The 60948-nt window shown below is 32.9% G+C and overlaps 1 protein-coding gene and 2 pseudogenes across 3 annotated transcripts; 1 reads left to right on the top strand and 2 right to left on the bottom strand.

Moving 5' to 3' along the window:
• The first annotated feature begins 7836 nt into the window (after nt 1-7836).
• On the top strand, nt 7837-11243 carry LOC145822984 (uncharacterized; annotated as a pseudogene). The gene is made up of 3 exons (XR_014364950.1): nt 7837-9330; nt 9817-10275; nt 10354-11243. The product of XR_014364950.1 is annotated as an uncharacterized LOC145822984 (transcript).
• Nucleotides 11169-27757, bottom strand: LOC114305875 (7-deoxyloganetin glucosyltransferase-like; annotated as a pseudogene). The gene is made up of 4 exons (XR_014364951.1): nt 27008-27757; nt 21742-21854; nt 17814-17820; nt 11169-12132 (listed from the first exon to the last, which is right to left on the bottom strand). The product of XR_014364951.1 is annotated as a 7-deoxyloganetin glucosyltransferase-like (transcript).
• A 6949-nt stretch (nt 27758-34706) lies between these two features.
• Nucleotides 34707-37380, bottom strand: LOC145822088 (protein FAR1-RELATED SEQUENCE 5-like). Its single transcript, XM_082918678.1, has 4 exons — nt 37208-37380; nt 35319-36240; nt 35103-35169; nt 34707-34996 (listed from the first exon to the last, which is right to left on the bottom strand). Exons 1-4 carry the CDS (start codon nt 37378-37380, stop codon nt 34707-34709), a joined length of 1452 nt encoding a protein of 483 aa, XP_082774804.1.
• Between the last annotated feature and the right edge of the window lie 23568 nt (nt 37381-60948).

Genomic DNA, 60948 nt, shown 5'->3' with positions numbered 1-60948 from the left:
ATTATCTATTTCTTGGCGAATTTTAATTGAAAGAACAAGAATTTTGTTTACGAAAAATAGAGGGTAACTCTTCTAGATTAATGTTAAAGACTTGCACTTTGGAATTTACAATTCATTTGCAATGACATCGCAATGGAGTTGAGTTACATGATTGAATTTGTAATAAATCAAAAGTTAATATGTAATTTGTCATATCATTACATATAAAATTAGAAGAGATTGTTTTTTATTGGTGTGAATTCTTTTTCCAATTATTATTATTTTGTTTGTTTGTTTGTTTTTTTTTTTTTTTTTTTTTTGGGACGTATACATTGACCACTTCCCATCATTTCTCCCCTTATTTTATTAAGGGTAGCTCTAATTTAATGGATAAATAAAAAATATTGGAAATAGCATATTAGTTGCTTTTTAAGAACAATAATTAAGAAATTGAGGTGATTCACCTACAAAGTGGCTTATCAAATAATGTCAGCTACTTTATACGTTAAAAAATACTAAGAAAAATAATATATAGATCAAGAATTCAAACACAACAAATGTTAATAAAGTAATGTATGTTTTAAATTCACTTCACATGTGAATTCGATTGTAACCGAGTTAAACCACACACTATTTAATTTTTTTTTATATTTTTTTTTTGATATACTATTTAAGGCTATATTTGTTTGGGTATACTACATAATTTCTCTTAAGTAGTTTTATGAAAAATCATCTAACCTTTGTAGGTCGATTGATTGATCCTGAACATTTTTGGCTATTTGATCACAACTTTGAGACACTTTTCATAAAACATTTTTATGATCGTTAACATTTTTGCAACACATAGACTGTAATATAAGAATTTTATTAGATAGTGCCTTCAGGCACGGGCAATCTCTGTTATTTTTTAAAAAGGTGTTATTTTTAAAATGAAACTGGTATTTGATGAATCTTTTTTCTCTTTGTTTCACTTTTTCAGGTTGGTGATGATATACGGATGATGATCCAAGTTAGGTTTTTTTTCCAATCAATTTGTTTCGTATGAATAAAAATTTCAGCATCGACAACCACCCTCCCTTCGAACTCGCACTCGCAAGGTTCGATTTCTGCCTCTCCCCTTTCGTAGATCAGTTTATTACTTCTTTTAATTAATTTCAATAAATTTCTTGATTTCTAATTTCGTAGATCAGTTTATTGCATTCCAGTAGATCAGTTTATGGCTATGTCTGGTTTGTCTATATGGTTGCAACACTACCACCGCTGCTCATCATCACCACTGCCGCTGTTGATGCAAAACCCACTTCATGCTCAAACAAAATGTGTTCAAGGAAAGCTTCAAGTAAAATTCTTCAATACTTTGAAATAGACCACAGCTCTATTCATACTTTTTTTATTTTTTTATTTCTCAATCAATAAGTAACTAATTATAAATACGAAAAATATTTATATTATGGTGAACTTCAAAATGATTGAAGACTGGATAAATGGTGAACTTCAAAATACTTATGATTATAACGAATTTTGATTTTGGTTTTAATTTGAATTGGATACTTTGATGATGGTTATACTAGAAATGTATCAATGTGCTCAATCTTCGTTTATTTATTTTTCTTAATTAATGATTGAAGACTGGATAGTCATCTTTTAAACATAAACTTGACATGCAGATCTGGCCATAGAGCAAATGAAGATGTTCACTTGATAGTGAGGAAATCTCCAGTCCTCGATTTCTGCCTCTCGAACTCGGCTCGCAAGGTAGTCCTCGATTTCTACTTCTCCCCTTCTCTCTTTGTTGGGCTGTGTGTTTTTTTATTATTGCGATTTCTGATACTGTTTGGTTAATTTTAGGTTTTTTTTTTTGAGTTCATCGTGTCCTGTCTCTCTCTTTCTCTTTCTGACGGGCTGTGTCTATTTTTTAATTGTATCTACATATGAATAATTGCGATTTCTGATGTTGTTTGGTTAATTTTAGTGGTTTTTTTTGAGTTCATTGTGAAATTCGATTATATTTGATTGGATGTTATTGTTGTTGTTGTTTATATTCATGTTATTGTGTGTACGAATTTTTTCCCAGAAAAAAAGTACCCATAAAGTGCCTTCAATTTATAAATGTGGTTTCACACAATCACAGCACCTTCGATCTTCCTTACCATTGCCAGACTTGGCTTGGAGAATGAGATTCAATTATTATGGTGTTACCCTCCCTCCGAAATTTCGACAATTTTTATTTTATTTTTAACAGGAAATTTCAACATTGTCGAGGAAGCATCATTGTATCAGTGAAGTTTCGGTTCAGTTCTTATCCTCGAGACAGTGAGTCTTCGCTCTCAGTTTTTAGATTTGATACATTGATTTCAATAAATTTCTTGATTTCTAATTTATCTTATTTGAAATATTGCATTCCAGTATAAAAATTGTTAATTTCTGTGTTTGATATTAAAGATTTAGATTTTGTAACAATTTTATCTGATGTAAAAATGTGAAACAGCACATCTAGCAAAAAATCAACTCAAACAGAAGGAAACAAGTCACCAATTCCTTTGTTGTTTTTCAGCTATGTTAACTCACAATTTCATTATTCTTTTTTGTTTTCCTCAAAGATGTTTGGTTCATAGAATTGTACAGCATTTGAGGATAACAGAGTATTTAACAATTCTTCCAAATTTGAGTTTGAATTCCCAAACGAGGCACAACTCTTGATAAAACAATGTAACCAAGAACAATAAAATGGCTGCATCATCCACAAAATAAAAATTCAATGATATGATCAATTTTTTTTTAATATGATATCACCGTTATATTAAATTTTTTTTTTTTAACGTCCAATGCCCATTTACAAACGAGTAATAGTGTGATAAGTAAATTTGTTTATCTTATCATTATTTTTACATTAGTGGAATGGATACCAATCATTAATTCAATTTGTTTTTATGGGATGATTGATAGCGGTATCATGGCTCAACACAATCCATATGTTGCACATATTGTTTTATAGTTTGGCAACTTAATTTTAATAGGACTTCTAATATAATATATCCTTTTAGTCATGGGGGAACCAAAATTTAAAGCTTAAATAAAAAAAAAAAAAAACTATCCATGCATTCTTCTTTAATTGAATTGTCATTTGTGCTTCTATTTTATTGCACTTTTCATCAGGTTTATTTAAGAAAATTAATTCCATGATTGTATCCATAAATCCTATATCACATCTCTCTTGCTTGCTTTGTATCTTCAAGTGATTAACAGGTTTCTTGATTTCTTCAGTGCAATGGTATTTTGAAGTGCGTAGGTTTCTTGATTTCGAATTTAAAACTCTCTCTCTCTCTTTTCTCTCTCTCAGCTTTTATTGTTTCCTTCTTTCCCCCATCAGAGCTCACTCCGGTAAGTTATTTCTCTCAGATTTTGTTGTTTCACTCCTCTCCTTCTTTCTCTTTCAGCTTTTGTTGCCCTCCGTGAAATTTATAATTTTAAAGTTGCCCTTTTGTTCTCTATTCTGTTTAAAATATGTAGAAATTCAAACATGTCTACAACTCCAGATATTGATTATTCTTTGTTTTTCCTTTTCCCCTCCCGTTTCTGCCTCTGCTACATTAATTTTGTTTCCTAGCTCTTTGATTTACACATTAAGATGAGAAGGTAGACCAATGTAGCTCTTTTTTTTTTTTTAGATAACTAAATGAAGAATTATGTTCTAAATCAAAATTACAGCGCTGATAGGAAGTTGACTGACTGGAATACAGGGAGAAACTAAGCCTGGGCGCAAAACACTTCTCCTGATGATGGTTTATCGGACAGACTTATGCCACTGGGACACCCAAGTATGTGTTCCATCAGTGCAATGGTGTTTTAAAGTGCGTAAGTTTCTTCATTTTTCATTCAAAATTTTTAAATATGATTCAAACTCCAAGGTTTATTTGGTAGCACATTGTTGTTCATTGTTGGTTTTCAAATAATTTCTTCTTCCATGTGTTTGTTTTTTTTATTATTTTTTTTATTTATTGAGTTGGCCTTTCATGTGTTTTGTATTGGCCACAACTGGTTGCATGTGTAATGCTTGATAAAAAGGTTCAGTTGGAAGGATCATTTGCTTACATATGTATTATCATGTGCAACGTCTCCTATTTGGAACTGTAGAACCTTTGTACACTTGAGAAAAGTCTAATATCTATATTCAAACATATTATTGTGATTTGTGAATAAGGTACTGCAAGTCCAAGGAAAAATCAAACACTGAATTTTCATTATTGATGAGTTCGTTTTTTTAACTTTTACATTTGATTCATTGTTTCTAGATTTATAGATGTTCATTTAGGTGATTTTTGTGTAGTTAGTTCAGTTTATATTTGTAGCAAATTTTGAAAATATTTCTCTTATATTTGGTTAGAATGGTTTAGATAATCCCAACTAAAAAGTGAAGCGTTGAGATTTTTTTCACTCTCTTACTATTTCCATTTCTCTCTTCTTTCTCACCATACCTCTTCTATCTTCTATTGACTCTTTCTCTTCTTTCCCTACACCTACAACACTGCTGTTCACCCCTAAGCCATCACCGACTCTGTTCGCCTCACATGTGCCTCCTCCGCATCCCCTTCATTCCCTGCTAATGATGTCGCCACCAGTGGCAATGGATGCCTCCCAAACCTTTTTTTTTTTTTAAATCTTTTTCCCATTTGTATCCTTTTTCCTATTTGTTTTCTTTACACCATGCTTTTAGGTACGGGCATACACTAAATTTTCTTTACACCGTGCCTCCCAAACAATGTATGATGCTAAATTTTCTTTAGGGAATTGACCCACAATGCCTAAAATATTGTTCTGTTGCTATACATGGTGTAATTGGTATTGTTTATGCATTTGTATTTGTTGTATAGGTACTTTAACTCATTGCAGAGTGAATGCTTTTCTGCCCCAATCCGATGTAAATATGGTCATTTCAGCACCAACGGGAAGTGGAAAAACAATATTTTTTGAGCTTTGCATTTTGAGACTGCTCTCAAGGTTCATCTCTACAGAGGGAAGATTTATGCACTTAAAGCGAATGCTTAAAACAGTAGGCTTTCTACAATTTTGTATATGAAAAATTTTTAGATGCTTATTTAAACATTGAAAAGTGCAGAAGATTATTGATTTCACACCTACAGATGTTCTTTATTTCATTAACTTTGTATTGTTGGTTGGTTTTGGGAATAAACTCCTCATGTTGTGGAAGGAATTTTGTTATTATTTGATTTATATACAGATATATAATAGATTTTTAGGGTCTATTATACCTTATTGTCTGACTGATGAGGTCTATTATAATTGTTAAATCCATAATTGCTTCAACAGTTGAAATCTTTTCCTGTATGCGTTCACATTTATCAGTGATTAGAAAAGGGATGTACCTTACAAAACATTTACAGTAGTATTTAGTCCTTACATAGGTGTTTCCATGATTTTATATATCTGTTGTGTTACAGAAGGTTTGAACAAAATATATATGGTCTCTCTGCAACATTAGTAAGTTGTTGTACTTGATTTTTTCTTATTTCCATGTGGTGTAGATTGTGCTGAGAATACATTTTTTAAAATCTCATGTGACCATGTGGGCAAGTTAAATTTTTTTTTTCCCCCCTATATTTTTTCTCATGTAGTTTTGGGTTTATAATTTGCAAAGAACTATTACAATGTTGAGTTGTGGCAATAGCACTAGCAAGTGTGCATTGCTTGGTGTTTAAAATTAATTTTTTTTAAATTACAAAGTATTGGTTGGTGTGCGTTTCAATTTTAATTTTTTTATAGATTATAGAGCACTGGTTGGCATGCATTGTTTGGTATTTCAATTTTAATTTGATTTTTTTTTTTTTTGTAATTGTCAAGCATTGGTTGTGCATTGTTTGGTGTAATTTTTTTTGGATTATTGTGTTAACAAATGTACAATATCTTTGGGTTGTGCGTTTTATTTTGTATCTATAAATTTTATTATTTTTTTTGACTTGCTTGGTAAGGATGCTTTTATTTTTAATTTTTGTGTTGATATGAAGTTTATGCTTTAGAGTCATAAAGTTTGTTAATAAAATCAAAATATTTATGATTGAATTACTTGCCGTACTTTAAATAGTTGATTAGGAAATGTTTATTTTTAAGTTTAAAAAAAAAAAAACTTTTCAAAATTAACCAGACCTTGATTTATATTTTGACTTCAATTTTTTAGCAACAAATGGAATAAATTATATTTTAACCCAACAATTTTATATTCAATTATATTTTGATTTTATCATTATTAGCACCGTGCCTTTAGGCACGAGCATACACTAGTAATAATATATGAGCCCTATCAAATAAGTTTGACCTACATATTGCATTTTGAGTAGTACTACTTTAAACCAAATGCTAGCACTACAATATATAAGAGTTTTAGAAATTAAATATTTTGGTTCTTAAAAGTGAAAATTTTATTACAAAAGACATTTAAGGACTAATTTCCATCGTCGTGAGAACAGTCGCTAAAAGGTCGTCCCGAAAAGTTAAAAACAAGGCATTTAGCGACAAAATTTTGAAAATGTCTCAATAAATAGACTTTTAGGGACAAAATAATTTGGTTTGGAAATGGTTTATTTTTTGAGACAAAAAATTTGGTCCCCAAAAAATAATAATTAATCACCAATGTCCAATTTTTGTTGCTACAAATACAATGACACTTTTCGCAACAAAATTATTTGGTTCCTAAAAAATAATTTTGTACCTGAATTTTGGTCTCTAAAAACTTAATTTTTTGTAGTGCAGATTCCCTTTTTATTTTTTGTACATATTATTTTGGGATAATTACAAAAAAAAATCCTAAAGGTTTGGGCTTTTCAATAAAATAAATCATGAATTTTTAATTTTATCAATTTAAAACTAATCTTTTGATTTATTTTCAATCAAAATCATTCTTCTATTTTTATTAAGTAAAATCGATAGAAAATAAATATTTTAATTATTAAGCTTAATATACATATATATAAAATATCTGAAATATTATTTTTTATTGAATTTAATGACTAAAATATCAATTCTTTCATCAATTTTATTTAATATAATTAGGTAAATGATTAAAATTGAAAATAAATAAGAAATTTAAGTTTCAAATTGATAAAATAAAAAATTTATTTTATCTTACGGGTCAATCCCTGAAAGATTTTTTTTTGTAATTATTCTATTTTTTTGTTTGCGACATTAGATAATTTATTTTGTGTGCCCCTATCCTTGTACTACATAAATTGTGGTTGACATCAATATCACATAAAGAAAAAAGTCATAATAATAATGTGATATCACCAATTAATAATATATTATCATTTGCCTATCATATATAGATCCCAACCTCACTATAAAGAAATGAATGTTACATGGAAATTATAATAATGACATAGATGGATGGTTACAATTAAAAAGTAAAGTTCATTAAATCCCGTGTTAGGTTCTAATTAATTGGTGATACCACATGTGCCTCACCGTGGTATCACTGTTATGCTAAAGTTTTACATCATGTTCAGGTGAAAAAGAGGTTCCGGCAATTCAGGTTGAAGGAAAGCTTATTTGGATTAAAGAAAAAATTAAAATTATGTATATCATTATTTAATGACAAAATTTTTTTAAAAAAAAATTAACAAGAAGAACAACTTCTATTTATTGAAAAAACATAATATACAATTATGAGACACAATGACAAATCAAATTACAAGCCCTACCCCAAAGCCCCTGGCATTGAAATACTTGCACATGATTATTCCAAACAATAAACAACTTAACTCGGAAATTGCTTGTAAGATGAAAATGCGTGCGCTCGCACACACACACACTAACTAGTTTGATTTGAACCAGTAGACACAGGGGCGGCTCCACGGCATCCACAGGGTATTCAGCTGAATACCCTCAAATTTGAAATTTTAATATTTTTTTTTTTTTTTGGGTTTAGTTTAGTTTTGAATATCCAATCCAAAATTTGAATACCCAATCCAAGATGGTTGAATACCCCTCTGACCCACTTGGCCCATTTGTCTAAACAAATAATGAAACCTCCAGCCCACTTAGCTACTTAGCCCATTGGCCAAAACAAATAACCCTCTAGCCCACTTAGCCCCTTAGCCCATTTGCCTAAACAAATAATAAAACCCAAAAGAATTGCAATGAGATATATATATATATATATATATTATATATAGGCACGAATCTGCTGCTTGGAAGAATAAAGTCAAAAGTGTAGTTAGTTAGGGAAAAAAGTGTAGTTAGGGCACGAATTTGCTGCTTGGGGGAGGCTCAACGCTACTGTCGTTTTGTCTCTCTCAATCTCTCCCTCTCTTTTCGCGGTCCCCCCCTTATCTCTTTCTGTGGGTGGTCCCCCTCTGTCTTTCATTGTTGCCCATGGAATATGGATCATTGATGTTGGTATTGAATGAAGATGAAGTGGTTGTTGTCATGCTTTGCTGTTGCTAACTGATTGTTAAGAAAAAGGCAAAAAGAAATTTGGGAATTATATCTCATCAGGTATTATTTTTTTATCTCTATAATATTAAAATTTATTTAAACTTGATACTATAAACAAAACCTTCCATCCATATATAATTAATTTTATAGTTATGTATGTTAACATAATATTTGGAGATTATACTTTGTTGTCATCAGGTATAATATTTTTTTAAGTTTCTTCACTTTATTTGTTTTAAAAATTAAATAGGAGCTGAAATTTTATAATCAATTTATTTATACTCTTGTAGTTATTTTTTTTCTATGGTTTATTTAGATAGCTCTGTTTTTTGTGTGGATATTTTTAGGTGCATCCTACTCTTTTGTTTAGTTCTCGAATTATGGACAAATTTCTGAAAAGAAAATCAACTATTGTACAAGACTCATCTCAATCCCAAGAAACTTGTGGTGATAGTCACATTCAAGATTCTTCGAAGCGAATTCGTGTTGACTTGAGCAACCTTCCTTCTGATCCAGGATTACGATCAAAAGTTTTGTCATATCATCCTAATGATAGGGACGAAATAAGAAGAACATATTTACAAAAAGGACCCTGTCAACCTCTTAGCCACAATTTCCCTCAAAGAGATATTAGTGGAGTTATGCGTCGATTTAATTCAGCTTGGTTTAAAGAATACAAGAATTGGTTGGAATATAGTATTGAAAAATATGCAGCATTTTGTTTATGTTGTTACTTGTTTAGGCCCGATTTAGGAAAGGGATGTGATACTTTTGTGACAGAGGGCTTTAAAATTTGGAATATGAAAAACAAGTTACAAATTCATGTTGGAGGTGTTAATAGTGCTCACAACCAAGCTGTGAAGAAGTGTGAAGATCTTATGAAGCAAAAGCAACACATTCAAAGTGTTTTTCTTAAGCAGTCAAATCAAGAAAAAATTGAATATCGGACTCCCTTAAATGCAACTGTTGATTGCATATGATTCCTTTTGCGTCGAGGGTTGGCTTTTCGTGTAAAGGAAATTTCCTTGAACTTCTACAATTTTTGGCGGATCATAATGAATCTATCAATAAAGTTGTATTGGGAAATACTCCGAAAAATAATAAGCTAACTCACCATGATATTCAGAAAGACATTGTGAATGCTGCTGCATGTGAGACTATCAATGCTGTTATAAAGGATTTGGACAATGAGTTTTTTTCAATTTTAGTTGATGAGTCTCGTGACATAGCAGTTAAAGAACAAATGGCAGTTGTTCTACTTTGTGTGGACAAAAATGGCATTGTTATAGAGCAGTTTCTTAGTATTGTACATGTATCAAATACAATCGCTTTATCACTTAAAGCAGCAATTGAATCCTTATTTTGTCGACATGGATTGAGTATGTCAAGGCTATGATGGAGCCAGCAATATGCAAGGTGAATTCAATGGTCTTAAAGCTTTAATTTTGAGGGAGAATAAATCTGCTTTTTATGTTCATTGCTTTGCCCATCAACTTCAATTGACTCTTGTAGCTGTTGCTAAAAAGCACATTGACATTGCTGAACTTTTTTGCTCTGTTGCTAACATAGTGAATGTTGTTGGTGGCTCTTGCAAGAGACGAGATGCTCTTAGAGATGCGCAATTTGCTAAAATAACAGAAGCACTAGACAATGGTGAACTTAGAAGTGGGCGAGGTTTGAATCAAGAGACTAGTCTTAAACGTGCTGGTGATACACGTTGGGGATCACATTTTGGGACAATTATCAACTTGATTTTGATGTTCTCTTCTTCGATTGATGTACTTGAGATTATTGAAGAGGATGGCTTACAACCCGAGCAAAGAGTTGAAGCTCGTTCTATCATGAAGTTAATGCTATCTTTTGAATTTTCCTTCACTTTACACTTGATGAAAAATATTTTAGGGATTACAAATGAGTTGTCGTTAGCATTGCAAAAGAAAAATCAAGATATTGTCAATGCTATGACACTTGTTAAAGTATCTAAGCAACGATTGCAGATGATGAGAAATGATGAATGGGAATCTTTATTGACTGAAGTGTCTTCATTTTATAACAAGCATGAGATTTCTATTCCAAATATGTATGAAATATTTGTAGTTAGTGGGCGGCCATGACGCAAAGCTTTACAAATTGCAAATTTACATCATTATCAAGTTGAGCTATTCTACACAGTCTTAGATATGCAACTTCAAGAGCTTAACAATCGCTTTTCAGAAGCAAATACTGAGTTACTTCTTTGTATGGCTTGCTTGAATCCTAGTAAATCATTATTTGCTTTTGATAAGCATAAGTTGATTCGTCTTGCAGAGTTCTATCCATATGATTTTTCTGCAATAGATTTAATGGTCCTTGACATCCAACTTCAAAACTACATTGTTGATATGCGCTTAAGTGAAGACTTTTTAGAACTTAAAGGAGTTGGTGATCTTGCTATAAAGTTGGTGGAGACAGATAAACATGTGATATATCCATTAGTCTATTTACTTGTGAAATTAGCATTGACTCTACCTGTCGCGACAGCAACAGTGGAAAGAAGTTTTTCAGCAATGAAGTATATAAAGAGTAACTTGCGTAACCGAATGGGAGATCAGTGGATGAATGATTGTTTGGTTACATACATTGAAAGAGATGTATTTGATAGCATTGATAATGAGGAGATTATGCAACGTTTTCAAAATATGAAATCTCGTTGAGGGCAATTGTAATATTTTATCTAATTGCAAGTTGTTTTGATGGCAATTGTAATATTTTATCTAATTGCAAGTTTTTTTTTTTTTTTGTCAAAACTTTAATATTAATATATTAGAGTTCTCTTTTATATTTGTTTTTTTAATACAGTTGTTAGATTTTAAGTTACTTAATGAATATCCTGATTAAAATTCCTGGAGCCGCCACTGAGTAGACACGAGCACAAACCTGACCAATTTCTCAAAATTTAAGTAAGGTGACCCAACAGAACGAGCTGTGGCCTCTTTAGCCAACTTCTTCCACTCCATGACCTTTCTCTTCATCTCCTTCCCCTTCTCTCCAGCCATCAACTCTCTAACCATTCTGTCAACTTCCTCTCTCTTAACATCACTATTTATCTCCATCCCTACACCCTATTGGTTGCAACAAGACCAACAATTCGTCTGTTGATCCGCGAAGAAAGGCCAACACAACATAGGGATCCCATTGCAAATACTCTCAAGAGTCGAATTCCATCCACAGTGGGTCAAGAAACCTCCAACTGATGGGTGATTGAGGACTTGTTCTTGAGGGCACCAACTTGCTAATAGACTCCTTTCCTTAGTCTCATTCACAAAATCTGGTAGAAGAATGGCTGAGTCACCAATAACCAAATCAGGCCTAATGACCCATAAGAATGTTGGTTGTTATTAGCAAGTCCCCAAGCGAGTTCAATCAAATGTTGGGGTGTCATTACAGTGATGCTGCCAAAGTTGACGTAAATGACAGAGTTGTGTTCTTTCGAGTCAAGCCATGATAAGCACTCTATTTCTTCTTTCCATAGGCTTGATCCAACGGAATTCAAGTGATTTTGTGGGAATTGGTCGAGGAGAAACTGAAGAGGGCCAATGGTGTAAATGGGTGGGTACATTGTGGAAAGTGCTTCTAAAACATCGGGTTCTAAAGCGTTGAAGGTATTGAAAATGATAGCGGAACCTTTGTGGGCTTTGTCAATTACCTCCAAAACGAAATCAACCACTACAAGAATTCACACATTTGCCGACCACTTTTGCCGACCAAAAAAATTTTGGTCGCAAAAAAATGACATTTAGCGACTAAATATTAATTAGTCGCGAATGATCATTATTTTTGGCGACCAAATATTATTGGTCGTAGAAGGTTATATTTTGGCGACAAAAAAATGAGTTGGTCGCAGAAAGTGGTATACTTTTGCCGACCAACTACAAATTTGGTCGCGGAAGGTCACATATTTTTTGGCGACCAAAAATTTGGTCGCGAAAAACTTATTTTCCGCAACCAAAAAAAATTAGTCGCCAAATTAGTACTTTTAGCGACTAATATTTTAGTCGCCGTTGATTGAAATTTGGCGACTAAAAAAATTTGTCGGCGAAAGAACCTGTTTTTGCGACTAATTTGATCTTTTAGTCGCCAAAAGTTTGGGGAGAAATTTGAAACGTGGGGCGGGAATTGAATTTCAGAAAAAAAAAAAAATTAAAGCCCTGATCTTCTTCGTCTCTATCTAAAAAAAGCCCTAATCTGTGTCTCTCTATGTTGGCCCGCCCCTCCCTCTTTCTGTGTTCTCTCTCTCAATCGGTGCCCACTCTCTCTAGCTCACCGAAGTCCCTCACCACCATTGCTCACGTCGGTCGCACGTCGCCACCGCTGCAAATCGCCATCGCCAATAATTTTCTACTTCACACTGTTGATGCATCAATCGAACCCAGATTAGGGTAATTTGGTTTAATATGGTGATATGTAATAAGTTTCTCCTAATATTGGATTCTAGTAATCAATTTCCTTTGTTGAGAAAGAACCCAGATTGGATGTCTCTCTCTCTTTCCTTTCTCTTCATCGGCATCAATTTTCTTCCTATGAACGAAGATCAATCGAAAACGACGACATCGATCGCCTCCTTCTCGTCCATTCCGATCTCTCCTCTCTCAGTCACCAGGTAACTAATTCGTACTTCTAGAGAGAAATGAGATAGCAATTTCATATTTGATCAAACAATGGTTTGGAGAAAATTGATTCACCAAACTGCATTATTCTCTCTCCTTCAATTTTGTCACAAACTGCATATATATATATATATATCTGCTACGTGATCAGAAGGAAGACTATAGATGATTAATCTGCATATATATTAATCTGATAGATTTTACGTGATCAGAAGGAAATTGTTTTCACCGAGTTCGACGTCTTTTTCGTGATACAGATGATCAATTGCTTCTCTTTCAACCTCTTGGCCTCTAACCTAGGTAATAAATTCCCACCTGAACAATTTGATCTCTTGTTCTTGAACTTCACAACGATTTCAATTGGTTTAGGGCTTCACATGTTTATTAAATCAATATTAGTGTTGTTGGAGATATGGGTTTTATTAGATTCGTATCAATTTTGATTGGATTCGATGCTAAATTGAGGTTTGATTGAGTTGTCAAGCTATTACAATTCAAGTATTAATGCACCAAACCAATTGATGGTTTGAAAACACCTATATGGTTCCTGGAATTGTATAATGCATACATACCAATGAAATTTTTGTAAGAAGTTTATGCATTGGTTCTAGATGTGTTGAAAGGGTACAGTATAATGGTTCATGATTATGAATGGGTGTGACTCTCTTTTTTATTTTATTTCAATATCTGCATACCATTTGGAGTTTCATAATTCTCTGCAGATGTACTGCCTGTCTGCCTAAAGTACTGAACTTTTATTCTTATGTGTATTGTAGGGGCTTTTTGGTAGATAAAAAGAGGGGGTTTAATTGTTAGAGTCGAAGCAAGAGGAGGAGACGAGATCATGAATACTGGGTTTTTGGAGGGATTCTATCTAGGGTTTCGAGTGCGATGGCATTGGATGCGCCCTACCTGTTGAAGCTCCTCCTAAGGTTAGTCCTCCCGTCGCTACCACACCTCTGGTCTCGTCCTCTCTCTCTCTCTCTCTCTCTCTCTATTGCTCCATCAGATCTGGTCTCAAACACATGATTTACTATCTTCCTAGCTCTTCGATCTAGCCTTTCTTCAGTCGAATTGTACTCTTTTTAATCTTTCAGTTGCTATTTTTGGTCTGCTCTCTTTTCAATAGAATCTCATTCACTTTGATCTTTCTGTTTTTCAATCTCAGTATTTTCAATTTTTTCAATCTATGTTTGTATATTGGTAGAACATAATTTTATGTATTTCTAATCAACATAAGTTATTAGACTATGTTATTCCTTTTTGTCTGGAAGGAAGAACATTAGAATCGTTGATTTTTTTTTTTTTTTAAATTCAAATTAAGGGTGAGAATGAGATTCAGCCCAGTTGATGTGGGAGCCATGAGAAGATAATAAATTGATTACTAGTATGAAGAGTTAGTCTTGTTAGTATAAATTGGGTATTGCATCATTTTTTCTATTTATCTTAAATTTTCTATTCCCTGAACATGTTATGTATGAACCAAGACTGCACTGGATGTACAACTCTCTCAATAAGTCAACAAAATCAAGTATGGAGAAAGGAATAGTCTCCCTAAGCCCAAAACACCTTTGTTTTCTCTCATTCCACAAGCACCATATGAGGCAAAGAGGAATAACCTCCCACGCTCTACAAAAACTACCTCTGGACCACCTCTCCTTCAAGAGGCAAACAAATCCTGAACTGAATAGAGCATCATAAATAACAATGGTGTAAAAAGATAGTTGTCACTTCCCACCTCACTCTTGCACATGTAGCACCAATCCATCAAAAATTTTCCCCCTTCTCCTCAGATTATCAATTGTCAAAATAGCTTCTTGTGCAATTGTCCAAGTAAAGAAGACCACGTTAAAAGGAGTTCTCGAGCACCATAAGGTCTAGAACTTCTCGCTGGTGCAGATATTTTCTGTCTTGAAATTATGCTGTTTGGTGGGGCAACAAGGGGTGCACTTGGTCAAATTTTCAGCAAAGCACATAGAAATTAGGTGCAGAAAAGTTGAAAAATGCTAAGCTTGTTTGTCTTCTGGCCCAAAAACAAGGTTGATTCAAATGAGCTTGTCCATTTTTGAATACATGATGAACGCTAGTTGTTTGCAGATTGCTTTTTAACACTGGTTTCAGGAATTGGATGTTATATACAATATATAGTGGTTTTCATGTTGAATATATAAATTCTGAAAAAAAGGCTTTCCTATTCTTCGATTTTTCTTGTATACATATTTGCTTTAAAAGCATCAATTTTTTGTTGTTCATCCTGACTCTTCATTGATTTAATCCCATTCTGTTCTCCAAGTTATGAGGAAAAAAAACGAAGAACTAACACTAAAAGCTATTAAAGGATCTACTGATCTTTGTGTATGTGGTTTCTGGAATCATGCCAAGAAGTTCAAGCTGTAATCAATTTTCTAAAACCACAGGTGATTTCCTTTTAGAAACTCAGTAAAACTTGATAATGGGCAGATCATTGAGCAGGTTGATTGCCTCCATCATATGGCTCACTACAGCAGTCATCTTCAATCTTTTTATGGAGACATTAAATAAGTGTGAATGTTTTGACTACAGGCTGTTTTCTTGGAACTATGCTCAAGTCGTGTGCCTGTACTTACTCTTCAGACTTTAAAGATCTGTGTCGGTTTCTTGTATATATTAGTTCAATCCTCTTTTGGTTTGTTTTTCCCATGATTAACTTTTAGATGATCATCTCTGGGCAAGCTTGCTTTGCAAAGGATGGTAATATGTCATTTTCCTCCTCCCCTTATCTTAGTACATAGCTATCTTTTGTTGAAATTCAATATGGGAGATTTAAAGAGGTATTTTATTAACTATTTATAAGCATTGTCATTTTGTGTTTTGGAAGAGTAGAAAATATACAAATGTTTTAGATCTAGCATATATGAGCTCATTTGTTGACATTAATGGCCCATTCATGAAAGGTGGGTCTGGGTTTTTTTGTTTGTTTGCTTCTTTTTGTTTTGTTTTTTTCCCAATCCCATTTAGTAGATTCTAAGATATCATTTTGGGGGCCATATTATGTGGAAGCTTGTTGATCTTCTTTGAGCATGCTTACTTTGTCCTAGAAGTCTGTTGCTTTTGAATTTTGTATATCTTGAATATATACGACTTGAAGGTCCTGACACTCTGTACCCAGAATGCCTCTGTATGTTAGATCTATGCAGTGAAAAATGGTTTTTCTCTTCAGCATACCTTTTATTTAGTCTTCACACCAACCACAAAGGAAGGGATCAAAATTAGCTACTTTAAGAATCTAAGCTGGAGACCATTGTTATTTAGATGAAGTTTGTGTTGTCCAAAATGTAGAGAACTTGATCATAGGGGTAAAGGAGGCTTATTTCCATACCCAATAAAAGTGTTATGGTGTGTGACTTATAAGTTAGCCAAAAAAGTGTTATGGTGTGTGACTTATTTCCATACCCAATAAAAGTGTTATGGGGTAAAGGAGGCCTCCTGACATCTAATATTTCACTTGGCACTTAGCAATTTTCAAGTTGGGGCATTATTGGGTTGCATTCCTTGAAATGTCCTTTTGATAAAATTTATATCCTTTGTCTCGCAACAATTTATATTTCAACTAGCATTTAGCAATTTTCAAGTTGGGCATTGTTGGGTTGCATTCCTTGAAATGTCCTTTTGATATCCTTTGCTTGTTTTAAGGGTGACAATCATTTATATCCTTGTCTTGCAACAATTTATGTTATTACCTTTCAACAAGTTACATTCTGTTTGCCTTATATATATCATACTCAGCATGACAGCATGATAGCATGATGTCATTCCAATATTTCTTGAATTCTCTTACTATTTTCCATTTTTGAATTTTTGGCAAATAAATGCCATTTATATTCGAGCCTTGTCAAAGGATATAGAATTTTAAACATTGTTCCCTACATACATTTTAAATTTGATTTCTCCTTCCTCATGTTAAATCCTATGAGTTCAACAATAGATATGCAACCTATGAGCTTTTGATTACATATATACGGTATTATAATAATAATCTGTTGCTTAAAATATTGATTTGTTTTCAATTATTTGCAGGTAATGAGTCCCTCAATGGCACTGAAGGGACAAATTCAGTTAAAGTTGTGAATGGAGGTCTGCTATCAAATGCTATCTACACAGTTTTTAAAGACATGTTTGATAGAATCTAATTCATTTAGAAATTTTCTTTTGGCAGTGGCAGTTGTACAAGGAAGGACACGCACTCTGGTTGAGAGGTTTGAAAGGAGAGAGAGGGAGATTAAATAGTGATGAAGTTCAGGCACCCGATACAACCCCTCAAATAATACCTGAGATGGCTAAAATATCCCCTATGTTGGTATGGTTTTCCCTCCTAAAATAGTTATCTTCTATGGCTATTATGCATAGATAAATTGATATGTAATTTGGTTTAAATTTATATGACCTCTCACTCACACAGGATATTTTGAATTAGTAGACTACATTATTTTGTTATATGCAGATCCTAATAGTCCAAATCCAGCTACCATCATTTCTACCGTGTCTAGTTGCCGTCAATTATCACCATAAAGAACTGGTCACTAAACCATAATTATTACAAGATATCAACAAAATCAACCTTTAATGAAATATTTATATATTTTCTAACAAATACCTTTCTCTTTCTCTCATCCCTTTGTTGGACCCGAACCTCCATCAACCATGAAAGCACCACCATTCCCTTTGCAACCCCCTCTGTTACAGATAACCACAACCTCACACTAGTTCCCTCACCCAAGACAAACCAACACTAGCTTTCATATCTACCATTCATAGCTCTAATCAATCAACTCCATTGCAAAATATTTAATAAATCCTCAACTTACTCACATATCTGTGGATATAATGAAACCATAGGCTACAACTCAATTGAACTAAGCCTTTCTCCCAATTACTTGGGATTGGCATGGATCCTATTAAGCCATTTCACCAAAGTTAATACGTTAGAAGGATTGACTGTGTACATATAAAAACAGTACTGACAGATAAATTGGCCAATGTTAATGGCCAGTTGTAATGAGAATGGTGTTCTATTCTGGACTATTTAAAATAAAACCCTGTATTTCAATTTATTTATTTTTTTTTGATTTCAAGGTTTTTCTCTTACATAATGCAGACATATTCTTAGATTTTGTGAAGTAGTCTTTTGAATATTTATCATGCTACTTGGAAACTTACAGAATGGACATCCACAAATTACTGAAAGGGAGTTGACATCTGCAAATGATGGTAATGTTGCTGAAGATCTGATGCAGAATCATGAGGACTGTGTTTGTTGGGAATTTAAGGAAGGTTTTGATGTAGAATCATAATGCAGACACATTTTTTTTTTTGATTTCAAGGTTTTTCTCTTACATAATTGCTTGATGTTAGGATTTAAAATATATCTGTTTGATATCAAATGATAATTCTGTTCACATGCTTCTCACAAACCTGCTGGGGCAAAAATTTCCATTAATATTTGGTTGACATGGATTATTTCTAGGCTGAACTTAGAGCAAGTGTTTTTGAGGCAATTGAAGAAGAAGATAGGACAATAGAAAAGGAAGAAGGTTTGCCTCCTGCACTATTGGGTAGCTGCAATGACTGTGCAAAACAACTTCATGCTTCACCTTCAGGTTCCTCTTCAAATCTATTATTTCTCCTTTTTATTTATTTACTATTTTTTTAATTATTTTTTATTATGACTTTGAAGCTGTTGGGTGTTTATATTTTATAGGCTTAATACTTTCATAATTTATTTATCTTATGCTCCTGAAAGTTGTCTTTTGTATGACCATTGGCGTATTGATCTCTTCTTTATAAAGTATTATATATATATATATATATGACCATAATGTGTCAGGTAGTGGGAATGTGAATTGACTAATTGAAATACATGTCACGGACACTTATATGGAAGAGACGTGTCATGTTGGACCTCGTGTCAGACACTGACACACTGTGAAATTTGAAATGAGAAGCAAAATACGTGTGGAAGAGACGTGTCATTTTGCAACATGAGAAGCAAAATGACGGTATTTACGGCTGCAAAATTTGAAAGATATGTAGACGGTATTTACTGCTGCAAAATTTGAAATTGGAGAGGGAAGATTGGAAGGGAAAATTGTTGGGGAGAAGAGGAAAAAGATTGATGATTCAGTGGACATGGTGGTTTCCAAGGAAGGTTTTGATGATGAGGATAAACTTCTGAGGACTGTGTTTGTTGGGAATTTAACATTGAAGGTTAAGAAGAAGGCTCTGTTTAAGGAATTTAGCCAATTTGGAGAGGTTGAGTCTGTGAGGATTCAGTCCATTCCTCTATTGGATGTAAGTATGTTTCCAAGATTTATTCCTTGGTTTTCATGTAAAGTGTTTCCTGCTCATTTTATACGTGTTAGCCGATTCTAGTTTTAACTATTGATGATTGTTTTATCAGACCAAAAAACCGAGGAAGGGTGCAATTATCCAGAAGAAAATAAATGATGCTGTTGATAGGTATGCTTATATATATATCAATTATCAAATTCAATTCATCAAATGTAGTATGCTTGTCACAAAAAGTTATGATATTTAATGGCATCATCTCATTTTATTTTTGATTCCTGCAATTCGTTGGACATAATGGTGTCGTCTCCTTTTTGCCTTTGGAATTGCTTTGTGTATTAATATGCTCCCATTTATAGTTTTGCCTTCTGTTCTTGAATGAAATTCTCTTACATTGATTCAGACGTCCACTTTTATCATTTCCCAATATCTGTACTTTTGTTGCATTTAATAAAATGTATGCACATCCTTCAATGTGTGATTTTGATTCTTTACTGATGTTGGTTGTTAGAAGTGGTTTCTTTTCATTGATCATATGGCTTCTTCAGTTAACCATCCAACAGACATTTAACTAATAATCTTTAAATTATCTTTCTCACAAATCATTAATTTTTATATCTTTAATAAAAGCAGGTTGGTTCCTAAAAAAATCATTAATTACACGAGGCCATGAACATATTGAATTGTAACTATTAGTGTGTTGATTGTTTCATCAGGTTTTGTTTTGTTTTATTTTTTTTCCTATTGTCGTTATTACACCAGTAATAAATTGTTGGGATCTTGCAGTGTTCACGCTTACATTGTCTTTGAAACAGAGCAAGCTGCCCAAGCTTCTTTTGCCCATAATATGGTTGCGGTATGTTGCTCTTTTGACAGTTAATCAACATGATTCTGGGTACAATTGGATATTTTGCTAGGAGAATGTTTTAGCTGCATTTGTAATGGGTTTGTTGATCTAGGTTGGAGGAAATCACATCCGTGTTGACAGGGCATGCCCACCTCGCAAGAAACTAAAGGGAGACAATGCTCCACTCTATGATAACAAGAGGATGGTTTTTGTGGGTAATCTCCCATTTGATGTGAAGGTGAATTGCTCTTCTTTTTCTTCTTATTCTCTCTCTCGCTTTGGGTATTTTGCAGAATGCAGGCTGCCTATTTGCTTCTCATGTTGCAAAATGACACGTCTCTTCCATGTAAGTGCAAAATGACGGTATTTACTGCTGCAAAATTTGAAATTTTCGGAAAAATAATTTAAAGGCAAATAACTCATCATTTTTTTTTATCACTTTATTTAATTGCTTGGTTTTGCATTTATATATAGGATAAATTAGCAATGTTCGTAAAGCAGCTGAAGTATGCATTGGTGAAATTTTCAGAGTTTATGGTCTTGATGCAGTATGTAGACAAAATTTTGGTGCCTCCTTTGGTTTTTGAACCAGACGAGCACCCTCCCCAACATATTTCTTAGCAAGTTCACGAAGCTAAATTGTACTAGACTACTTGGCAGTATGAGCATTTTTTAGAGGATTAAATATTTTTGGATGGATGTGTATGGATAACAAATATTAGTAGTTTTATTTGTTGATAGCTGCGCATGGATAACAAATAGTTATGTTTCAAATTGTTATGCTAGATGGATGTGACTTGTGAATGAAAACTTAGAATAGTTGTATTGTGTCAAATGTTAATGAATTATGTATTGTGTCGAATGTTAATGATTCAGTTAATTTGAATGGTGTTTTAAAATTATAAGTTTGTTATGGATTGAATGAACTATTAGGAATTACAGGTGTATTGTTTTCCTGCTTTGGCGACCAATTTATTAGTCGCGGCATCCAAAATAAATTTTTTTCGCAAAAAATGATAATTTCCGACCAAGAGTTTTGGTCGCAAAAAATACATCTATTGCCGACCAAAACAGCTCTTGGTCGTGGAAACTCACTTTTGCCGACCAAAAGTTTTGGTCACGAAAAGTAACAAATGGCGACCAAATTTTTTGGTCGCGAAATGTGATAATTGGCGACCAAACTTTTTGGTCGCGAAATGTGACAATTGGCGACTAAGAAATTTGGTCGGGAAAATATCACTTTTCGCGACCAAAGTGTTTTAGCGACAAAATAAATTAGTCGCGGTAATTAAATATTTAGCGACCAAAAAATTTAGTCGACAAATCCAACTTTTGCCGACCAACGAAAATTTTGATCGCGAATTACTTTTGCCGACCCTCAATTGGCGACCAAAGTAGCGACCAAAAATTTTGGTCGCAGATAACTTTTGCTGACCAAAAATAGACTTTTAGCGACCAATTTTTTTGTTGCTAAAAGTGTTAATTCTTGTAGTGAACCTTGATGTCAATGGCTCGAATGAAACTTGGGAGATCCTTCAATCGTATGCCATTCATGCCTGGTATCCAGTCTATCACAGTGTCTAGGTAACCATTGGTTAAGTAACTTGCATCTGCACTTTGAACAAAAAGATTGCAGTTAGGATAATACTATATATAAGCAAAAAGTCATGCTAAGAATTATAATAGTGTTAATTATAATGCCTATTTTAGAAAGTAAGTTAAAAATTGATTTTTTAATTTTTTATGACTTTTTTTTTATTTTAAAAAAAACGTATAAAAAAAAGTAAAGATGTGATTTGATTAAAAAAATTAAAAAGTCAATAAACTAACTTTTAACTAATTTTCCAAAATTGGCCGGAGTATTGTCATGCTTTGTTACATGTTGTGGTAGTGCCAAAGAAAACCTATTAGAAGTTATATTCTATCACTACAAAAAATTAAAATTTTAGAGATTAAAATTTAGAGATAAAATTATTTTTTAGAGACTAAATATTTTTGTTGCGAAAAGTGCCATTATTTTATTTTTAGCAACAAAAATTAGACATTAGTGATAAATTATTATCATTTTGGGACCAAATTTTTTATCTTAAAAAATAAATTATTTTGAAACCAAATTATTTTGTCCCTAAAAGTCTCTTTATTAGTTTTCAAAATTTTGTCACTAAAAGCCGTGTTTTGGACTTTTCGGGACAATATTTTAGCAACTATCCTCATGACAATATAAATTGGTCTCTAAATGTTTTTTGTAACAAAATTTTCATTTTTATAAACAAAAATATTTAGCCTGCGTTTGGTTGTGTTTTGTAAATGTGATTTGAGAGTATGAGTTGTATTTTGAGTTTGTGTGTTGTAGAATTATGATTTGAGTGTAGAAAATTTATTTGGTAAAGAGTTTTGAAAATAGTTTTTGAAAAGATGTTTGATTTGAGTGGGGAATTGTTGATGTGATATTTGATATGTGATACAAAAATTTATAACTCATAACTAAACATACAACTCAAAATTATTTCAAAGCACATTAAAAATTAAAAAAATTTCAGAAAATATTTTTCCCAATTACATAAATCAATTGCCAAAAAAAAAAAAAATCTGTACAGCAGAGGACATCCGGGTGGAAGTCCCTAAGGACGTCCGGGTGGTCTTCCCCCGAGCAATATTTTGCGGCTGATACACAGAGCTCTCTGCAGAGCTCGTGAAAATTGATTCCAAAACAACAACCAAACATCATACTCAAACGCACGTGTAGAAACACGTTTACAAATCACAATCAAACAGAGCCTTAGTTTCTAAAACTCTTATTTATTATAATGTATAATGATGTTGGTTATGACCAAAGTATTCGTGATATATCAAACTACCACCTAATTTGATTATGATCAATGATCAATCATTTTTTTAGATTTCATGAAATGCAAATGAACCTTTTTTTTGAAATGTGTATAATAAACTTTTGGGAGAAGATTAGTGTCATTTAAATTAAAAAGTTCAACTCACTTTTTAACACCCAATGATTAATCAATCAATCATTGTCATGTGTTATTCTTTTCTTCCCTATCCTTTCTAAAGAAGAGGATACCATTCAATCCATATTTTGGAATTGAGAGTTAGTTCAACTCACTTTTTAAAGCCCAATGATTAATCAATCAATCATTGTCATGTATTATTCTTTTCTCTCCTATCCTTTCTAAACAAGAGGATACCCTTCAATTCATATTTTGGACTTGAGGGCACTATTTGGACCCGTAGAGTCCATCACGGGCCCCAATTCGATGATTTGAACTGTTCATTTTGTCGGATACTTAGTGTATTTCATCCACATAAAAAACTAAGTCGATTCAATAATTCTAACTTGTTCAATTTTTCAATAAAAAAAATAGATAACAATTATATTTTTTAAAATAAACCATATATTTTTTCAGTGATAAACGTAATAGATTGAACAAGTTATAATTATCGAATCGACTTAATTTTTTGTGAAGATAAAATACATGAAGTGTCTGACAAAATGAACGGTTTTAATCATTGAAATGGGACACATGGTGTCACGCCCCCAAACCGCCCCCAGTAGTTTGGAGCCGTGATGGCCAGTAATCCGTAATTACCGAAGGCCAACTTACAAGAATCACACACAATCAGAGTATTTATATAGGGGGGCTCACAAATGCGGAAGCAATAATTCAAGATACAAGTGGTCCATAAGAGCAGTGCATAAGTCAAATGAAATGACATACATCTTTATAAAGTCTTACAACTTAAATACAATAAGGAAATGAGGTACAAAACACATCTTGACCAAAAGGCTTCTCAAGCCGACATATACAAGTACAAATGAAAATTAAGCCGAGAAGCATGATCTTCAAGACGGTACAAAAAAATGCTAATCCAAAACATGTCGGCAAGGCACCCAAATCACATCGGCAATCACGTCTAGGCCTCAATGCCTTCTTGTTCATCACCTACATATATATAGAGAGGGTGAGCTTGGATACTCAGTGAATGATATTAGGAATAAAGGTTTTGCATGATTGATATCCAAGATTTCTTTCAAAACAATACATAGCATACTTTACAATCAAGAAGGAAAATCAAGTTCATTGCCGGCCTTTCAAGTTCTTTGGATGTTATTACATCTACTTAATACAAGAGGGTGATGACATTCCCAAGACAAGAGTGCAGTTGCATTATAGTCCCCTGCAACTAAGGACTTTCAAGACAAGCTGTGCTGCGAAAGTTTAAAGTCCTCTAGCACTAAGGACTATCAAGACAAGCTGTGCTGCGAAAGTTTAGAGTCCTCTAGCACTAAGGACTGTCAAGACAAGCTGTGCTGCGAAAGTTTAGAGTCCTCTAGCACTAAGGACTGTCAAGACAAGAGTGCAGTTGCATTATAGTCCCCTGCAGCTAAGGACTTTCAAGAAATGTCATCAAAACAAGGTAGTGCTTGATATGCAATTAGGGATAGTCATTCATGCTAAATCAAATACTTTTCAAGTCAAGGCAAAACAAGATTTATCAAACAAGTGTAACATAACTTTATTAGAAATACCACTCACATAGTTTCTCCACACGTCGGGGTCGAGACAAGCCCAAGTCCTACAAATACAGGGCAAAGCCTTTTGAATGCACCTTCAACAAGTTTCGTATGTACACAAACGGTTTCAGAAAACATGCTGGGCACCAACCAGGTCTAGGCCGAGGTTCCACACCTCTTCGCCGAGGTGTGTTCCCGAGGGCCACATGCAAGGAAAAGAGGTCGGGAAACTCTGGGTTTCCCTCTGCTGATGAACATGAAGAACATGAGTGTGAAAACATGAAAAACTTGAATGTTCAATCATAATCTGTCATTACAAATCTGGGGTTTTCGTGCTATGAGTTTGAAAACATGGACCTGGGTACCCGGACCTGGAATTCTTGTGGAAATGAACACTGAAACATGATTCTTTTGGCAAGCTTCCGGATCAAAACAAGACTTTCTTGAAGAACACATGAATGCCATTTTCTCTTTCTAAAATCGAACTTCAAAACGATGCATGGCTTACAAATCGTTTTCAATCATGCAATGTAATAACATAAACATAAAGAACATCACGAGTAGATCAAGAATCTAACCTTAGAACGCGGATCTAACGGTTGGATCCCTAGAAATCAAGCTTGAAGATCTACTTCCTCACCCCAAAACTCTTTCTTCCTCCTAGAGCTTCTCTCTCTACAAGACAAGGTTATGACACCAAATGATAGTTTTCTATACCCGGTTCTGGGGTTAACCCTCTGCTGAGACACGTGGCGGCGACTGGTTGGGTTCATCCTGAAAAGGTGGCTGACAGACCAGACAAAGCATGGTGGAAGGGTGTTCAACAAGCAAAGCGGTATGGGCTCTCTCACGGGGCAACGACATCGGCTGATAACAAGGCGTATCTATCACGCTACACGGAATGGTACCCCGACAAGGGGTGACATCGGCTAACCAAGGACTTCGGCAACTAAGGTGACAATGACCTCGGCTAGGAAGGACAACACTTGACTAAGCTGTGCCACATCTTGGCCTAGATGCACCACACCTCGGCCTAGTCATACCACTCCAGGACGAGATCACTTGCGTGCAAGGTAACATCTCGGCTAATATGGTCAAGGCAAGGACGGAGGTCAACAAGGGGTTCCAAGATATTATTACTAGACTAAGGGATGACCTCGGCTAGGAATAACATCGGCTAGCATAACTCAGGCAAGGCGCGACCTAAGTTTCACATCAAGGAAGGAGCAAGACAAGCATACTACACTTGGACAAATCACAAGGCTTCAAACAAGGCATGGATCACATTAGCTCAAACGAAACAAATCACAACATACACATGCAAGCTAAACAAGTCATAATCGTACCGATGCTCATGAACATGATGAGGACATAAAGTGTGGGTTCCTACACGTGGTAAGCCTCACGATCCAAACATCCCCCGTCCAAATCTAGACTAGAGGGAATCCTCCTCCCTTTTCTAACTGTTAATTAACTATCCCAATTACACCTCATTAGGTTTAAAAAATGGATCTAAAAGTAAAAGTATATATAAATTTACTTGGGGGAATTACACATTAGTGGAGAATATAAATATATATATTGAAAAATTTATGATTTTAATTATTAATATTTATCACAATTTTTATATATTTTTTGTATTTGCCATTGATATGTAATTCTTCCTAAATTTTTTATAAATGAATGAATCTTAAAAGTATTTAACCACCGTAATTATACCACATTGAGGAAAATAAAGGGTGATATTTTCGTCCAATCTACTAAAACTTTGTTTGGCATTAGTTAATATAATTAATTTTTTTGTGTTGAGACTTTTTTAGTTTAGGTTTTTTAGTCTCGTTTGGTTTTATTTTTCGACTTTTTTGACTTTTGTGAGAGAAAAAAATATAATGATTATAAGTTAGATGTGATATTTTATCTTATTAACTTATTTAATTTATTTTGTTATTTTATATTTTTTTTTTAGTCCCAAAATGATAGCCAAACCGGGGCTAATTGAATTGGAGAGCCTAGTTTGGGACATCATGAGCCCACTCCATGTAAGAACTACATTTGTAGTATGAAAAAAAAATATAAGGGAGGCGATCATAAATATATTAAAATTATTTAAGTTACATATATATTTTTTAATTTCAGAAAAGTTGGTATAATCTATCCTAGAAGATAATTATAGAATGGAATTAGGAAAAAAAAAAACTACTCTATTATAATGAAATCAAACTTCAGTAGACGAACCTTTGAGTGGAGCAAGACCCTTTTCGATCAGTTTGGGATATGCAACATGGGCCATTAAGGCAGTAGCACTGGTAGGGAAGAAAAAAACAACTGGTATGCCGAATTCTTCACCCACTTTCAGAGTAAAGCTCATCGTCCAATCTGAAACTACGCATGTCACCGGAGGTACCTCCGATGAAGCAGCCACGCTGTCGTTGAGTTTGGCCAGTAAGACTCTGAAGGGATCTATCAAGTTGTGCAAAATGGAGTGACCGAGTGCCAGAATGTCCTGAGTGGCGTCGGCGTCGGAGGGAGGGAGGCCGTCAGGAATGGTTTGGAAGTGGAAGGAGGGGGTGCCGGAGAGGGAGTGGGGGCCCTGGGATTTGAGGAGGCGGCGGTGGTTGAATTCGGTGTTGACGAAGGTGATGTGGAAGCCCTTGTGGTGGAGGAGCTTTGCTAGTTTCAGCATTGGGTTGATGTGGCCCTGTGCTAGGTATGGTATGCACACCGCATGAAGAGGACATGGGTTGTGTGTTTGTTGCTGTGCCTTAGAAGAACTCATGTCTGTTGTCGGCATGATTAATCTTTTAACACATTTAAAAGAGCTACTTTGCAGAGCTTATATAGAAGAAAATGCGAAACACAAACAAATTAGTGAAGACAATTGTCTGGTTTCACTTTTTTAAATTTACTTATTTTTTTATTTTTTATATTTATTTTTTTTTTGTTTTTATTGATTATTTTATATTTTCAATAATTTTTTTTTAAAATTTTTACTTAGACGTCATTTAGAAATAGATTTTTTTAATAATTTTTTGATTAAAATATAATATAAAAAAAATTGATATATTTGAAAAGGATTTTTAAATTTTTTACGAAAAAACATAAAAAAATAATCACTTTGCTTGGTTAAAATTTTTAAAAAATGTTTTTCAAAAAAATTTTACTTTCATGTTTTCTATTTTATTTTTTTTTTACTGAATTTTTTTTAATATTTTAAGCATTTTTTTTTTATTTTTAGACATACCTCACATAAATTTGCCTAAAAAGTAAAAAATTTGTCAAAAAAACCTTTTAAAAATTTACTAAATACTTAAAATATATAAAAAAAAAATACGAGAATTCCGTACATTTTTTTATATTTTTATGTATTTATTAATTTTTTAAAATACTTTTTCACAAATTTTTTACTTTTTAGATACATCTAAATAAGTTGCATCTAAAAAAGTAAAAAAATGTTTAAAATATTAAAAATATTCACTAAAAACAAAAAAAAAATATGAAAATTAAAAAATTTAATCTAAAAAATTCAAGAGTAATGTTAGGGATCATAAAAAAAAATATCATAAAAATGATCATGAAAGATTCTCTATCTTTAAATTACCTATATAATAAAATATCACACATTAATCAAAAAATAAAAATTTTTTATAATATATTTTTCATGATCCGTAATATTATTCAAAATTCAAACGCACTAATTATAATTAAAATGAAGAATTGTATAACGACAGGATTGCCCTTCCAGTATTTGCCATGCAATTCACGAGCATGTGATTTCACCTGACACGGTGTCAGGTGAAGCGATGCCGCAGCGGAAGCAGCAAGCATGCCTAGGAGAGTCCGGATCCTCTCCAGCTTCTCTCTCCGGCACATCTTCGGGGGCAACGGGTCAAATCACTTACAAATAAATAGACGATTCAGATTCGTTTCATTAAAAAAATATATATATATATATATATATATACTCACTAACACACACATACTCACTGCACACACACACTCTCAATCCTTCCCTTTCTCTCTCTCCGTCCTTTCTCACTCACACACACTCGTCACGGCACCCCCTCTCTCTCTCTCTCTCATTTTTAACTCAAAAAAAAAATTTAAAATCACACTCTCTCTCTGCATCACATTTTTAATAAAAAATAATTATTTCAATCTTTTTGATTTTATTTTCATAATATATATATATATATATATAATTTTTAATATAAAATTTTATTTTTTTTAAAATTAATATCATTGAAACTATATTTTTAAAATAAAACTAATATTAAATATATTTAATAAAAATTTAAAATAAATAAAAAGTAATTACTATGTTTAGTTATGCTTTCAAAGTATTATTTTTAAAATATAAAAATTATTTTGATGAAATAAAACACACAAAAATCATATATTTTTTAAATTCTCAAAAATAATCTTCATTCCAAAAAAAAATATGAAGTCATTATTTTTAAAATTATTTTAAAAATATATGAAAATTAAACTCGTTTGGTTAATAAATTTAAATTAAAAGTCATTATTTTCATATATTTTTTTCTGAAAAATTTAATATTAGTCTTATTTTAAAAGTATATTTTCATTAAATAAGTCATTATTTTCATATATGAAAAATTTTAAAATAATAATTTGAAAGCATAACTAACCATAGTAATTACTTTTTATTCATTTTAAATTTTTATTAAATATATTTAGTGTTAGTCTTATTTTAAAAGTATATTTTCAATGATATTAATTTTATAAAAATTCTATATATTTATATATTATGAAAATAAAATTAAAAAGATTAAAATAGATTTTTTATTTTTTATTAAAAATGTGATAGAGAGAGAGAGAGAGAGAGTGTGTGTATGAGAGTGAGTGAGTGTGCTGTGATGAGTGTGTGTCCGGTGAGAAAGGACGAAGAGAGAAAGGTACGGATTGAGAGTGTGTGTGTAGTGAGTGTGCTAGTGAGTATGTATTTTTTTTTTTTATTATTTAAAGAAGTGAATTTGAGCCATTTATTTATTTGTAGGTGATCTGAGCTGTTGACAGGAGGATGAGCCGGAGAGAATCCGGACTCTGCCTAGGAAACATACATATTGGGAGTATGCATATAAAGGACTTGCTGGATGTGTATATTTAAATTAATTTGTATAGAAAAAAACATAGAATTTGGACTTCTTCTAATGGCTTGCTTTGGCAAGTTAGTAAAAAGTCAGTTTTTTACTTTTTTAGTCAAAAAAATTAATTTTTTTACCTAAGTCACTACCTAAAAACTAGGTTTTTTGGCTAAAAAAATCAAAAGCCAACTTTTTACCAACTTTCCAAAACACCATCCTCCACATCCTACTTGCAACGGCTGAGATCAGCCATTGCACATCCAACGGCTGAGATTAAAAAAAATGAAATTTTCGTCCATTCCCACCCAAACAAAACACTTATACGTTCACTCTCACTCTCACTTTCACTCAGCCGCTCGCCCACCAAACCCACCCTCACCGGCGAACCGGCGATCAGTCCCGACAGTGACTCAGACAGCAAACCCACTTGTAACCCCGCGACGACCCCACTTACGCTTCATGAGCCATAGCTCCACCACGACGACCACCATCGGCTCAGCAAAGATCATCTTGACGAACCAGGTTGGTCTTCAAACGTCTGAAATTATTTTGTCAAGAATTGTGTGATTAACATTTGGGTTTGGAATTGAGATTGACAAGTTAGGGTTCTGTGAACGTCTGAAAAAATTAGGGCTTTTAGAATTTCAAAATTAAGGCTTTTGGAATTTCAAAATTAGGGCTTTCATTTGGGATTCCAACGGCTAAAAATTTAGGGCTTTTAGATTTGGAATTTCAAAATTAGGGCTTCGATTTGGGATACCAACGGCTAAAAATTTTCAGCTTTGATTTGGGTTTCTTCTTCTTCTTCTTTTTTCCCATCTCTCTCCATTTGTAATTATTTCTCTAATTTTCTGTCTTAAATTCCAGAGAGACAAGTAATTCATGGAAATATGATATGAAATCGGAACAATCTGAATACCAATTCTTTAAATCAGTAGGCAATTTTTGATAAACCAATAGCAAATTCATGAAATATGCTCCCTGTTTTTGATGAAACAGTAGCCATTTTTTGATAAATTAGTATCCATTGAATAAGGTATGCTCCCTAAATGTGAGTTCATGAAAAACAAAATAAATTTATTCTTCACCAAAATATATCAAGCTTGCTACAGATTATTTTGTATTGTTAAATATAACACAATTTGTTAATAATGATGACCTGGTTCACTTAATTAAAAACAAACTTTGAATATTTTACATACAGATCTATAATAAAACAGCATCAATTGTATTATAGTTTACAATACATAAAGAGCACATTAATCACTATGCAAACCAAACCAAACCAAACCAAACCAAACCAAAGCATGCCTTAATTAATACGCACTAATATAAAAATTAGAATTATTTAACAAATTGTTACTAAAAGCAAAATTTCAAAATACCACATTCAGTACTGACCTGAATATGTAAGATGTATACAAAGAAGTCAGCTAGAATTACTGACCTGAATATCTGAATAGCACTGATATATTTTTCAAAACTTAGTGACAGTATAATCCCATGAATTACTTAATTACTGACCTGAATATCTAAATAGCACTGATATATTTTTTAGGTCATTACTTAATTGCGTCATCTCCCTCAATATATTTCTATTGGTTGAACCGTTAGCACCAACTTCTAGCCTCAATATATTTCTCCAACTTAATATATTGCTTCATCTCCCTCAATATATTGCTTCCTCAACCTTAATTGCTCCAACTTCTAACCATTAGCACTGAATCATTAGCCTCAATATATTTTTAGCCTTCACACTCTGTCCATTAGCACCAACTTCTATTAGCCTTCACAGATTTAGAACTAACTTTCATAAGAGCAACTTCCATTAGCCTTCACACTCTGTCTCTCTCCTCTATAGAACTGCTATTTAAAAAATTTCTCATGTATGCATATTTAAAAAATGGCTTCTTCTTCTAACATTAGCAACATAAGATTACTACCGAGGCTGTGCAATTGTGGAAGAACCGCGGCCATACATATTGTAAGAACCAATGAGCATGGAAATGAAGGGTGTTTGTTCTTTGTTTGCCCATCAAAATATGTAAGTTGGTAATTCTAGCTATTTTCTTCCTTTATTAGTCACATTAATATTTGTTTTATTCAACTAATTGATTCGCATGCATTGTAGAGTAACACTCTCACTCACCATTGCAATTACTTCAAGTTTGTAGATGAAGATGATGAAGACGTTACGTCCAGAATCCGTTCCAACAGTACAGCTTCTGCTGGTATAACAGTAAAAGACTTGAACGATTATGTAAGGATGATGCTTCATTACATGGAAAATGACTATGGTCAAAGGCTTCAAAGGATGGAAAATAATATCAAAAAGATGGTGTACTTCATTGTATTTTCTATCATTTTGTACTTTATGATATAACTTTTGTACTTTATTATATTTTGGGAAACTGAATGGAAGTTTGTACCATTTTGGGTTTTATGTACATCAACTTGTTATCTATTATCTGTTATGGAATGAATGATGAAATGAATTTTGGGAAACATTCAACTTGTTATCTGTTATGGAATGAATGATGAAATGAATTTTGGAATGAATGATGGAATGAGTATGCCAGCAGCATGACTTATTGTTAGCATTTTGGCTTAGCCAAGATCATTTTGGAATGTTGAAATCAGCTTGAATGCTTCAATTCTAATAGGTCAGTTGTGTCATCGTTTACATAGTAATTGTGGCCTCACTCATGTTGTGGAATGCTGCAGTAATGTAATTGAGGCGAATATTAGATAATATGATAGTTTCACTATAATATATGAGGTCATTTTGTATCTCATAATTTCCATTGTTTTTGCTTCAATTTCCAGTTGTGAATTTGAAGGCCTGAGGGAAAGTTTTTTTGTGTAGCTAGTACACTACCATGGTGATTCTATTGAGGGATTGAGTAACACAACTAAGAAACTGAGAATTTAATGGAGTTTTTCAAGGGTCCTGAATCTGCAATTCAAAACTGTTAACCATTTCTTGATACCCATAATAACACAAGAAAATATCAACTCATTAATTGGCACAGGGTTTGAAAATGTAGAAATTGAGGCTGTTCAGGTTCCACATCACAATTGCACAAAAAACATAAACTTTTAATCCTTGAACTGGATAATAGGGTGAGACAGTTGGAGTTTTCCACCATAAAAATAATTGCTGGAAGGAGTTTTCTATCATAGCCAAGATCATTGCTGGTGTCCATCTACAAAACCATGTGTCCAGCAAAATCATTGCAGACATAATCAAGATCATTGCAGAACCATTACAGAACCATAACCATTGCAGACATAATGAAGATCATTGCAGAACCATAGCCAAAATCATTGCAGACATAATGAATTCTGCAACACCATCTACAAAACCAGTAACAACAGATCCAGCAGCCCATGTTAACAGCATACCAGATGATAAACTGTAAATGAACCAGCATACCAGAAGCAATACATTAACATCCCAACAACAACCAAGTTAAATGAACATGAACATCAACCAACATCAGAACCAGAACCAGAACCAACATGGACACCAATACAAGTTAAATGAACATTAACCAACATCAACCAAGTTAAATGAACATGAACCACAACCAGCTCACTTGGGTTTAACATCTAAATTAAAATCAACTGTAAATGAACATCAACCAATACAAGTTTAACATCTAAATTAAAACATTGGTCCATCAAAATTAACACATTGGTCCATGTAATTTAACACATTGGTCTATATAAAATAACACAGTGGTCCATTATGCACACATTGCTTCATAGTTTGCTGTGAACATACATACAAGCCATAATAACATTTGAACACACATTCCTCCACATCACTTTCCAGCAGCAGTTTGCTTCACAATTTCAGAGGCCATGACTTCACTTTCCAACCCAATTTCAGCATCAGTTTGCTTCTGTTTCTGCTTGTCCATAGCCTAAAAAGAAAAAGACAGAATTTTTATCAAGTAAATACATGCTATCACAGAATTTTCATCAACTAAAAGCCCAGAATTTTCAGCAACTATAAATTAAAAATACATCAAGGACGGACCTGACTACAGATTGGACAGTTGATTCTTGAGAATATCAAAACCCAATGTCATATCCACATGAACCTTGTAGTAGTGACTAGAATGTTGGTTGAGCAGAATGATGTTGAGGCATTGAAGTTGGCAAATAATTTGGCACTACATACATTTCCCGCAAATTGTTCGCCTACAACAATGTCATATATTAGGCTTCGCAATTATGGTTTCATTCATGGTTTGAGTCACATATTATATCCACACAAAAAAATACAATGTTAAAGTAACACTTACATGATATGTGGGATACATCAATGGCGGAGGAATAGAATTACCACCCATGGATAAAGATGGAGGAAGAGGATGAAGGGGAGGAAGAGGTTGAAGAGGAGGAACATGTTGACGAACATACATATCTCCTCCAACAGATAATGGAGAAGGTGCAACTGTTGAACTTGCAATAGATTATGACAAAGCCATGCTGTTAGCACGGGATTTTTTTTTGGAGTTCACTACCAACACCGTTTCGAATCCACCTTTTACCCTCCTTTTACCCTTACTAGTTGCCACATTTTTCTTGAATCCTATTGGTTGCACAACATGATTCACATCTTCGCAATACACTTCAAAGCTTTGGGTGTCATCATCATTACCTACTTCATTTCCAACACCAAAATGAGCACTTAACTTGCGTTCAACATTTGCACCTAATGTAGCAAGGTGTGCAATACAAAAATCATAAGTTTCTTCAGTTTCAGCAGCTCTACTTGCTAGTGCTCTAAATGCGGTCATCAATGTCTTATACCGCAAGACTTATTGGAATTTCACATCTACTTGAATGTCATTCCCCTTAATGTCCTTCACAGTTTCGGCTCTTGCTTGTTTGGTCCACCTCTTTAGAATGTATTGTGGAGGAACCTCTTTCATCTTCAATATGTCTCTAATAACCTTCAATGAGTGACAACACAAGATTCCTTCCCTTTCAAACTTTGTACAATTACAACCCAAAGAGACATCCCTCTCTATCTTCACTTTCCTTGCATGTTTGCTACCAACATCAACAACTGTGTAAATGGTACTAGCCTCTCCATATTCAATAGCTTCTATGTCCAATTCAATGGATCGAAAGTACTCATTTTAAAATTCCTCAAAGATCTTTTTTGTGTAGACATTACCCATTTGAATTAGCATTCTTATTGTTGCTTTCACCTTTGGTAACCTTTGGCACAAAGCATATCATGCTTCTAACTCCTTGTATCGCTTCTCGTAAAGTACCCTTTCGAAATGCATGAAGAATTCATTTAAGTTAAAATCAGAACGAATGTAATCCTTCAAAAAAGCATTAAAAGATTCACTAAGTTGTGTGGTACTCATTCCCGCAGCCCATGTTGATCTAACGTAAGGCTAGCCCCATTTTTCTTTCACCACAAAAGTCAATTTCAACCGAATGTTTTCATGCACATCATATTTATCAAGCATTTCCGTCCACTCTAACTTCCATTGATTTGCATCTTCAATGTCAAAGAAGAATTTATTTAGTACACCCTTCACCCCCTTATCTTGGAACAAACAGTTAACATGTTTTAATGCATTTTGCATCAAATGCCAAGTACACAATCGGTGACTTGTGTCAGGCATAATGATGGGTATGGCTTTAGCCATTGCAGCATCTTGATCGGTGAACAAAGTTTTTGGTGCCTTTCTTGACATAGCCTCTAGAAAATTTTCAAACAACCATACAAACGATTCAGCAGTCTCATCATACAACAATGCTGCACCAAATATAACTGTTTTCCTATGATGGTTGAATCCCACAAAAGATGCAAAGGGTTTATGTTCTTTGTTTAACTTGTAAATCATATCAAATGTGACAACATCACCAAATTGGGCATAATCCATGATCATTTGTTCATCGGCCCAAAACATATTGGTTATTTGCTCCTCATTATCTAATTGAAAAGCATAAAAAAAGGAAGGATTCTGCAAAGATTTTTCTTTAAAGTATTGCAACACATTGCCTACTTCCTCATATGCTAAACTTTGTTGTCTTTTGGTTCTCAAATAATTTTTTTGATCTAATTTCGTAAACCCAAGACATTGCCTTCTACCAGCTTCTGTACCCATGAGTTCAAAAGACTGGCCTAAACGAAGACCAGATTGTGCCGCCAAATCTAACTCAATTACTTGGGTAGTTGATATCTTTCTTTGTGATGGCAACATGTGGGCACACTCGGGTGATACAAGATCATGGTTGTGTTTTTCTTTGAAATCAGTCACAACAAATTTCCCAGTACCCTCATCTAATTTAATATAAAGTCGAGCCTCACAACCAGTCCTAGTTTCAGCTCTAGGGTTTTTTGCCAATGGGTGTCGCTTGTCAACCTTTCAAAATCCCTCCTTGTTGCAAACCAAAAGTCTACAAATAAGTTAGTTAGTGAACTTGTTCTTCCTACAATAATCCCTTCTTATGCTAAACCCCATTCTTCCTCCATATGTATTATAAAAATCATACGCACATTGTTCAGAATCAAATGTCATTTTGGCTTCCAAGCACAATCATTCTCAGGTTTCATATCAATATCAAAATGCAACTGAAAACCTATATAAATAAAATCTTAGGTACATAAATTAAATCTTTATTTTAGACACATAAAAACATAATTTCAATTTGAAAAAATATTCCAGCCATAAAAACTTAGAGACTAAGTTCAGTTTTAAAAAATTCTAACCACACAGTTTTGGGAAGAGGATATGTTTCAAGCTCAATCAAACATAATCAATAATCCATTACACAGATAATGTCTTTAACATAGCAATTTGTATCGATTGTTAAGCTCAAATAATGTTAAGCTGAACCCATTGTCAAGCTCAAATATTGTTTGTTAAGCTCAAACATTGTTAATCTCAAATCAATAATGTCTCTAACCCATTGTTAAGCTCAAACAAACAATCCACGGCTGAGACAGATAATGTTTCAAGCTCAAATAATAAATTATACAGTATGAGGCAGAGAAAAAGTTTTAAAAAATTCCAACCACACATTTTTGGGAAGAGGATATGTTTCAAGCTCAATCAAACATAATCAATAATCCATTACACAGATAATGTCTCTAATACAACAATTTGTATCTATTGTTAAGCTCAAATAATGTTAAGCTGAACCCAATGTTAAGCTCAAATAATGTTTGTTAAGCTCAAATCAATAATGTCTCTAACCCATTATTAAGCTCAAACAAATAATCCACGGCTGAGACAGATAATGTTTCAAGCTCAAATAATAAATTACATAGTGCGAGGAAAAGAGGAAGACTAACCTCTGGTTTGCCAAAGACCCACCTAGACAAAATCTGTATCGATTTGAGACTGGGTTACCGTCATCGGATCTGCAACGACGTCGAGAGTGGGTCACCGCCGATATTGGGTCGCCGGTGAGGGTAGAGGAGAAGGGCTGAGTGTAGGCTGTAGGCTGTGTGAGAGGAGTGGGCATAACCTCTGTGAGAGCCGTGTTTTGTTTGGTTGGGAATGGACGAAAATTTCATTTTTTTTTAAATCTCAGCCGTTGGATGTGCAACGGCTAATCTCAGCGGTTGCAAGTAGGATGTGGAGGAGGGTTCTCAAGGAGAGGATCCGGACTCGCAGCAAGCATGCCTAGGAAACATACATATTGGGAGTATGCATATAAAGGACTTGCTGGATGTGTATATTTAAATTAATTTGTATAGAAAAAAACAATAGAATTTGGACTTCTTCCAATGTGTAATTCTGCTAAAAAGGCATAGGAAAAAAATTACTCACTTTACTTGGTTTAAGATTTTTTTTAAAAAAAATTCAAAAAATTTTACTTTATTATTTTTCATATTTTTTGTTTATACTGAATTTTTTAATATTTTAATCAATTTTTTAATTTTTAGACACACCTAATATAAATACACTTAAAAAATATAATTTTCTTGAAATTATGTTTTAACAAATTCACTAAATACTAAAAATATAAAAATAATATGAAAATTTAGTATATTGTTTGTATTTTTGTGTATTACTTAATTTTTTGAAATAGTTTTTGACAAATATTTTACTTGTGCATCTAAAAAAATAAAAATAAAATGTTTAAAATTTAAAAAATATTTACTAAAAAGAAAAAACATGAAAAATAAAAAATCTCATTTTCCAACAAATTGAATTCAAAAAACTGAAACTAAACACACTGATTGAAATTTGATTGACAAAAATGTTTTGTTACAATTTGTGAAATATAATGAATTTATTTTTTAAAAAAATTAAAAAACTTGCAAAATTCATTATGAAACAATTTTTACAAGTTCCTGACAATTGTATATATGTTAAAACTATTTTCAAATCTTTATTAAAAACTCTTGAACAGATGAATATTAAATTTTGTGAAAAACTCAATTTTGTTCCACAACATATATATGAAGAAATCAATTGTTACTCATGAACACATGAATATTAAAGTGTGTGAAAAACTCAATTTTGTTCCACAACATATATATGAAGAAATAATTATTGGAGTCCGAGAATTTCATATTCCGAAAAAAAATTCTAATTAAAAAAAATATGTTAATTTACGGAAATGTTATATTGTCATTTGTGAAATGTTTTCAATTTGTTTGGTTCAGTTTTTCATGAATCACTGAGCAAAAAGTATTTCGTATTTTTGTTTGCGCATTATTTTAATTTTGTAAGCAATTTCTTTAAGTATGCACCTCACATAAGAACTTTGAAAACATATATATGTGAAAAGAATCTTTAGAAAAATAAAATAAAATAAAATAAAAATAAACCCCCCCACCCCCCACCCCACCCCCCAAAAAAAAAACCCAAAAAAAACCAAAAAATGTTAAACTGTGCAGTATAGTTGTTGTGTTGTGCAAATTTTTGACAAAGATTGGTGTGTGTACATAGTTGTGCAAAAACAATGACATACATGCTCGTACATAACTAGTAACCAATATACACAAATTGTCTTCTCCAATTAATTTGAACACAACACAGTGTTGACATGCATCACATAACATTTCCACCTAACGAGCATTTCGCCAAATTGCAACCAACTCCATCCTGATACGCCCCCGCAACTGCACCATCTCAATGTCGTCATTCCTAGGCATCATTACGTCGTCAAGGGCAGCTAAATCGTCCTGGTCATCCATGTTCGCGTAACTGTACTCGGCCACACTGGTGACAGCAGCAACAATCTCATCATTCTGACTATTTCTGTGTATGAAATTGTGTAAAGCCATGGACGCTGCAACCAATGGTACCTGCACTTTACGAAAATCAAACCGAGGAATGTCTTTAAGAAATCTCCACTGCGCCTTCCAAGCGCCGAAGGTACGCTCAATCACACTCAGCAAAGATGAGTGCGCGCAATTGAACAACTCATCATGGTTCCGTGGATTGTGCCTTTGAAATTCCAGTTAGTGGTATCGGTTGCCTTTGTATGGTGCTAGAAAGCCCTTCTTATTGTTGTATCCACTATCCACAAGATAATAGTGACCTGTTAAAGTGCACATGTTAATTACATGTATACTTCCACACGCATGGGCAATGCAATGTAGTCTATTACGGTATAGAAATTGCAATAAGTTTTCAGTTTGTATGAAAGAAATATACACTGTATTTTGAATTAGAACTCTGTTTATATGTTTTATGTTGGAAGATTTGGTCATATTTGTTATATGCTTGCAACTGAACTTGTGTTTGCAAAAGTGAACATTTGAAATGGAAAGTACAGAACTTTTTTGTTGGCTGATTTTTGCAAAAAAGTGGGTACATAATACTCATGACCTATGTTCACTTTGCATACAATACAAATTTTAAATTAAGCATAATAACGTACATTTGTTTCACAACAATTGTATCTCCAGAATTGAATTATGTATTGACAAGAATATGGATTCGGGCGTATGTATTGTCAGCTGCAGTTGGAAAATTGTATTGTGGATTCTCGATTACATTGCTTAAAACCCGACTGTTATGCATGCTGCCCTCTCACCCGTATGAGACAAACACAAAGCACATGTTGAAATCACACACCGCCAAAATATTCTAGGTGTGGCACCCCTTTCGGCTGAAATATGAGGCTATTTCTGACTCCTTTATGCATGTTGGCACGTGTGTCTCATCCGATACAACTAAGTAATCCTATATATGAATAAAAAAAATACAATGATAAGATTACCGACCATGTTCATACTGAGCATTTTCCAAAACATTACGAAATATTTTTGCACACCTTGAACGACAAATACTGTGGTTGAGACTGCAAATGGGGATCCTTGTGTGTCTGGAAATTAGCAGGGACCCTGCAGTGAGCGACAGTGAATTTTTTCATTACTTTCAATACGTTATGAAAATGGCGTGAAATAGTTTCACTGGAGTGTTGGAATCATTCTTGTAACTCCTGGTTCGGCAAGTTTTTAAGTACATGAATGAATATTGCAACACTCTCTTCGACGTGCAAGCCTTGCGGACGCTCAGGTAAACGCAACTAGAAGACGTTTACCAATGTCGTACATAACCGAATGAACACATGTTTGAGCATGCACAATTCGTACCGGAAGCAGCCACTGTGACCATTGTACAATTCCATAATCCATGCCCTCCCCGTCAAGATGGAAGTACGGCATGGGACTTTAAGGATGTGGGCCTTGTAATAGTCAGTGGCAATTCTGTAGGCTTCAACATATGCACAATTCATTTCATGCTGCCACTGTATTGCGAGCGCTGCGATATCCTCTAACATTTGGTTCATCCGTGCAACGTCGACATCTTCGTTGTTCATACTTAATAATAATACGAACAACGATTAGCACAAAACATTATAAATAAAGATAGCAGTATTAAGCACATATTGGTAGGATGAAATTTTATTCATATGAAAAATGTGAATTTAAAGAAAATTTTCTAAATAATGAAATTTTATGTTGAAACCCCTAACAGAGATGTTGTACAAAAAATGTCATAAACAAAACATTACAAACTACTCAGAAAACCACATAAGAATTTCATAATTTTTAATATACAAAAAACCACATTGTATACAGAAAACCACATGGGAATTTCATAATTTTATAATTTTATATTCCCAACCTGGTCATAAAACATTGAAAAATGGGTACTGGGGATAAAAAAATGCATTACCACAATTTGTTAAACCCTGTAGCAATTACCATAACAAACATAAGAACCACAAATAGATTTTACAACCTAAAAGTTAAGGACAATAGGTCCACAGCCATGTCCCCTGCCCAATCCATTGTCAAACCAACAATGACAATAAAATATTAAAAAAAAGGTTCACACGTAGAAAATCACAATTGAACTTAAAATAAACAAAAGCGTTAGAGTTGTTTCCCATGCGGATTTAAACCGAAGTCCTTCATTGCGTAGCAAACTCGCAAGAGTGATACCCCCGCTCATTTCTTTGTCCTGTTTCTTCGCTTGTAGCCACCCGATTATGCCTTCGTCCATGGGAATACTCATAACCATCTCCTGATTGTTCGGAACCTCCATAAGCATGACTCCGAAATGGAGAAGTTGATCGGCGGGGTCTAGTCCCTGTATTTCATACAACCATTCAACAGCCTGGCCATAGTGTAACTGTGCCCTCCGACAATGTGGTTGATAGTTAATTCCTTGCTCTGAATCTTCACGAAATTTACCAAGTCGTTTATGCTGGTTGCCAATGCTGCAGCCTTAGTAATGCACTTGTTTTGCAATGTTTTGGCCGATGAATGCTTCCGCTTGCTTCTACTACCTATGGCATTGATGTTGGCAGGGTTCATCATGCTAGCCATTTTCGATGCTCCTAATTCATTGCTATTGCTGGAAAATTCTGGACTGTCAGACTCTCCTTCCAATTCCATCGGGTTACAAGTCTCACCGGGTGTCCATGCATTTTTACCCATTGCTGCAGCGCCAATAAAGACGCACTCCATCAAATTCGAATGCTCCAAGGTTTTGGTTATGAACTTGTAACATTCTTTGTCAATCTGTAAATGAACACAATGTAAATAGCATTATCATATTGACGTGGAATAAATTCAATGAAACATGGTGCAAAAATGGCAAAATTAAAACCTAAAGAGAGGTTAAAGTAATTTACCCTTTAGAAAAAGTTCAGACAAAAAAATAAATCAAATTTTGCAAATGAGGTTGTGCCTAAGACACAATTCTCAGTTGCATTCCATTGAGTTGCTATTACTCTCTCCGCATTTTCCATTTATATAATATTGTTATATGTCTAGTTCTTTTTGGAATTGAAATATTTCAAGATTTTAATGGAATTTTAAGCACAAGTATTGGCTTTTTATGTTATTTTAATTTCCTTTCAATTTGTAAATCAGATTGAAACAGTTGGAGAGATATACTAAAGTTTAATTAACCTATCCAAATCCTAATTTTTGTTAAATTACAAACAAGTTTTGAACCTGCAGGTGAACAATGCAGCAATTGGTGGGATCACAGTTGATATCTTCTTTAATATCTTTAATGTCTTCTTCTTCTTAAGCTTCACCAAGGGTATGTCTTTAATGTCTTCTTCTTCTTCTTTTTCATTTTTATTTTTAATTTTTTTTAAAGATTTTTATATTAGCCGGTTGTAAATTTGGATTGAATTCTGAATTTTGACTGATGCAGAGAGAAGGAATAGAAATCGATTGGAAAATGGTTACGAGTTATTTTTATTAATTTTTGCCATTTTTGCACCAGGATTTAATTTTGCTATTTCTCCAGTTCTTTATCTTTTTCCAAGTCGAGATTAAAATTTTGTAACTGATACAATTGTGCAACACAATCCTATTAGTTCAATGTATGGTGCAATAAAATCTTAAACATCCTTTATTTGATTAAGGAGCACCTATAAGTCCCAAGTTTTCATGTGAATAAAATCTGAAACGTGAATAAAACCAAGTGAATTACCTATTAGCAAAGTCAAGTAATTGGGTAAAGCCATTAAAATTTGATGAAATTTCCTCTACATAATTTCCTTTAATTTTCATTTCGGGCATCAGAATTATGTCATAATTGTCTTCTCGGAAATATTCCAAAACTTTAAAGTTATAAACATACAACGTTGTGTGTATATAGGAAAGCATGGTATACATACAGAAAATGAGATATTAGTTTTGTAATAACGGACCGAAAAAACAAAATGTAAATTTGGTGGACAGTATTACCTTGTCCATTTTAGCCCACCAATCGGCCGACGCATTGAACAACCCAATAACTTGGTCAAAGCCAATTCCAGTTGGGCCTTTCGGGCAATCCATTAGCTTAGACCATGCACGCCACTCGCTCTTCAATAAATTGTACTTGTTTTTAAGTTGTTTCGGCTCATGCAACCTCCCAGTTGCTGCCTCAAATGTCTTAGACAACGAACGGTACCTTTTCAGAGTGATTGACATATGCAGCTTGTTTCCTCCGTCAATTTCCTTAAGGACCAGTTCCAAGAATATCTATGTCGACTCCCCATCCCAAGTTGCTTTATGATAGGGTTGTTGCCATTTCCCTTTGCTGGAAGGGGTACAAGGCGCAGGTCGATGTGACGCCATGCGACTATAATAACGTCATGGAACGGGAACCAACGTAAAAATATGTATACAATCAATACAAGCATTACAAATATTATGAACACACCTTTTATGTCAGAAATGTGGTATTTGAAACAAAACATAATTTCAGTTCGCAAAAGCTTCATTTAATGACATTAGTATTTGAAACAAAATAAACAGTTGCGGAAAGATATAATAACTACATGTTTACGAACATAACATAATTTCATAATTTTTTTTGGGCCACAAAACATAATGACTTTAATAACAATAGGGTAAGGTCGTAGCACGGTTACATATATCACATTCGGAACAACAAAATAACGACGACGATGCACAATACACATGTCACTACTATAAGTACACGCAGAGTTTGCTCAATGTGAATGAAACAAGCCTCAAAACGAGCGACATTGTCTCTGTCATTCTCAACAGCCCTTTGGCGCCCATATTTGTCACATCACCCAATCCAACTGACACATGGCTGAGGTTAAAAAATATATTAGTGAGGGTATGACAAGGAAATGTAAAAGTGAATGCGTTTGTACTCACCACTCCACGAGGGCATTGGTAGTACGCATGACCTGGGTTTCTTGCAAAACGGGAAATCTTTAAAACACAGTGGCCGTAGCCACAAGCACACATACAACCTGGTTGTGTTGATGTGGTAGTTGACATAAACGAGGCCATGGTAACATTCGTGACTTGTTTCGGGACATGACAAGCAGAACAAGAATAGGTCAATAGGTGTGACACTTTTGTTATGGACATAATTTTCTTGTGGTAACTTTTTTGTGATATAACATTATCTGAACATGTGCCATGAAACAGGACAAGCATTATACGAAACTAGTTTAGAAATCGAACAAGCCCCCCCCCCCACAGAACATTTAAATCCCACCCTATAGCCATTTTGTTAAACAGTGATTGCAAACAGAGAAGAGATGGTAACAAACAAGTGCATATCCTTTACAAAAACATTATAGCTTCATTGCATGCTAATAAACAGCACTCGCATTATTGGACAACAAAACAAGAACTATAACATTTTGGGGAAAAAAAATCCTACGAACTGTATTTTTTGAAACAGACATTTGGTATAGACTGTAGCACAGAAGAATTGCAAATCACAAACCAAAACAAATACATGCAGCGTAGAACAGAAACAGGGTAGGGACAACAAGAAAAGTTTAACAACATTTCACGGTAGTAAGGAAACAAAAAAAAAATGCCTTTGAATGTGGAAACACGTCGTGGTGATTTTTATAACAATAGTATCGAAAGAAAAGTTTAACAACATTTCTTATTTGTTATCTCATGTCCATCACCTCAGTTTACCATTACTCTTGCCTTGCAAACACGTCGTGGTGATTTTTACGTAAAATGATTCCACCGTCTACGTACTTTATCAGATCAACACACCCCCACCACAACCAACTCGATATTGCTAAAGTTTAAAGGAAACCATAAAACAACCCTCTCTTGTTTTTAGGGGACTTTCATTTTAATTACCCAAACAAAGTTTGAGAAATTCAAATTGAAAAGTGATAAGAGAGAGAGAGAGAGAGAGAGAGAGAGAGAGAGAGAGAGAGTTCATATATATATATACAAATTCGTAAAACATAGGTCTCGTGGTTACATATAGGAACAGAAACAAGAAAGGCTGAAGAGAGATAGAGAGACAGAAAGAGACAGAGAGAGAAGAAGAGCATACTTGCGGTTGGGGTGGTCATCGACGGCGGGACTACCTTTTCGTTGGGCTTCGCAGACTGTAGTCGTCGCTTGCTTTATCTTCCTCTTCAGATTAGAGCTTCTACTACTTTGTGGCCTTGAATGAAGGGGCCTCATCTTGCGTGTTTGATATAGTTGAACTCTGGATAGTAGACCCTGTATGATGGCTCTGATAATATTTCCATCAATGTTTGACATAAAGCAAGGGTACAAACGAAATAACGACGGATCACCGAGGGGCAAAAGGGACTTTTTACATTGAATCTGGCACACATCATGTGAAGGCATTGTGTATAGGGTTGTAGGATAAAAATTGTAGGCTTTTTGGTTTTTAAAGTTACTTTTTGATTTTTTGGCTAAAATAGTCACTTACCAAATGAGGCCTTAACATCAACACACTTAAAAAGTATAATATTTATAATAAAAAAAATATTTAAAAAATTCACTAAATATCAAAATTATAAAAAAAAAAATACAAAAGTTTAGTACATTTTTCATATTCTTGTATATTTATTAATTTTTTAAAATATTTTTTACAAATATTTTATCTTTTAGATATATAAGTAAGGTACATTTAAAAAAGTAAAAAAATTTAAAATTTTTAAAATATCCACTTAAAACAAAAAAAAAAAAACGAAAAATTAAAAAATTAATTTTCAGTAAATTGAAACACAGTGAATATAGAGGTGTCTCACACACGTGGTACACGTGGCAATAAAAACAAGGCACGTGTTAGGTACTCAAAAATATTTCCTGTCAGGATTTAAATTTAAATTTACACTTACAACCCTTCTGTATCTTTTAAATAACCAGACACCCTTTTATTTTCTGAAATCAGACTGCCTTCCCTTACTTTAGAAATTTATGTAAAAAATTTTGTCCCTTTGTTTTTTTCTTTTTAAATAGTATTTCTACGAAATTCTTTACATTTTCACTTTTGACACATTCTTTATACAATTTTTCAATACTAACAAAGGTCTTTATGACGATTTTTAGTATTTTTTTAATAAAAAATATATAGATTTTGGTTTTTGAAACAACACTACAAACATCCTTATCAATCTAGAATTTACTTAGAAAAATGAATCATTAGTTTAAATTCATTTTACTTATGAACCCCACACCAGGGGCGGAGGGAAAGAGGGCCGGGGGGGTCATGTGGCCCCTTGAGTTTTGGGGAAAAAAAAATTTACAAGCATAAAAAAAATATTTTATATAAAAATATTATTAAGAGTGAAATGTCAATGATATTTTTAAAATTATAAGAACAATAATGATTATTTTGATTGAAAATAAAAAGACTACAATATTATTATTTATGAAAATTTCAATATAATGGTGATCTTTATCATTATTGATATGCAAACATAATTAAGCTCAATAAAAATATAGAATTTATTGAATTGTTAGTTACATTTAATATGCAGAGTTCATCCTCCATGTGTTTTTTTATTATTGGTTGATAATATCACATGTCAATGATTGCGTGGAACGACTATTATATTGAATTTTTACGCATATTTTGTATGAAAAATTATTTTATCATTATATATTTTATTTTAAAACTTTATATCCATGACTTTTTTTAATGTTGTCCATGATACACTAATTACAAATAGCACATTCACTTTGTTTGGTTTGAATTTTCCAAAAACCCTTTTCAAAAAATTCTATGTTTTTGTTTTTTGTATTTTTTTTTTCTTTTTATTGAATTTTTTTAATATTTTAAGTAATTTTTTTAATTTTTAGACACACCTAACATAAATATACTTAAAAAGTATAATTTTTGCGAAAAAATCTTTAAAAAATTCACCAAATACCAAAAATATAAAAAAAAATACAAAAAATAAGTACATTTTTCATATTTTTATGTATTTATTAATTTTTTAAAAATATTTTTTCACAAATATTTTTTTTTTAGATACATCATTCATCTAAAAAAGTAAAAAAAAATGTTTAAAATTTTATAAATATTCGCTAAAAACAAAAAAATAAAATAAAATAAAAAATAAAAACTTAATTTTCAAAAAACTTAATTCAAAAAACCCAAACTAAACACATTGATTTTGTTTTTTTTATCTTTCTTGAAGTCAATCGTAAAAATTTATGTGAAATATTTTTGTAAATATTTTTAATATTGTAATTAAGAAATGCCCCCTCTAATTTATTTTTTTGGCTCCGCCACTGCCCACACCTCATCAATTTAATTTCCGCCGTACAAACACATTCGAGGGAAATTATGAAATAATAAGGGTGGGTTGATAGCATTTTTGTTTTTGAAATAGAAATGGAATTGAGTTGGCAAGTGACTATTTTATTTAAAAAGTAAAAAATAAATAAAAAATCAAAAATATTTTAGAAAGTCACAAATTCATTTCTATTCACTTTGCTTTTTGAACACTGTAAAAAGTTATATATATATATATATATATATATATTTTAGTCAAAAAAATCACTTCCCAAACAAGGCCTAATTTCATGTATATTTACCATGGGCCATTGGGTAGTGGTTAACATTAGTATATGCATAAAAATTATATTAAAATATGTAAAAGATGTATAAAATATGTGAAATATGAATTTTTAATAAATTAAATACTATTTTTTATTTCAAATAAAAAGCAAAAGAATTATATTGAGCTTAAAATTCTATTTGACATACTTTCTTATTCAACTAAATAAAATTACATAAGAAATTGAAACTTTATAGAAAGGGAATTTCACACTCTTCGAATGGTGTGTACTATAAGCATTTTATGTATTTTGTAGTAATTATACATATTTTATGGTTAAAAAATATTACTAAAAAATGTATGACATTATCACAAAATACTAATTTTATTTCTAAATTAAAAATTATCATAACTTTGCCAAAATTTTACATATTTATTAAAAAAAAATGTAACATATACAACCAAATTGTAAAGGAAATTCTTAGAAATACTATTTAAAAAGAAAAAACAAAGGGACAAATTATTATTATTTTTTTAATAATGCAGCCAAGAAGTAAATTATTATTTTTTTTTTTGCCCAAAACGGCATCGTAACGCTGCGCAGTGACATCTCCCATCCCACTAAACACAGCCTAATGAAAAACACTTTTTGACTGTTGGTTTGGAATGATTTAAGTTGGGGAAAAAAAAAGAAACCTACATTTTAAATAGGACTCTCATGTTTTGGCAAATACTAAAAAGCAATCACATTTTTTCAATAATTTTTATTTTTAGAAAGATTTGAAAAGAATAATTTGTTTGAAAAAATTCAGAACAAGTTCATTGAAGATAAACACAAAATATCGACCTCCACCTAAATTTTTTCAATAACCAAAAACTAATTTTTAGTAACTTTATTAAAAAAAAAAAAAAAACCTACTTTGCTATACTAATCATCTGTCATAAATTTGTTTTGTAAATTTAAATTTATAACATTGCCTTAAAAATAATAATGATATAATAACTATATTTTGTTTACCAACTTACATCTAGTAATACAAGTGTCACATTTATTAATAGAATGGGCCGCACATCTATTAATGTGGGGGTAGACTGGACGGTGCTATTTGGGCTTTGAGTGCATTACGGGCTCGTTTTAATAATTTAAATTATTCAATTTGTTGAACACTTTGTATATTTCATGAACAAAAATAATTAGGTCGACTTGATAATTATAACTTATTTAATTTATTATATTTTTCACAAAAAATAAAATAGACTGTAATTATGTTTTTAAAAATAAATCATTTTTTTTATATAAAAAACGCAATAAAATAAACAAGTTACAGTTACCGATTGACTTAATTTTTGTATGTGGATAAAATACATACAATTCTTGACAACATTAACAATTTGAATCATTAAAATGTCGTAGTGGGCCCCACAAGCCTAAACAACATCACATAATAATAAATAAATTGTGATTAAAAATTTAATATTATTTACCAGAAATAATGTGGTGCCTTTTATACTCTCATTTTCTTACGATCACTAATTTTTTTTATTATCTCTCATGAAGTTTGGAAAAAATAAGTTAGTACTAAATTTTTGACATAATTACCTTGATGCACTTTGTGATTTTAATTCAAAGAATAATTAAGTTATTTTTCATCAATAATTTGATAGTCGTATTAATAAAAAAATAACATTATTATTTATTTTCAACTAAAATTTATTTTATCTTTATTTATTTCAATCATTTTAATTATATTAAAAAAATAGTATAATCATAACAAAAATATATAATTAATTATTTTTTTCAAATTTCAAAGTAATATATTTTTGGATAAATTAAAAATACACTCCTTGCAGTTTGCTCAATACGGATTGTCCCCTAGAGTTTAAAAAAATACAAATACCCTTTTATTAGATTTTTTTATTTAACTAAATTAATTAAAAAAATAAAATTTCTAACTACTTTCCTATATAATAATAAAATTATTTAAATTATTAATTGAAAGAAATTTATGTTATTATTAAAAACTGTTAATTGAATTAATGATTTATTAATAAAAAGAATTATTTGTTATGAAATTAAAATTTTCAATAAATAAAATATAATTTTTAAAACTACATAGAGTAAAATTGTATTTTAAGCCAAGCTAAGAAGATGTATTTGTAATTTATAGGGACGATAATGATATATAACTCTAATATTAGAGTTTTAAATAGAGTTTTGTTGAGATAGAAGAGAGAGAGGGTAGATACCGAGAGATAGAGAGTGGAGTATGGGCCTCACATTCACATGAGCACTCTCCACATCATTAGAATTGCATTAGAATTCTCAAACATTTTTCTTATAGGGATTGGACAATTTTTGATCTATAATTGGATTGGACAGTTCAGTTTATTTTATTGGGCTTACTTTTAGATTTTATTTTAATAATTCAAATTAATCATATTTTAACATTCATCGAGTACATTATCCTTGTAAAAAAATAAAGTCAATCAGATAACTGAAATCACATGTTCAAATCAATTTTAAATGAACTGTTTATTTTCCCACTATCTATTTTTTTTTCCATAAAAAACTTATCTAAATACAAGGTTGTCGTTATTCGGTTGATTTTATTTTTTTTAAGATTGATATAATCAATGAATCTTAAAACATGAACGATTCGAATTATCAAAACGGGATTAAAAAAATAGGCTCACAAGACCCAATAACATTTCTTCAATTTGACGAAGGATTGGAGAGAAGTCATGGCCTATATTATATAATAAACAAATAGGCAAATTACACTAACGGTTACAATAGTTCGGGATTTGTATCATTTTGGTTTCTGACTTTTCAATTGTAACACATTTGACCCTGAATTTTGAATCTTATTTCAAATAAGGACAATTTGAAGATACTATTGCTTAATTTCAAGGGCAAAATCATTAATTTGATAAAATATAAACTAATTTAATAAAAATAAATATCAAAAAAATATTTTTGAATTTTTTAAAATTATTCCTACGCACTAAAGATAAAATTATGTAAAATTAATAAATCTATTAGACATTTATTTATTTATTTATTTATTTTACTAAATTAATTTTTATTATGTGTTTTGATGATGATTATGTAATGGGTGGTTACTTTTATTTTCATTAAATTAGTTTTTATTTTTTCAAAAGTCAAATATGACAACAACTGTGATATTATTATTAAACCAATTCATTAAATCAAAAAATCAAAAACTAAAATATTTCATATATTAAATATATCGATTACATATTAAAAGTCAACAACCACCCATTACATGATTATCATCCAAACACATAATAAAAATTAATTTGATAAAAAATAAATAATTGTCTAAAAGATTTATCAATTTTATATAATTTTATCTTTGATAGATAGAAATTATTTTTAAAAATTCAAAAATATGTTTTTACTATTTCTTTTTGTCAAATTAGTTTATATTTTATCAAATTAACAACTTTGTCCTGAAATTTGGCAATGATATCTTCAATTGTTCTTATTTAAAATAAAATTTAAAATTTAAAATTAAATATATTACAATTAAAAAGTCAGAGATTAAAGTGATATAAATCTTAAATTATAGGGACTTTTAGTGTAATTTTATCCAAACAGATTGAATTTTGATGGGCCGCCTAGTGGGGGAACAAAAGAAAAGTTGGCGGAGTGTTTGGGCTGAGAGGAAAGCTTCAGAATTAGTTCTATTATTCTCCAAGGCAGCGGAGGGTAGGAAAGAAAAATTAAAAGTTTTTTTTAAGATGATTTAAATAAATATATTTTTTTATAAAAGAAGATGGGGAAAAAAATGAAGAAATGACGTGATCCAGATACATATAATTACTTTTATTTTCTTTCAATGGTATTATCACTGCTAAAAAAGAGGATTTTTGAGTTGGCAGCATGTCATCGCAAATAGTATATTTATCGATTCAAAAAGTTTTTTTTACGGCATTGCGACGGCAACTCGAGAGACGAAAATGATAAGGTCACAAAAGATTTTTGAGTAGGCAAGTTGCCATCACAAAAAGTGCTTAAATGTTTTTTTGCCAACACAAAGTGCTTAAGTGCTCATTTGGGAAGAGTGGGTTTGGGGCTTTTTGGCTAAAATAGTCACAAAAAAATAAAATAGGTTTTTTAATCTAATAAGACAAAATATTATATCCAACCCATAATTATTATATTTTTTCTCTCACAAAAGTAAAAAAAAGAATAAAAAAACCCATCCTAAACGAGACTTTTTAGCCCCAGACTAAAATAGTCAAAAAGTCAACCTACTTCCCAAACGAATCCTAATGGTTTAAAAAACCTAACCCATGGTTTCCTCATTAAGGCTCCCAAGATTCAAACTCACTTCATCCAGGTAACTTGAACACAATGTACCACACTTATCTCACTTTACCACAATACCTCTTTCTAATTTTAAATCAGATATATATTATTTATAATATATACACACTCAATATTAATATAAAAGTATATGTACGAACAAATATATTTATTAAATATAATCAAGTAAATATATATCTATATATATATCTTGAGTATAAAAATATTTTTGTTACCACGACATCAGCTGCCGATACAAAATGTCCATCTTTTGCATCGATAAATTCAACCGACTCAAGCAATACTATAAAATATTATTTTTTTTGTGCCGGCCAATGGTGCCGACACTAAAGTTTGGTATTTGCGTCAGTAACTCTATGCCGTCGCAAAAAGACCATCGCATCAGACTCACCAAATTTTGAGCCAAATTATAACCCAAAATTCACTTTTGTATTTTAGCTAATCTCTTTTTTATGTTCACACTCCATCAAACTCTCTATTCTAAAATTCTATTTCATTAAAATATTATTTTTTATTCTTTTATCTTTTTCAATTTAAATATATTTTTTCAAGTGCACCATAGTAGTAGCAAAGAGCAGTAGGCGAAAGAGGCAAACCTACTGAGGGGCAGTCGATCGATTAGGCCAAAATTCAGTAAAACTTCCTTTTCTGTAGGGACATCCAGGAGGATGTCTGGTGGGTAAGAAAATATAATAAAAAATAGATTAACTTGTCTCAAAAAAAATAAAAATAAAATATTGAATAACTAATGAATAGTACCTCAACAAATTTGTTAAGGTACTGTAACAAATTCAACCAAAAACTAGCTTAAAAATAATTTGTTGAGACTAATAGAGTAAGAATTTTATGACATACTAACTATATTTTATCAAAATTACATTTAATGAGTGTTAGATATATATGATTATTTTGATATTTATATATCTGTATTTTGATATTTATATATCTGTATTGTAGATGTATCTCATCTCCTTTTCTATACTTATCTCTAATGTATCTCTATTTTCTTTTTTATACTTATCTAGGTTTCTTCTCAACCTATAAATACAGGCTTCTTGTATTTCATTATTCAATTCAATATACAGTTTCTCTTCTTTCTCTACTTTCATAACATAGTATCAGAGCCTATGGTTCTCTCTAAGCTTTTTTTTTTCTCTCATTTTTTTTTTCTTGCAGATTGCTTTTGTCTGTCGGTTTCTGTTGGTTTCTGCGTATCTAGTCCATTCCTGTTTCAATATTTGACCTACACTAACCTCTTCGTCTCTTCACGACAGAGGCAACGCCACCAGATTCACCTCTATTGGGCTTTCCGCGCACTCTCACGCGTCTCCCAAAGAGTAGCGCGCCGATTTATGTCGCTTCCACTTTCAGCACACTTTCTCACGCGTCTCAGCTAGCTTCCCTTGCCTTTCGCCTCAGCCGATTCGACCTCGACTTGCTCGTCGGCTTCTACATCAGCCACCATCGGCTTCTGTATCAGCCGAATCCCCATCGGCTTCCGCCCGACTTCTCTTAACCTCATACCCCTGCCTCAGTTTCCTCAGCCGTTTACCTTCATCCTCAGCCGTTGACGTCAGCCCTCCTCAGCCGTTGACGTCAGCCCTCCTCAGCCGTTGACGTCAGCCCTACTCAACCACTGTCTCTTTGTTGACATCAACACAGCCACAGTGCTGACATCAACCCCTACCTGTCCCTAAGGTTTTCTAGCCTTCTGATTCTGTTGGTGACCTCCGTTTTGGTAATTATGGATTGTACAGAGAATATCCAATTTGTTTCTTTTATCCTTGATGGGTCCAATTATGTTAGTTGGGCCCAAGCTCTCTCTAGCTTCATCAAAGGCAAACGCGTTTGGCAGATCATTACTGGTGCTCTTCTCAAACCCAACCAGAAGGAAGATGAGTCTGACTCTGTATTCGATGACCGTCTTAACGAATGAAAAAGTAAGAATTATCAAATTATCACCAGGCTACCTCAGTTCCTTCCATCCACTTTCAGTTTGGACGCTTTCAAGATGATGATTCCCTTGCCTCTCCTGCCAAAGCAATTTGGGATTTCTTGAAGGAACGTTATCAAATCACTGGGCATGCTTATCAGTATCAACTGTTACAAACTCTTCATCACATGCGCCAGGCACTCGGTCAATCTCTCAATGACTTCTTATTCTAGATGTCGTCTATTTGGGACCAGCTCACTCTTTTGAACCTCCATGGGTTCATTCTGATGATGCACAGTTATTTATTACCTATCGAAATCATCAGCGACTATTACAGTTTCTTATGGCTCTTCATAGCACTTTTGAGCTCGTGCATGCTTCTTTGCTCCATTATTTGCCCTTGCCTACTTTAGAGCAAGCTATTACTGAGCTCCTATCAGAGGAGACTCGTTTTGGGATTCTCAAATCTCAAGACATGGATTATGTTCTTGCTACGCCATCTTCTCAGAGTTTATCATCTTTCACAGCCACTCATATGCAGTTATTGTCGCAACTGCGGCCTGCTAGCCAATCATTCTCTTGTTCACTGCTGGGTTCGCGAATGCTTGACTTGTTACAAGACTACACCATGCCATCTCCAAAGCAATTGTCCTCGAGCTCTCTCCACTACTTCATCCAAGAAAGGGGTTTCTTGTTCTGGGTATCAGTCCAAATTTGGCCACGATTCTCGCTCTATTGTTGTTGCCTCTGAGGGTTCTTCTGCTCCTTCTTTCTCTATGGATGATATTGACTCCATTATCCACCAGGTGCTGGCCAAATCTGGTACTCCTCCCTCTACTGCTCTTTCAGTAACCTCAGGTAACTTTTCATAGTATTTTGATTCCGCATGTTGTAATCACATGACTTCTGACTCCACTTTATTTTCTTCTTTATCATCATCATCTTCTGGCCCCACTATACACACTGTTAATGGTTCTCATATGCCTATTAGTCATATTAGCCAAATCTTTACTTCCACCGTGTCTCTTTCTGATGCTTACCATATTTCTGCTCTTCAATTAAACCTTATCTCTGTTGGTCAGTTATGTGAACTTAGTCTAACTGTTACATTTTATGGTAATGGTTGTTTGGTGTAGGACCCTTAGACGAGACAGATCCTTGTGGATAGGCTATAAGCATGGACGTTTGTTCGAGCTTATCCATCTTTGCAGTCTACATAAATCATCTATTATTGCAACTGCATCTCCTGCTGCTGCTACATCTTCTGCTGCTGCTGCATCTATTATGTCTTCTTTTTATCTTTGGCATTGTCGATTAGGACATGTCTCTTTTTGTCGTTTGAAAACTTTAGTTTCTAGTAGTCAGTTAGGTCATGTCTGTCTTCAAGATGTCGATTGTTTATCTTGTCAAATTGCTAAACAACCTGTCTTACCTTTTAATAAAAGTAATTCTGTTTCTATTGCTCTTTTTGATCTTATGCATTCAGATATTTGGGGACTTTTCCCCACATCGACCATAGGGGGGTCCAGATATTTTGTGATTTTTGTTGATGATTTTTCTTGTTATACTTGGTCTTTTCTTCTCAAAAATCGCTTTGAACTTAAACAAATTTGCTATGATTTCTTTGTTATGGTCCGCACTCAGTTTTCTCGTACTATTAAGCTTTTTCGTTCTAATAATGCTAAGGAGTACTTGGATTATGATTTTCTTTCTTTTTTTCGGGCTCGTGGTACTCTCTCTCATCGTTCTTGTGTAGGCACCTACCAACAAAATAGACTAGTCGAAAGAAAGCACCGTCATATCCTAGACACTACCTGGGCTCTTTTTATCTCTTCTTTTTGTCCTGAGAAATTTTGGGGGGAGACTACTCTCACTGCCATCCACATCATCAATCGTGTCCCTACCCCTGTCATAGCTAACACTTCTCCTTACGAGCGCTTGTATGGTCTTCCTCCTGCTTATACCACTCTTAAAGTTTTTGGTTCTGCTTATTTTGTTCTACTTCAGCCTCATGAACACACTAAACTAGAACCTCGTTCTCGTCTTTGTTGTTTTCTAGGGTATGGTATAGAACATAAAGGGTATCGTTATTGGGATCCTATCTCCAAGCGTCTTCATATTTCCCGTCATGTGGTCTTTTGGGAACACAAAATGTTCTCTACTCTTTCTAAGTTTCACCTACCACACTCCACCCACTCACCGGTTTTTACTAATATTTCTATAGATCTGTTTTCTGATGACTTTGATGCAGATTCTGGCCCCATGCACCCATAGCCGCCTCCGCTTATCGTCCATCCTGAGAATCTTGTGTCTGCTGATGGCCCTACACTTTCTCCAGCTTCGGTGGAGGTTCTTCCATCTCTACCTCCCATTGAGGTTCCTCTTTTACCTGAGCGTCATTCTACACGGGTACGGCAACCTTCTATTCTTCTCCGTGATTATATTGTTGGTTCCACTGCCTTTGGCTCTCATGAACCTACTTCTTATCGACAAGCTTTTTCTAACCCTCTTTGGCAACAAGTTATGACTAATGAACTGCAGGCTTTCGATCAAACTCATACCTGGGATGTGGTTGATCTTCCTCCTGGAAAGTGTACTGTTAGTTGCAAATGGGTTTACAAGATCAAAACTCATTCTGATAGTTCCATTGAGCGTTACAAAGCTCGCCTTGTCGCCCGGGAATGTAGTCAAGAATATGGGATTGATTATGAGGAAACGTTTGCTCCTGTTGCCCGTCTTACTGCAGTTTGCAGCTTACTTGCCGTTGCTACTACTCGCTATTGGAGTCTTTATCAGATGGATGTCAAGAATGTATTTCTCAATGGTGATCTCACCGAGGAAGTTTATATGCAACCCCCTCTTGGTTCTTCTGTTCCATGAAACAAGGTTTGCAAACTCTGCTGTGTTTTGTATGGTTTGAAACAAGCTCCGCGTGCCTGGTTTGACAAGTTTAGCTCTATTATTCGTGACTTTGGTTTTTCTTCTAGTGCCCATGATTCTATTTTGTTTATCTGTAAGACGGAGTGCGGTACTATTCTCCTTCTCCTTTATGTGGATAATATGATTATTGTTAGACTTATTTATTTTAATGATTTGTTTAATTATATTTTAATTTATTTGGAAGAGAAAAATAGAATCACAATTTATTTTGATAATTTATTTGAAAGAGAAAAATAGAATCAACATTTATTTTGATGATTTATTTAATTATGTTTTAATTTATTTGAAAGAGAAAAATAGAATCAAAATTTATTTTGTCTCATTATTTCTCATCTAAACCTTTATCCTAAATATTATTAGAATGTATTTAATATTTGATTAAATTAGGAGTTCAAACAGCCCAAAACAGAGGTTCAAACAGGCCAAAAACATAGGTTTAAATAGCCCAGCATAGCAGTAGTTCAAAAGGTACAAGTAGAAGATATTCAAATTTGTAATGATGGAGTGAAAGATATTCAAATTTGTAGTGATGGAATGGAAAATATTAAAATTAATACAACGGCTATAAACGGCTATAAATTCAGATGAATACAATTGCTATAAACGGCTATAAGTTTCATTATATATACCAAAGCCTCTAATGTAAACAAGTTACAAAAAATAAAACCAGAAAATATTCTTTGATCTATAATCACCCACGTCTATTCTTTGAAAAATTCTCTGAGAAGTGTTTTTCAATTTTTATTTACATCATCTTTTAGAAATTATACACTGAGACGTATAGCTTTAAGCCTATCTTTTCTGTGTGAGGTTTATAGAAAAATCAAAGCTTCATTTTTATATCTATCTTTGAGAGATAATTCTTGTAATTTTTTGTGAAAGCAAAAACACATTTTTTTAAACCTTGTAAGAGTGTAGTACACTCAGTGTTCTTGACTTAGAAAGTCTGTGTAAAATTCGTGGAGGATTGCTCTATTTGTAAAGAGGTTGCTAGCACCCCTGTGAAGCTAGAGTATAGTGGAAAATCTCAAGTGAAACTTGAGGAGTGGACGTAGGCCGAGTTGAAGCCAAACCACTATAAATTTGTTTGCCTCTCTCTCCCTTATCTCCTTATTTTATTTAAATTGCTGTAGCTATATTTCACATTTTTACTGTGCTAAAATTATTAACTGACATAGTTGTTAGAATATTTGTTTTTAATTATTTTTATTTCATTAACTATATTTATCTATTGTGCTAGTAATAATTTTTATTAGGGTATTATTAATTTTTAATTGTAAAAACCTAATTCACCCCACTCTTAGGTTGTCTTTTGGGTAACAATTATCACTAGAGATGACACAATAGGTATTTCTAGTCTCAAACAGTTTCTCCATCGCTAGTTTGAGATGAAAGATTTGGGTTCGCTTAGCTACTTTCTCGGCCTGGAAATTTCTCAAGATTCCTCTAGTTATTTTCTTACCTAGACCAAGTATACTTCTAATCTCTTGGCTCGTGCTAACGTTACCGATTGCAAGACTGTCACTATTCCAGTTGATCCTCAAACTCGTCTTACACCTCTTGACGGTCCTTTATTGTCTGATGCCACTTTACATCGTCAGCTAGTTGACAGTCTTGTCTATCTCACAGTTAGTCGTCTAGATATTGCTTATGTTGTTCACATTGTCAGTCAATTTAATGGCTGCTCCTCGCTCTCCACACTATGCTGCTCTAGTTCACATTTTGCGCTATCTGAAAGGAACTCTGTTTCATGGTCTTCACTACTTCCCTCACTCTTCTCCATAGCTGCATATCTTTTCTGATGTCGATTGGGCAGGGAATCCTACTATCGTCGTTCCACTACTGGATTCTGCTTCTTCTTGGGTAACTCTCTCATTTCCTGGCATAGTAAGAAGCAAACCCTTGTTGCTCGTTCTAGTACCGAGGCTGAGTATCGTGCTCTTGCTGACACTATTTAGGAGCTTGTGTGGCTTCGTTGGCTTCTTTCTGACATGGGTGTTTCTCATTCTGCTGCCACAAATCTTTATTGTGATAATCAGAGTGCTATTCAGATTACACATAACGTTGTCTCCCATGATCGTACCAAGCATATTGAGATTGATTGCCGCTTCATACGACAACATGTTACTAGTGGTCATGTTCGTCTTCTCTTTGTTACCTCTACTAATCAGACTGCCGACCTCTTCACCAAAGCTTATTTTCCAGGATGCTTCTCTGATCTTCTCTTCAAGCTCAAGTTGATATCTGACTTACTACCTTAAGTTTGAAGGGGGAGGGAGTGTTAGATATATATGATTATTTTAATACTTATCTATCTATATTGTAGATGTATCTCATCTCTTTTTCTATACTTATCTCTGAAGTATCTCTATCTTCTTTTTTATACTTATTTAGGTTTCTTCTCAGCCTATAAATACAAATTTCTTATATTTCATTATTCAATTCAATATATAATCCCTCATCTCTCTATTTTCATAACTATGAGTTTAATGTAGATGCTCTAATTAGTAGTGTATAATGGGGTAAGGTTGTTATGCTCTTATCTATGGAATGGTTAGTGGGTGCTTCCCAAGATTCGAGACTTCTCAGAGAGAAGGTATAATGGTTAGCCAAGATCTTCTTGGCTTTTATTTTGTTTGTTTTTTCGGCCATGGTTTTTCATTTTCAAATATAAAAATTGTGAGGTCGATTGATTGTGTGAGTACAAATTGCAATAATAAAAAAGTTTGTCCACGTTTTGAACCTCTTTCTTGGTGCACTTCACCATCTTGTATCATTAATTTCATATTTATAATAAAATTTTTCTTTTCCAATAAAAAACAAAATATATATGGAGCTTACTAGAACCAGGCATATAAAACAAATGATTGGGCTCTCGTGGTTTCACTTGGACGGTATTGTTTGCACTATTGCAATTTATTATGAATTTTTTTTTTTGAAAATTTGAATAGTTTAATTTGTAGAGTTTTTTTTATATATATTATTTATAAAAAAAATTAGGAAGAATTTTAAAAAAGTGGAGAGGGAGAATTTTTTTTTTTTCCCAACAAAAGAAACTATAAGATTTATTTGTATGAATAATGATCCATCCCCCCTTTTTTCCCCACCCCCTTTGACCCCCTCTCTCTCTCATTGGTCACCTTTTCTTTTTCTTTTTCTTTTTTTTCCTGCTCCACCAATCACCCCCTGCCACGTGGCAAAGGGGGTGAGGGGGTGACCCCCAAAAGGGGGTCCCAAGCATTATTCTATTTGTATATTTGAATGTATAAATTGCTTGTACATTCATCGTTTTGTCCTTATTTTTTTCGCTCTCCACTTTTTTTGATATTCTCACAAAAAAATTAAATTGATCTATTATTCGTAACTTATTTAATTTATTACATTTATTATCAAAAAAATTAATGATATATTTTAAAAAACAAACTGGTCTCTTATTTTTTTTAGATAGACACTAGGTTTTGAATATCAAATCTACATAATTTTGTATATATATAATATAATAAAATAAAATAAAATTATTAAAATAAGACTTGTGATGAGCTAGTCCAAAAAAAGATAAAAAGTTTTTTTTTTTTTTTTGTTTAATGAGAGAGTGCAACCACCCATTAAGAGTAATATTAGAAATTTAAATATATATATATATATATATATATATCAAATATCTCACACAAATACAATCAGGATACAATCACAATGAAGGCTTATTTATGTTTACTGCTATTCTGACTTGTATTTATTTTCAAGTCTTTGAAGATACTAGGGGTCTGTTTGTTTTCAGAGGTAGATTGGGTGAGATTGCTAGTGAGGAAATTATTAGTGAGGAGACTGTTAGTGAGGGGACTATTTGTGAGAGGACTAAGAAATTTCTGTTTGTTTGATAACTAATGGACTAGCAATAATTTCTGTTTGTTTTGAGAGATAGGAGTGGGATTAACTAGTTAAATTCCATAAATACCCTTGTTACATTAATATGAAATTTGGAAATTATTAGTAACTGGATTATAAAAAATTGTGTTTAAAAATTCTATTTTATAAAAATATTATTATATTAAATTATTTTTATAAAACA

Source organism: Camellia sinensis, chromosome 3 (genome assembly GCF_055761805.1).
Source record: "Camellia sinensis isolate YWXY chromosome 3, ASM5576180v1, whole genome shotgun sequence".
Taxonomy (NCBI): Eukaryota; Viridiplantae; Streptophyta; class Magnoliopsida; order Ericales; family Theaceae; genus Camellia; species Camellia sinensis.
This window is presented reverse-complemented; position numbering and strand designations above follow the sequence as displayed.

What these genes read in the sequence shown, in the direction of transcription:
- LOC145822088 (XM_082918678.1), bottom strand. Translation starts at nt 37,380, where the DNA reads ATGCCCACTCCTCTCACACAGCCTACAGCCTACACTCAGCCCTTCTCC. An exon ending in GGGTCTTTGGCAAACCAGAG is followed by an intron (nt 36,241 to 37,207) that starts GTTAGTCTTCCT and finishes AAAAAACCCTAG; the next exon opens with AGCTGAAACTAGGACTGGTT. An exon ending in GGTTGAAATTGACTTTTGTG is followed by an intron (nt 35,170 to 35,318) that starts GTGAAAGAAAAA and finishes GCATTTCGAAAG; the next exon opens with GGTACTTTACGAGAAGCGAT.